Here is a 72089-nt window from a genome sequence, read left to right on the forward strand (position 1 = left end):
GCTCTGTACACAAATTCAACCAATTTCTTCGCTGTGATGGTAGCTAGTGGCTCCGCTTCTGTCCACTTTGTGAAATAATCAACTGCCACCACGGCATACTTAACTCCTCCTTTGCCCTTAGGTAGTTCTCCAATCAGGTCTATTCCCCACATAGCGAAGGGCCATGGGCTCATCAATGACGTAAGCGGGGCTGCAGGGCTGTTGACGTAGTTGGCGAACCTCTGACATTTATCGCACGCTTTAGCAAATTTTAATGCGTCTTCCTTCAACGTAGGCCAGTAGTATCCTTGCCGAAGTATCTTCTGGGCTAACGAGTTACCTCCTGAATGGTTACCGCATATTCCTTCATGCACTTCTCTCAGGATGTAGTTGCATTCCTCTCCTCCTATGCACTTCAATAGAGACTGGTTGAATCCTCGCTTGTAAAGCGAGCCTTCATAATCTACATACCTGGCTGCCTTATAGCGTAGCTTTCTAGCTTCCGTCTTGTCTTCCGGGAGGGTCCCATCCTTGATGTAAGACCAGATCGGGGTCATCCATGTTTCAACAGCTTCTCCGGTTTCGATTTGACGTACTTCTGCTTCAGGCACGCTTGGGCATTCAAGTAGCTCGAGCGGAATCATTCCTAGGACCCCTAGGTCCTTCTGGGATGCTGCTTTGGCCAGGGAGTCGGCTTCGGCATTGCTTTCCCTTGGGATTTGCTCGAGTCTGATCACTTTGAACTCTTCAATCAGTCTTCGGACTAAATTCATGTAAAGTTTTGTGCGGTACGCCTTTACCTGGTACCCTCCATTGACCTGATAGACTACTAACATTGAGTCACTGTGGATTGTCATTCTTTGCACGCCGAGCTCTTTTGCCAACTTCAATCCGGTGATTAGGGCCTCATATTCTGCATCGTTGTTAGTCGCCGGGAAGGTAATATGTATGGCGTTTCTTAACCTTCTTCCTTCTGGGCTGGTAAGCACGACGCCTGCACCGGCCCCATCTTGATTAACCGCCCCATCTACATTCATTACCCACCACAGGAAGGAAGCTTCCTCATCTTCTTCGGTCCTATCTTTCACCTTCCTCGTTGGTATCTCGTCCACTAATATGGGATCATTCGGGAATTCTAGTATGAAGTCTGCCAACGCCTGTCCTTTGATAGCGTTTCTAGGCTTATATTCGATGTCGAACTGCCCCAATTCTATGGCCCACTTCAGCATCCTTCCCGAGGCTTCTGGACGGTAGAGGACTTGTCGTAAAGGGTAGGAGGTTCGTACCTCGATCGTATGAGCTTGAAAGTATGGTCTAAGTTTCCTCGCTGCCAGAAGTAGGGCGAATACCAGCCTTTCCATATTTGTGTATCTAGTCTCAGCATCGAGCAACCTTTTGCTCACATAGTACACAGGCAGTTGCAAGTTCCCCTATTCTCTAACAAGGACAGCACTAACAGCATAATCAGAAACAGCCAAATAGAGGATAAGTGTCTCACCTTCGAGAGGCTTAGCGAGCATGGGAGGTGTGGCAAGGTGATTCTTTAAACTTTGGAAAGCTGCTTCACATTCGGTTGTCCACCTGAAATCCTTTCCAACTCCCTTGATAACTTTGAAGAATTCTTGACATCTGTCTGTTGACTTGGAGACGAATCTGTTGAGCGCGGCTACCCTTCCTGTGAGGCTCTGGACTTCCTTCACGGTGCTGGGCGATCTCATGTCAAGTAAGGCTTGAATCTTTGCTGGGTTAGCTTCTATTCCTCCGTGATTTACCATGAATCCCAAAAACTTTCCTGACTCCACGCCAAAGACGCACTTCTGCGGGTTGAGCTTCATGTTAAACTTCCTGAGTATTGAGAACATCTCGGAAAGGTGTTTGATGTGGTCCGTGGCTTTCTTAGACTTCACAAGCATATCATCAACATAAACCTCCATTGTTTTTCCTATCAAGTCTTTAAACATCATATTCACCAGTCTTTGATAAGTAGCACCAGCGTTCAGAAGTCCGAAAGGCATTCCAACGTAGCAGTAGAGACCACGGTCCATGATGAAAGAGGTGTGTTCCTGATCTGGCTCATACATTGGGATCTGATTGTAGCCGGAGTAGGCATCCATAAAGCTTAACAGGGCGTGGCCAGCAGTAGCGTCAACTAGTTGATCAATCCTCGGAAGAGGAAAGCTGTCTTTTGGACATGCCTTATTCAGATCCGTGAAATCGATACATACTCTCCATTTTCCATTGGCCTTCTTCACCAGCACTGAGTTCGCCAGCCATTCCGGATAATAAGCTTCTTTAACCAAACCAACCTTCTGAAGTCTATCGACCTCCGCCTTTAGTGCTTCTGCTCGTTCACCACTGATGGGTCTGCGTTTTTGCCTGATACCTTTCTTCCTTGGATCAATGTTTAAGTGGTGACACATAATGTTCGGATCAATTCCTGTCATATCAGCATGGCTCCAGGCGAATACATCAAGATTGCTTTTCAAAAAATCTACCATCTCCTTTCTCATCAGATTGTCAAGACGAATACCGATGAATAAGACTTTCGTTGCATCATTTTCATCAACCAGGATCCCAACTGTGTCCTCGGCAGGTCCTACCTTCTGCAGTGTTTCTGGTAGTCTGGGGTCAAGATCGACATCTCTTATATCGTCATCATCATCCTTCGGATGAACTGTGTTAGCAGACTTTGAACTTTCTCCTTCAAACAGGGGGAGCCTCGGGTAACCTGATGGGTGTAATGCTGGATCGTCAATAACCATCTTTCCCTTTCTTGCCCGCATCAGCTTCTGCTCTTCTGTTTCATCTTCGCTGGCTTCTTCGACTATTCCTTCAATGAACGTGTCAGATGGCACGGGCGGAGGTCCTTCAATTTGCAATATGGTCTGGTTGGGGAGCGTGGTTACCGTCTCCTTCCATTCTAACCTCTTCTGCTTTTCTTCTTCCCATCCAATTTGCTGTGGGTTCTCTTCCTCGGGGAGTTGTACTGTATAGATCATACTAGTGGAGGCTTTGGTGAACCTGAGTGGTCTAAAGGATCTCTTTGTCTCCTCCGCATTCTCTTCTTTGAAGTCGAGCATGTCTTCGTCAGGGTCAATATCAGCTTTGAACTTCGAGGCTGTTTTTATGGTACGGTTATAACAATCCCTAGAGTCATATTGACAACCTTTGATGCAACCTACCCCCCTGGGAGTTGGGAACTTCATAGACAGATGATATATGGAGGTTACAACTCTCATGTCCTTCAAAATAGGTCTCCCGATTAGAGCATTATAGTAGGCTGGGGCTTCTACGATCATAAACTCAGCTACTTGGGTAGCGGAGACCGGGTCCTCTCCGAGCGTCACCGATAGCCTTATAGTCCCTTTAACTCTGATTGCATCCCCCGTGAAACCGTATAGGTAAGTTGTCTTTCGAGTCATATCCTTGTCTAGTAAACCCATCTTCTGGAAAGTGGAGTAGTACAATAGGTTTACAGAGCTGCCATTGTCCACAAACACCCTGTGTACGTTCCTTGATCCAATCCTTACATTTACGACCAGAGCATCAGCGTGGGGGTGATGGACCCATCGAGCATCTTCCTCTGAGAATATGATCTGAGTATCCTCTCCCTTGAACAACTTAGGTGGTCTCTCCGAAAGACGAAAGACATTAGTGAGAGGGGGTTGTTTAGCTTCTCTGGCATACCTATCCATGGCACTCTTGCTCTCTCCTCCCACGTGTGGACCTCCAAAAATCGTATGAATGCTACCTTCTCTGGTTGCTCTTGGGGGTTCACTAGATGTAGGTGCTTCAGACTCGGCTTCGGGTACTAAAGTGATGATGGGAGTATCCTTATGCTTTCTCACCTCTCTGACAACCCAATCTGTCAGCTTACCATTCCTAATCAATTGTTCAATCTCTTCCTTAAGTTGGCGACACTCGTGGGTATCATGACCATGTGATTCGTGGTAGGCACAAAACTTCTTCTTATCTTTGACTTGAGTAGAGGTCAGTGGATTTGGTTTTTTAAAGATCCCTGATTTCTTGTTCACCTCGAATATATGTTCAATAGATGCAACCAAGGGAGTGTAATGATCGATATCTGACCTTCTTCTTATAGGGCTAGGTTGGCGTGGTGGGCTGTTCCGTTCTTCCGAGACAGGTCTGATATCAAGGGCGTTGACCGTGTTCTTTTTCTCCTTCCTGGGACTAGGTGTCCTATCTCTCTTCCTTTGCCGAGATGTTCTTGATGAACTGGAGTCATGTCTGGTAATACTTGCGAGAGCCTCTTCCTCCCTCTTATATGGTTCTGCCAAGAGATACAGGGCTGCTAGTGTAGGTGGCTCTTTCCTCTGAAGCGCCTTCCAAAAGTCCGTGCCTACTCTTACTCCTGCTATCAAGAAATTCTTAACGGTCTCGTCGGTTGCTCCTCTCACCTGTGGGACTTCAGCGTTGAACCTCCGGAAATAGGCTTGAAGAGTCTCTCCTTCCTTCTGTCTGATATTGGCTAAAGTGGTGACAGGTGGAGCATAGTGGATTGATGATTGAAACTGAGTGAGGAACATCCTACGCATCTGCTCCCATGACCCAATGCTACCTGGCCCGATCTTCTGAAACCATTGGTGGGCGTTTCCCCTCAAAGTTGAAGCTAAAAGTCGACACTTGGTCAGATCAGATACCTGGTGTAACTCCATCTCTGTTGTAAAGCGCCCAATGTACTCTGCAGGATCTGTTGTTCCATTATACCTTAGATCGCCTGTTCCTCGAAAAGTTGCCGGCAGGGGAGATTGTCGAACCGCGGCTGAGAAAGGGGAAGCGGCTTCCTCTGGAACCATCTGTCCTTGTACACCAAACTGTACCAGCAATCCTTTCAGAGCATCAATAGATACGCCATCTAATCCTTGAATCATTACCGAGTTATCTTGTGGAGGTGGAGGAAGGTTTCCTTGTGGAGGAGGAAGGTTTCCTTGCGGAGGAGGAAGGTTTCCTTGTGGGGTTGGTGGAAGGTTTCCATGTGGAGGAGGAAGGTTTCCTTGTGGGGTTGGGCTCCGGCTGCTGGAGGGTGTTATGCGTCCGTCAGACAGTGATGCTGAGCTACGGTACATCGGAGGTGTTCTCGGGCGGCGATAGTAGTGAGGCGAGGTACGCCGGTAGTTCCCGTGGTAGTCCTGAGATGAATTTCGGTGATAGCCCAAGCGATGGTTCTGAGAGGAGATCTGTCGGTAGTCTTGACGCCTGGGAAGTGACGAAGGGCGATTCTCTCTATAGGAACTTCCTGCATAGGTCTTTTCCGGATAGGCTGGTTTCCTCTTCCCTTCATATACTACCAGTTGTTTCTCCTCGTTAGCTTTCTCGTTCCCAGAAGAACGTCCCCCTTCCGAAGATGGTTCAAGAACTTTCTTATTCCCTCTGATTGGTGGGGGGGATGGCCCTTGAACTCACTTTTGACGGTTGCGAGTCGATGTTGTTGCCTGATACTGCGGATATCTCGGGCAAGCTCTTCTTCGTGCTTTCTATTGGCTTCCCGTCGTTGCTCTTCAGTTAAGGATTTGTCGATGTATTGGGAGATCACGATTTTTGCTTGTCTTTGGTCTTCAAGGGGACGTCGCGTCCCGGGAGTATCGTAGTGCAAGCTCCGGGGTGTTATAGTGCGAAACCTATCATCAGCCTTCTTGTTTGATTCTGGTGGTTCTGTTATGGGTTCTTTTCCCTGGCGATGTGTCCTATGGGAGGACCTCCCCCTGCTCCTATCTCCTCCAGTGTGGTGACGACGATTCTGCTCGTGTGGCTTCCCGGTGTCTTTTGACAGCGACCGTACCACGTCTTCCATGGAATCCAGGCGGGTGGAGACAGCTTTCATGGTGTTGGTGAAGTGATAAGTGCATATTTTTGTATATTTTAAATGCCTAATTATTGCTTGTTCTCACTTATTTATTTGTTTATTTGTTTTTTTTTAGGAAAATTGCAAAAGCTTGAAGAAATAAAAGAATAAAGCAAAAAGGAGAAAAGATGGGAAGAAAAGGATCATAGGGGAATATTCTCAAGGAAGCATCTAGATGGGACACCTACACCCCCCCTCAACCCTAATTTCCCCCTATAAATACACATCTTCCCATCATGTTTCAAGCAACCTAGGGTTTCATATTTTTAGTAGCCTCTCTTTTATGTAGTAGATCTAGTAGTAGCACTCTAAATTTGTAAACACTTTTATTATATCAATACAAGTATTCTTTTTTGTTCTTAAATCTTGCTCTTTACTTTTACATCTAGGCTATGAAATCTTTCTCTAACCACATTAGACTCAAAATTACTTGTGGATTGAAAGGAGCCTAATTTTATGTTTTAAGCTTGCATTTTTTAGTATTTAGATTGAGCCCCTTTTAATTCTCAATATTATTAGTGGGTTCAATGGTTTAGTATTCTAGATTTTGATTTTAGCTTGTAGTTTGATGGGGTTTTGTTAGAGACTTGGTAGATAAGCTAGTTTTGAAGTTTTGTGTGATTTGGAGTTAGTTTGGTATGCTTTGGTGTTTCTCTTTGTTCTTGATTTTGGGGTTTTTGGGTGTAAATGTTGGTTTATGATTTTGACTTGAGGTTAGTGGGTTTTGGTTAGTTATATTTTATGTAGGTTAGATTTAAAGTTTGGTATAATTTGGAGTTGTTTTGGCTTGATTTGGAACTTGTTTTGGTAAGAAATGGTTAGTTTAGGGGCTATTTAGAGTAGAAATTAGTGTCAAATCTTGTTTAGAGGTTAGTGGGTTTTTATTTGTTATATTTGAAATAGCTTTATTTTCCGGTCAAATTAATTTTCCGGCGAGATTTAAGCTATTCCGGTGACCCCATTTATTCCGGCGACTCTCGTTTAATTGGTTTGTTTGCGGAAGTCCGGTGTGTTCTGTTTTACTCTGTTTCGAGTTTTGACGCGCTGCTGCTGATTTCTTTTCCTTCCTTTTTCTTTTTTCTCTTTTGTTTTATGTTAAACGTGCCCCACCATCTCTTTGTATTTCTGTTTGTTTTCGCTGGTATTTCGATTTCTTTTATTATTTGTTTAGTCAACTCGCCGCAGTTCATGCATTAGCAATTTATCTAGTTTTTTTTTTTATTTAAATTAGTTTTTGATAAAAAATTGAAATTTTAAATATTAAAAAAAATAATTTAGATTAAGATATTCTCTTCAAAATCTTTGGGTCTAATTTGATTAAGTTAAAAATTAAGTTTTCGCGAAAATAAATTTAGTCCTTGGAACGAATCTTATATTACTAAAACGGGATCGTGCACTTGCGATTAAAATCTTATTTTGAGCACATCAAGTTTTTGGCGCCGCTGCCGGGGACTAAAAATAATTTTCGCGTCTTAATTTTTAATTTTTCGGATTAGTTTTTTTTTTAATATATTTTCTCACTTATTTTTGGTTGAATTTTAGGAAATTGGAAGAGTATGAGCTAGCTTGGAATAAGTGGAGAATATTCTTGGAGTATTGGAAGCTTGCTTGGGTAACTTGTATCTCTCTCCTATTTCAATTTATTTTATTTAGAAAATCACAAATAAATTTGAAAATTGAAAATCCCAAACAAATTAAAAATTTAAAATCCAAAAATAGTAGTTAGAATTAAATATGTGTTGCATCATGCATTTTTACACTTAGGGCACATCATTTAGATTTTAATTTTTTTGTTTTTAAATTTTCGTACCTTTAATTGTGGTGATCGCTGGAGGACCCTAAGGTGCGTTAATTTCTTTCTTTCTTTAGAGTAAAACACGTAGTTTAGAGCATCCATAATTGTTTATAGCTTTTATTATCTCGTCGTGTGGAGCATCATTTTAAATAAATCTTAAGGGCAAAACCCACTCACAAGATAAGGGAAGGGATTTCATCACTCTTTCCTTGGCCCACAACGACCTAATTTCTTCATTTGCATTTACCTAGCCTTTAATAAAATTGAATTAGACGTTAGCCCCTAGGATTTCGCGCTCAACTAGGAAGGTACCTAAAAAACGAGGTAATCTTTAATTATTCCGACTTTTCGGTGTCTAAGGCAAGCGAAAGCTTACCTGGCCGATTAAGGTTTGGTGTCTAAGCGCGGAGATTGGCCTCTTGGCAATGCCTGCTCCAAACTGGCCAGACCGGTCCGAATAATTTTGGATTTATCAAGTTTTTGGTGGTCCTTAACGTTAGGAGCAAGGTCTAGTTCATTTTTTATTAGGGAACCCTAGAATTAAGTTTTTCTTTCGCTTTTACACCCTTTCTTTTGTTTGTTTTAATTTTCGCATTTACTTGTTACGTGTTTACTATCTAGTTTATGCGAACTACTTGGGTTAGGAACGAATCGTCTAGATTAGTTAGACCGATCGTCGAAATTCCTTCTTCATCCTCTTCGGACTCCGAACCCATAGAAGCTAGCGAACCGATAGTAAACATGGCGTTGTCTCTTAAAGACCGCTGTTACCCGTCCCGTTCCGCTCAACCTTCGTGCATCACCCTTCCTCCCGTTAATGGGAATAATTTCGAAATCAAGGCACATCACATTAGTATGTTGCCTAAATTTTTAGGGAGTGAAGGTGAGGATCCCTATCTTTTTATCCAAGAATTTGAGGAGGTTTGCGGTTTGCAAAAACTCCAACAATTGAGCGAAGACTCCATTCGGCTTAGACTAATCAACTTTGCTTTAAAGGAAAATGCAAAAAAATGGTTGTATAGTCTTCCCGTCAATTCTATTTCCACTTGGGAGGGATTTGTGGTAATGTTTCTTAAAAAGTATTTTCCAAACCATAAAACGACTCGAATTACAAATGAAATAAATCAATTCCATCAAAGGGAAAATGAGTCTTTTTGGAAATTCTTTGATCGTTTCAAAAATCTTTTATCACAATGCCCCCACCATGGAATAGAGAAATGGAGACTTTGTAAGATTGTTTACGAGGCCTTAGATAGTCAAACCACCGCTTTGTTAGAATCTATGTGCCAAGGCAAATTCATGGAGAAGGATGAGGACCAAGGATGGGAATTTTTCGAGGATTTAGCCGAAAAAACAATGTTGTGGGAGTCTACTAGGGAACCTAAAAAATCGATCGAGTCGTCTAGCTCTAGGGGTTTGCACTCAATAGGAAACAATGTGGCAACCGATGCCAAATTAGCAACCCTTACTAAGAGACTCGAAGCTTTAGAGTCTCATAGTGGCCCATCATCTTTGCCTATGTTCCCGAACTATAATGCTCCCCATCCCGAGATTCAACAATCTCACGAGTTTGAGCAAGTGAACGCGATGTTCCACCCAAAGCCTAGAAATGACCCTTTTGCACCAACGTACAACCCCGGGTGGAAGAATCACCCGAATTTCTCGTGGAACCAAGGGCAAAATTTTCAAACCTCACAACCTAATTTTCCTAGGCCCAATCCCAATTCTTTTCCGAATTATCAAAACCCGAGTCAAGCTCCGTTGAATCCTCCCGGTTTTAATGATTCGGATAAGAGACTCAATTCCTTAGAGAAGAGCATCGAAGCCTTAGTGAAATCGCAAACTAACTTGACTCAATCCCAACAAACCTTCATGCAAACTTTAACTCAAGATAGGCAACTTTTGCATTCGAATGTGCAAGCCGTCTCTAAGTTAGAGTCCCAATTGAGTCAATTAGCAAGCACGTTGTGTGAGCGAGAAAAGAACAAGTTCCCGAGCCAACCCGAGGTGAACCCAAAGTTTCCTCTTAATCAAAGACCCCCGGATAATGTGCATGCGGTCATTTCTCTTAGGTCGGGTAAACAAGTTGATACCCAAGTTGGTGAGAACCTCGGTAAGAAAAGGGATTCGACTTCTAATCCAAGTCCGCCCTTCACTACCATTAATCATGACAAACCCGAGAGTTCAAAAGCCCGTGAGGAGTCGAGTGACCCAAACCCAGAACAAAATTCCGAGTTGCAAAGTGAAGTAGTCTATAAACCAAGAGTCCCTTACCCTCAAAGACTTATTTCACCTAAGCAATCGGCTCAAATGGAGAAGATTTTGGAAGTGTTTAAGCAAGTCAAGGTCAACATACCCCTTTTAGATGCAATTCAACAAATTCCTTCATATGCTAAGTGTCTTAAGGAGTTATGTACCCATAAGAGAACCAACCATGTTCCTAAGAAAGCTTTCCTTACATCTCACATTAGTTCGATTCTCTCAAACCAAATTCCCGTGAAATACAAGGACCCCGGTTGTCCTACAATTTCATGTGTCATAGGAGAAACTTTTGTGGATAAGGCGTTACTTGATTTAGGGGCTAGTGTTAATCTCCTTCCATATTCTGTCTACCAAGCCTTAGGTTTAGGGGAGCTCCGACAAACCAATGTCACACTTCAATTAGCCGATCGATCCGTGAAAATTTCTAAGGGAATGATCGAAGATGTGCTAATTAAAGTAGGTGACTTTGTGTTTCCCGTAGATTTCGTCGTCCTAGAGACCGAACCGGTTAGGAACCCGAAGAATCAAATTCCCATCATCCTAGGACGACCCTTTTTAGCTACATCCAACGCTTTGATTAATTGTAGGAACGGCTTAATGAAGCTAACATTTGGTAACATGACAATCGACCTCAACATATTTCATGTAGGGAAACAATCCGATGATTTCTATGATCAACCTTTGGACGTTAATCTAATTGATGAAATAGTTGATCAAGATCTCATGAATCCTAAAGATGCCCTTGAATTTTGCTTAAAACATTTTGTAGAGGATTGGGATGTTTCCGACTACACACATGAGGTCAACCAAATGTTAGAATCCACCATTCCTACAACAAGTCAAGAGCGTGATGTTGAACCCGAGCATTTGCCTTTACCTAAGAAAACCGTTGAGTCAAAACCGCCGAAAGTAGAACTCAAACCTCTTCCCGACACTCTTAAGTATGCTTTTCTAGGCCCTAACGAGTCTAATCCCGTTATCATTGCCTCTAATTTGACTACGTCACAAGAGGAAGAACTTTTAGGAATCCTTAGAAAGCATAAGGGAGCCATAGGGTGGAGCATTTCGGACATTAAAGGAATTAGCCCGGCGATTGTCCAACATAGGATTCATTTGGTAGAAGATGCAAAGCCCGTGAGAGAACCTCAAAGGAGGTTGAATCCTCCCATGATGGAGGTAGTTAAGAAAGAAATTCTTAAGTGCTTAGACAATGGGATCATTTATCCTATTTCCGATAGCAAGTGGGTGAGTCCCGTCCATGTAGTGCCTAAGAAATCGGGCATCACTTTAGTGACGAATGAGAACAATGAGCAAGTTCCAACCCGTGTCCAATCCGGTTGGAGAATGTGTATAGACTTTAGGAAGCTCAATGCCGTCACTAGGAAAGACCATTTTCCTTTGCCCTTCATCGATCAAATGCTAGAAAGGTTAGCGGGTCATGCCTTTTATTGCTTCTTAGATGGTTACTCGGGATATTTTCAAATCCCAATCGCACCCGAGGACCAAGAAAAGACCACCTTCACTTGCCCTTTTGGAACCTTCGCGTATAGACGCTTAGCTTTCGGCCTAACCACGGGCCCGTCCACGTTCCAAAGGTGCATGACTAGCATATTCTCGGAAATGATAGGTGACTTTCTAGAAGTCTTCATAGATGACTTTTCCATCTTTGGACCATCTTTTCACCAATGCCTTAACAATCTAGATCGAGTGTTGAAAAGATGTGAGGAAACGGATCTAGTGTTAAATTGGGAGAAATGTCATTTCATGGTTAAGGAGGGAATCGTTCTAGGGCATAAAATTTCTGAAAAAGGAATCGAAGTAGATAAGGCTAAGGTCGACCTAATTGCTAATCTTCCACCTCCCAAGTCCGTAAAGGAAATTCGTTCTTTCCTTGGACATGCGGGATTTTATCGTAGATTCATCCAAGATTTTAGCAAAAAGGCCCGACCTTTGACCAACCTTCTAGCTAAGGATGTCAAATTCGAGTTCACAATCGAGTGTGTTCATGCCTTCGAAGACCTTAAGAGAGAATTAACTTCGGCCCCGATCATAAAGTCTCCCGATTGGAGTCAACCTTTTGAGCTTATGTGTGACGCATCCGATTATGCGATAGGAGCGGTTTTAGGACAACGAATAGATAAGAGGCCTCATGTCATTTACTACGCTAGTAAGACCTTAAATGATGCCCAACTCAATTACTCTACCACCGAGAAGGAGCTTCTAGCCGTAGTCTTTGCCTTAGAAAAATTTCGCTCTTATCTTATCGGGTCCAAAATCATTGTTTACACGGACCATGCCGCTCTTAAGTATCTTTTCTCTAAAAAAGACTCAAAAGCCCGCTTAATTAGATGGATTTTGTTGCTCCAAGAGTTTGACCTAGAGATTAGGGATAAGAAAGGTTGTGAGAATGTCGTTGCCGATCACCTCTCTCGATTAGTGGTTGAATCCACTAACGACTTGCCCTTACGCGAGTCATTTCCCGATGAACATCTTCTCTCAATTTCCACTCTCCCTTGGTTCGCCGACATAGTCAATTACTTAGCAACCGGTGACATTCCCTCGACATGGTCCAAGAATGATAAAGCCAAGTTCTTTTCTCAAGTGAAACATTTCTTTTGGGATGATCCGTATCTCTTTAAACATTGTCCCGATCAAATCATTAGGAGGTGTGTCCCAAATAGTGAGTTTCATAGTATCCTATCATTTTGTCACGATCAAGCATGTGGAGGTCATTTTAGTGCGAAGAAGACCACCGCTAAAATCCTCCAATGCGGTTTTTATTGGCCTAGTTTGTTTAAGGATGCCGCCGAGTATTGTTCCGCATGTAGTAGGTGTCAACATTTAGGAAAAATTACTAGGAGGAACATGATGCCTATGAGCCCAATCCTTGTTATAGAGCTCTTTGATGTGTGGGGCATAGATTTCATGGGCCCATTCCCTAGTTCGTTTGGCCACCTTTACATCCTTCTAGCGGTAGATTACGTTTCTAAGTGGGTAGAAGCCATCCCGACCCGGTCTAATGACAACAAAGTTGTCCTTCGCTTCCTTAAAGAGAATATCTTTTCTCGATTTGGTACACCTAGGGCTATCATTAGTGACCAAGGGACACATTTCAAGAACCGTCAATTCGAGTCTCTTCTTAAGAAGTACTCCATCACTCATAGGCTTGCTACCCCTTATCATCCTCAAACTAGTGGCCAAGTAGAGGTCTCAAACCGGCAAATTAAGCAAATCTTAGAAAAGACGGTCAACTCGAATAGGAAGGATTGGTCAACCAAGTTGATAGATGCCTTATGGGCCTATCGGACCGCCTTTAAGACCGTCTTAGGAATGTCTCCTTATAGACTCGTGTATGGTAAAGCTTGCCATTTGCCGGTTGAGTTAGAGCATAGGGCCATGTGGGCCATTAGAGAATTGAACTTCGATTTACCCACCGCCGGTAGTCATCGGAAGTTACAATTGACCGAGTTGGACGAACTTAGGAATGATGCCTACGAAAATGCTAAAATTTACAAAGAAAGAACCAAGGCCTTTCATGATAAAACCATTTTGAGAAAATCCTTTTCTCCCGGCCAAAAAGTTCTTCTCTACAATTCTAGGCTTCATTTGTTTCCCGGTAAGTTGCGTTCTAGATGGGACGGTCCTTACATTGTTCAAGTTGTGTTTCCTCACGGTGCTGTTGAAATTCAGGATCCTAAAAATGGTAATGTTTTTAAAGTTAATGGTCAACGTCTTAAACCATTTTTAGAATTGCCTGTTGATTCGGAGGAAGAGGTCATCAACCTTATCGACCCTTGATCATGTAAGTTGCTTCAGTAGTTAATAAAAATCCTTTCATCTCTTATTCAGGTATATTTCCTCTTTACTCTCTCATTTCAATTCTCTTTTGCATACATTGAGGACAATGCATGATTTAGGTATGGGGAGGGCTTTAGTGTAATTCTTAAAAAATGAAAATCCCTAAAAATTAAAAAAATTAGAAAAATCCAAAAATAGAGATGTTTTAGTTAAGTTGTCTTTCCCTCACTCGAACTTTAGGAGTAGTTGGTGTTTAGCATATTTTCGAAAAGTATATATATGTAGTGTCTTTTAGATAATTTGAACGTAGTTGAGTAAGGTTGTCTTTTTGAAACTTGTATCGAACGATTTGTACTTTAAATTCCAAGATGGCACACACATTTGCACAAGACCTTTGATGGAGAGATTGTCTAGTGATATTATTCGATACCTGAGAGAGAACCCACATGTTGAAACAATGTCGAATCGAACCTTTGCGAATAAAAAAAAAATAGAAAAAAAAAAAAGAAGAAAAAAAAAATAGAAAAAGGAAAAACTACTTCAATACCCATTGTTTTTTATGGATAAAATCTTTAGATAAATGGGCAAAAGTAGATTGGCTAGTCTCGTTTTGTGGCCTTTGTTACTCGAGTTATTAAGTCCGTCGGGGGATTTCAAAACCTAGTGCCCTAAGACCGTTTGGTTTGGGAGTCACTGACCTAAAGCTCGCTACATGGGTAACATTGTTTGCCTAAGAAAACAGACAAAATAAAGTCAATGCAAAAAAAAGAAAAAAAAAAAAAAGAGAGAATAAGAGTTTGTGAAGTTTGGCTAGATATTTGTTTCGATAGAGATTGGGTCAGTTCAAAATTGGTTGAAAAAGAGAAAGTGTTCTTAGACAATTAGGATCCATCAAAGGCCTTAAATTACTTACACTCCTTGGATTTCTAGTAAATCTTTGTGTCGATGCAAGTAGATTAGAGACAACTGTATCTTGATTATTAGTAGATGAGTCTTTGAGTCGTATTTTCTTTAAAAACACTTTTTGTTAACACCAACGAAAATAGAGTCGAGTCGAGTCGAGTAGGATGCTTGCTAGAATGTCTCGAAGATTTTATGGGTATATCTTCTGTAAACCCTTAGGAGACAAAACTCCTCTTGTAGAGATCGTCTACGAGTTTAACGGGTTGGTGAACCTAAAATCACCCGTCACGCCTACGAAAAGGAGCCTAGGAATCGCATCTAGTTTTCTTAGTTTATTTTCTTTTCTTTTGATTTTTACTCGAGGACGAGCAAAATATAGGTATGGGGAAGTTTGATAAGTGCATATTTTTGTATATTTTAAATGCCTAATTATTGCTTGTTCTCACTTATTTATTTGTTTATTTGTTTTTTTTTAGGAAAATTGCAAAAGCTTGAAGAAATAAAAGAATAAAGCAAAAAGGAGAAAAGATGGGAAGAAAAGGATCATAGGGGAATATTCTCAAGGAAGCATCTAGATGGGACACCTACACCCCCCCTCAACCCTAATTTCCCCCTATAAATACACATCTTCCCATCATGTTTCAAGCAACCTAGGGTTTCATATTTTTAGTAGCCTCTCTTTTATGTAGTAGATCTAGTAGTAGCACTCTAAATTTGTAAACACTTTTATTATATCAATACAAGTATTCTTTTTTGTTCTTAAATCTTGCTCTTTACTTTTACATCTAGGCTATGAAATCTTTCTCTAACCACATTAGACTCAAAATTACTTGTGGATTGAAAGGAGCCTAATTATATGTTTTAAGCTTGCATTTTTTAGTATTTAGATTGAGCCCCTTTTAATTCTCAATATTATTAGTGGGTTCAATGGTTTAGTATTCTAGATTTTGATTTTAGCTTGTAGTTTGATGGGGTTTTGTTAGAGACTTGGTAGATAAGCTAGTTTTGAAGTTTTGTGTGATTTGGAGTTAGTTTGGTATGCTTTGGTGTTTCTCTTTGTTCTTGATTTTGGGGTTTTTGGGTGTAAATGTTGGTTTATGATTTTGACTTGAGGTTAGTGGGTTTTGGTTAGTTATATTTTATGTAGGTTAGATTTAAAGTTTGGTATAATTTGGAGTTGTTTTGGCTTGATTTGGAACTTGTTTTGGTAAGAAATGGTTAGTTTAGGGGCTATTTAGAGTAGAAATTAGTGTCAAATCTTGTTTAGAGGTTAGTGGGTTTTTATTTGTTATATTTGAAATAGCTTTATTTTCCGGTCAAATTAATTTTCCGGCGAGATTTAAGCTATTCCGGTGACCCCATTTATTCCGGCGACTCTCGTTTAATTGGTTTGTTTGCGGAAGTCCGGTGTGTTCTGTTTTACTCTGTTTCGAGTTTTGACGCGCTGCTGCTGATTTCTTTTCCTTCCTTTTTCTTTTTTCTCTTTTGTTTTATGTTAAACGTGCCCCACCATCTCTTTGTATTTCTGTTTGTTTTCGCTGGTATTTCGATTTCTTTTATTATTTGTTTAGTCAACTCGCCGCAGTTCATGCATTAGCAATTTATCTAGTTTTTTTTTTATTTAAATTAGTTTTTGATAAAAAATTGAAATTTTAAATATTAAAAAAAATAATTTAGATTAAGATATTCTCTTCAAAATCTTTGGGTCTAATTTGATTAAGTTAAAAATTAAGTTTTCGCGAAAATAAATTTAGTCCTTGGAACGAATCTTATATTACTAAAACGGGATCGTGCACTTGCGATTAAAATCTTATTTTGAGCACATCATGAAGGCAGCGAAGGTGTCGAAGATCTGGGTGTTGGACATCATGATGGGTGCTTGAATTGTCGTCAAGGGAGTATTGAGTAGGGATTGTTGATTATCGGACGGTGGCGGCGGTGGCGCATCAGTAATCTCGATGACAGTTGGGTCTACCGGAGCCTTCTGGTTCTGATCCATAGCGTCGTTCTTCATATCCTGAGACATCCTTCCTCCAATAGATGTCAAAATCCCCTCCTTCTAGCGCCAATTGTTAACGGAGGAATCTGGTGATAACAAGATTCGGGGAGGGTTGCTGGAACTTGTGGCGGACGATGACGGTGGACGACGGAGTATGGGTGCTGATTTTGGGTTTGGCTGAGATCGTTCAGGGAATCAGGGTTTTCTCACAAGAGCGAAGGAGTATTCGTTCTTGCAAGGGTTGTGACTTATCCCCAAACGATGTGCCTACGTACCCTATTTATAGGGATCAAGCCGGACGTAGTTCTTGGGGAACAAGTAACCTAATCAGAATAGGTTTCTCATTCCCTGGTTCCAGCTATGGGCCACCGCCTCAGATCAGACGAATATGGGCTTCTGGAGCCCAGCCTCCTCCGAGGAGCATGGAACTAGGTGGGCTGACCATCACTAGCACACGTGGACCTCCTCAGACTCAGCTGTTTAGGCCAGCCCTCCGTCCTCTCTTAGGGCGAGGCTGATGGTGGGCCTGGGCCCTAGATAAAACAATAATAACTAGGCCTGAGAGCCAGCCCTTTTCAGTATTGGGCGAGGAAGGTAAGCATTGGGCGAGGTCCTTCAACAATGGGCGAGGACCCTCTTGAAGACTTGGGCCGCCAGCCACTGAGCCGTGAAGCCTGATACATGCCTAGGACGAGGGTCCATATTGGGCGAGGACACTCAATGGGCGAGGACCGTCCTGTTGACCCGGGTTCATCTGTTACCGGTCCGTACTTCGTGGGCCCCCATAGATGGCGAGGTCGATATAAAGGGCGAGGACAATCTCAAAGATTGGTCCTTTCCGTAAACTAAGGCGAGGTCTACGCAATCATCCGCCGAGTTGGTATTTGACCATAACACTTGTCCAGTTGGAGATTCTTCTATGTTAATGATAATTAAATTGTGAAGATATTAAATCATTAAGTTTTATGAACACCGTAGATTGTGTTTGATTTAAACAAAGAAAAGTAGAAATTGATAACGTTGTATATGATGTGTTGCGATTAGTGTGCCTATTAGACAGATAGTTGAAAAGTGAAATAATAAGTAGATTTACCATTTACAAGAAAGATACTTTTTATAGTTAGTTAAGAATTATGTTAAATTTTGTTGATTTTAAATTTTTTAAAATATTTCTTTAAGAAAATATGACTTTAATATATAAATTACAATAACTAACTTTTTTGATTTTTTATTTTTTTTATCAAATATAAAATATAAATTTGTTTTCAAATATTTATATAAAAGATTATAAAATTATTATAAAAATGTAAATAAAAGTTTTCAATTTTTATGAAATTTTCTTGCTATATATATATCTTTTGTTTAGGGTTAAATTTTAAGAAAATAATAAAATATTAACTATATGTTCTTTCACAATAATTTTCATATTTTTATAAACTCAGTAAATCTATTTTCACTTTTTTATTTATCTATATCTTTTTAAATTTTAACAATATATATTTAGTAATCATTAAAATAATAATAATAATAATAATAATTTTGTAACATGATACATGGACAATTTTTTTGACCTCTATTTAGAGGATTGATTTTTGATATTTAAGAGAATCGAAACTTATTATTTTGTATGTTGGAGTTATAAATTACGTTTTGATAGCGTAAATTTTTAGTTTTTCAATATTATATACTGTAAGTATTAGTTTTTTTATTCACTTTTAAATTTAAATTTAATATTATATGCAAATATAACTCAAGTTCGGAAAATCAACATAATCAAGAATTGTAGAAATAATAATTTTAATTTTTAAATTAAACTTTATAATTACGATCCAATTACTAATATTATTCTCTTAAATATTTTATTTTATTTCTAATTATATCAAAAATAAAAATACTATATCAAAAATATTATTCAATACCAAAATCTAATAATAAATTTTTATTAAAAGGTAAAAGAAAATTAAGATTGTTCCGATCAATATTTTATCAACATGAATTTCAAATTTCATATAATTGTGGCGGTTGAATTCCAAACTTTTACTTATTTTGAAATTTAATTAATTATAAAAAGCAACAATTATATGAAAATCAAGAATTATAAGATAATATTGTTAGATTTTAAAAAATAACTGTTATGCAGATATAATTTAATGTCCGATAACAGGGAGTCTAAAATTTTATTCAGATACAAATATTACCTTCACTATATTTTATTAGCATAAATCTCAATATTTAACGGTGAATACCATAAATCCCAAATAATTATTTTATGATGCTACAGTACTTGTAAATATACATAATATACTAAATAATAATTAAAAATATAATGTTAATATTGGTTTAATTTATTTTTCAATTTTATTTTAATGAAAATTTTAATAATTTACGCGCGGACATAATTCCTAGTTAATATATATAAAACCTAATAATGTAAAATTATCGGAAAACAAAATTAATAAATTAAAATTTCGTAAAAGTCTTATCTCGCCTAGTATCTCTGTCTCTGTAAATAAAACCCTAGTATCTCTTTCTCTGTGTCTCTCTGATCTCGCCTCTCTCGCCAACAAAACAAAACAAAACCGCAAAAATGGAGGAATCGCCACTGTTGATCGCCGACACTGACGACTTCTGCTCCCAAATATTCTCTAAATATGGCTCCTCCACCGCCGAGCACCACCAGCACCTCTGCGCCGTCACCGGCGCGATGTCCCAAACTCTCAAAGACAACAACCAGCCCCTCTCTCTCGTAGCGTACTTCGGCGCCGCCTGCTCGTCTCTCGACCGCATCTCGTCCGAGTCGGAGCCGTCGGGTCACGCGCTCGACTCGCTCCTCGCGATTTTGTCGCTGATTCTGCCGGGATTGTCGGGCGCGGTTGTGAAGAAGAAGTTTGAGCTTGTGGCGGAGCTGGTGGTTAGGGTTTTAAGAGGAAAGGAGGTGAGTGAGGTAGGGGTTGCCGCCGGGTTGAAGTGTGTGTCGTGTTTGTTGGTGGTTAGAGGGAGTGTAAGCTGGAATGATGTGTCGCAGCTTTACGGAATTTTGCTTAGTTACGCCACAGATAGTCGGAGTAAGGTCGGTTTTTCTCGATAAATTAATTATTTATATGTATTTTTGAGTATTTAGTAATTAGTGATTAGTGATAATGTAGGTTTTGTATTTTATGAATTGTGATATATTAAATTGTGTTAGGAATGTGCATATATGCTTAGTTTAGATTGTAGGAATGGTTATAAGGAGTGGTGGCTTATTAGTTATGTAATTTAATTTTAGCTGCAGTAATGTAAATGTTAGTACCGCTTAGAAATTTGTAATCAGAACGATTGTAAGTGATCAAAGATTCAGAAGGCATATATACGAAGAGTCTAGCGGCCATCACAATAAAGAATCTAATGTGTTAGTTTTTTAATTCCCTCTTTGAGTTATTACTGAAGTTTTAACTGAGAAGAAGAGGGGTGGGTGCCCTTGCACAGCTGCAATTGGGATGGTTTTGATTGTTGATATTAAAGATTCAAGCTGTTCTTTTTCTTGATAGTAGTATGAAGTCCGAAGGAAGTTAATCCGTACTGGTCCCCTGTTTTTATGATACAGGTAAGAAGGCAAACACATGTATGCCTCCGTGATGTCCTACAAAGTTTTCAGGGTACTGCCATTCTTGCTCCTGCTAGTGAAGCTATAGCAAACATTTTCGAAAGGTTTCTTTTGCTCGCTGGAGGATCAAATGCGAGTTCTTCGGAAGGACCTAAAGGTGCCCAGGAGGTCTTATACATTTTGGATGCTCTCAGAGATTGTCTTCCTCTATTGTCTTTGAAGTCGTCAACCAATATCCTGAAGTACTATAAATCCCTACTGGAACTACATCAGCCCCTTGTTACTAGGCGCATAACTGACAGCCTAAATGTGCTTTGTCGTCACCAGAAAGGAGAAGTTTCAGCTGAAATGCTTCTTGATCTGTTAGTCTCTTTAGCTGTCTTGATCTCTACCAATGAGACATCTGCGGATAGCATGACAGTCACTGCTCGTTTACTAGACGCAGGGATGAAAAAGGTCTTTTTGATAAATAGGCAAATTTGTGTAGTTAAGCTCCCTGTGGTGTTTAGTGCTCTCGCAGGTTTAACTTCTGTTCTATCCTCTATTCCCCCCTCTCTGGAATGTTATTTCGTTTTTAAATGAACAAGTGTAATGGTGCATAATGATACATATGTAAATTACATCGGAAGCTGTGGATTGTACTCAATAGTAAAATCCTTCCAAGAAATTATATTCGGTTCACTAAAACAAATTAAATTGTTACATTTTTGCAGATGTTATGGCTTCTGAACATGAAGAACCGTTGTATGTTGCCATAGAGGCATTTAAGAGCTTAATATGTTCATGCATTGATGACACCTTAATAAAACAAGGCGTTAATCAGATCAATGAAAGCGCAAAAATAGGATCACGGAAGTCTGCTCCGACTATCATCGAGAAAGTGTGCGCAACTATTGAGAGTTTACTCGACTATCGATATGCTGCAGTCTGGGACACGTCTTTACAAGTTGTTTCAGCAATGTTTGACAAGTTAGGTGAGTTGAATATTGTACTATTTTGTAAGTCTTGGTAACTCTGTATATACATGTGTTTAGAATTAAGAATAATGGGATAGTTGAGATACTAGTGCTCCTACCTCAAATTGATAAAACTAAAAATTAACTGGAAATTGATATAACATATGTTATTAGAATTACTGTGTTTCTGAGTTGGGTCTTAGGCTTTTAGCAATGAGTTATGTTGATTTGAGTGCGTGGCTACAAGTGACGATATTATTCTATCTGGATAATGAAACAGTTATTGACAAAGTTATAGAAATTTACAAGCTCTATTTTACAGGTGACAGTTCTTCATACCTATTAAGGAGAACACTGACAAACCTGACTGACATGCAGAAGTTGCCCGATGAAGACTTCCCGTTCAGGAAACAGGTAATGTCATCATAGATCAACCTTGTGTTCTTTGTCTGCTTCTGTCTACATGTAAGATATCTACATTCTGTCTTCTGTAAGATACCCTCTTTCTTTGTATTTACATGTACACACTTTAGCTCTCCTCCCTGTGACCACAAATTTATAGTAAATATGTTATGGAGCTTAAAGAGATGCAGCAAAAAGTTGGAAGATTCATACTATATGGTGCTTTTCTTCAGACTATTGTGTCTTAAGTTAGGAACTTTTATGGTCTAGGCTCTCCACTTCGGCTTATTAAAGAGTAAAGACCAAACCTTTTTTTTTTTGCAATTTTTTGATCGGGCTTTCACATGTAATTGGGGCAACTACTGATATCCTGGAAACAAGTCTCTGTAGTCCAGTTGATGTTGAAAATCTTAATATAAGCAATAAGTATCTTGTATAACATTCTTGTATATGACTATGACAATTCTAGTTTCCTTCTCTTATGAGAAATAATTACACCGTCTGAAATTGATACACGACCATTGTTTTTATCAACAAGGGCCAGTTTGGTGATGATTTAATGAGTCAAAATTAGGGATGACAGAATTTTCCGAACCGACGGATATCCGATCTAACCGATCCGAATGGTTCTTACCGACCCAATTTTTATGGTTTGTTAATGGGTTGGTTTTTACTTTTAAAGACCGATTGAGTTTGGTTTTTGTTGAAACTGAATCATACCAACCGATTGCCCACCCTAGTTAAAATTTACATGCAAATAACAACTTATGATTTAAGACTTCAGACAAACTTGTATTTGAATAGGAAAGCAGCTACATATTGTTTGAATTTTTCACAAGTTTGAAAAATTACCCTCCTTGCATCGATTTTATTTTTTCAAAGTTTGATAAGTTGTATATACATTAAATATTGAAGTATCAGAACATGTAATAACTTTACAAAGTGTGGATTAAGTTTGCAAGTAACTATTTTTTAAAGCAAGCTAAATTGGCTCTTAAGTTGTTGATATATTAGAAGTTCAGGCCAGTACTCAATTTGAAATGTACTGATGCTTTCTTATCGTACCTTATGGTTTTTTATGATACCGTGACCCTGAAACTTTGTTAAAATTGTGCCAACTCCTGGATGTGAAAACTAAACTTTAATCTGCAGTGATGTGGATAACTTTGGTTAATATCCTAAATATGATCTTATTTGGGGACTTGATCCCTTCATTGACACTAGTTTTTGAAATCAGGTTAAGTAGTGTATAAGACCTACCGATTTTTGTCACCCACATGTGTTTGGTGCAATGTTTATTCCTTAAATTTAAATGTTACCATGTTGTGGGTAGGTTGTCATAAACTGCTTGTACTTCTCAATATGAATAATTGTCCAGTAGCTTTCTCTGCAATCTTTGTGTATAAAACCAAGTCTCTTGCAGTTGCATGAATGTGTAGGATCTGCTCTGGTTGCAATGGGTCCTGAAACATTTTTAAGCCTTCTGCCCCTCAAGTTGGAGGCCCAGGACGTGTCTCAGGTCAATGCCTGGCTTTTTCCAATTTTGAAGCAATATACTGTTGGTTCAAGTTTAAACTTCTTTACAGAGTCGATCTTTGATATGATTGGCCTAATGAAGAAGAAGTCTGCTGTGGTATGAAGCTGTTCACCTTTGTTTTAATTATTATTTTTGATTAAAATCGTTAGCCTTTTCATCCTATTTTTCTATAGCTTGAACAAGAAGGAAAGATTCGTGAAGCTAGGACTGTTGATGGACTGACTTACTCTTTGTGGTCACTGCTGCCATCATTCTGCAACTATCCTCTGGATACGGCTGAAAGTTTCAAGGATTTAGAGAAAGCATTATGCGGCTCCCTACGTGATGAACCGGATATTCGTGGTGTAATATGTTCTAGTTTGCTGATTCTTATTCAGCAAAACAAGAAGATACTGGAAGGGAATGGCGATATATCTGGTACTGAAACCAACAATCCAAGGGAGCGAGCACTTGCCAGCTATACTCCAGAGGTTGCAGCTAAGAATTTAAATGCATTGCGATCATCTGCTCGTGAGATTTTGTCCGTCTTGTCAGGGATCTTTTTAAAGACTTCCAAAGATGATGGTGGACTTCTTCAGGTACATATCATTCCCAAAAAGTGTTTTCTCGTCCATACAAAGCAGCAAATGCCCATAAAAGCTATCACGCACTCTGTTTCTATAGTTATCAATTACTTGCAAATTCTAAATATGCTGTACTTAATTACATGTGTATAGTTTCTAGTAATTTGAGCACATGTTTTTGCTTTACTTTCGAAAACATTGGTGTGCTGCAAGCCTGCCAATTTTTTTTAACCTTTTAAGGTTTCCTAACTCTCTGAGAGGTTTATGCGTCATTGCACAGGTTTTTGAGGTTCAGGGAATTTTAAGTCCTAACTGTTGAAGATCGAGGGGCCTGAGCTTAATTTAGTTTGTGCATGAAGTTCATATTGTTTAACACATGTATATAAACAGAGGATAAGTTTTATGCCCAAATATAATCAGAGAGTTCTGTATGACAGTAAAGTAAAAGATTTTTCTTAGCGGATGCTAGGTTCATAAAATTCTAGTGTCTGGTCAACATTCTGGGATTCAGACAAGTTCAGTAGCACTGGGTAGACTTTGGAATATCAATTTGGTGGTATGATGATGCCTGAAGCCAACTTCAGGTTTAGATCCAAAACGGGAGGCCTTCTTCTAGATGAGCTGATACTGTAAGATGATAATACAAGTATTAATTAAGCTCATGTGAAACACGTGGATATTGACATCCCTAGGTAGTACAATAAATACTTAAATATAATATATGTAAGAAATTCATTATTGAATTGAAACTTATAGGATAGAATAGGAATTTGAATAGGAGTTAACTCATGTAAAGTTCTAGAATATAAGTGTAAGAATTATAAAATTTATATTATTGAAATTGAAATTAAATATTGAATATGATTTAAAAGATCTAAAATATAGAATTTATATTGAATTATGGTTGACAGTGAATCTTAATAAGAAATTAACCCATATAATACGGCAGAACTATTATATTTTCTTAATTTTATGTAGAAGTTGTTTATAGTTCCTGGATTCATTTCTTCATCCACAACTGCCTATGACAGGGACAAGTTAAAATAACATTGAGTTTTATATAATATCGTTTAGTTGTTTTATTTTACCTTTCACAGAGAATTATGTGTTTATCTTCTTAGTTATGAGGGTTGTAGCTATATGGTTGTTATTAAATATGTTTTTAGGTACTTTATAATATGCCCAATTGTTACTTTATAATTATTGTAATTTCTTAGATGCTGATTAGCTTACACGTTCTTGTCTATCTATATTTATTAGGGCGAGCCTCATAGTTGATGTAATTCTTTCCATGCTGATTAGCTTACACTATGATGATTAAAAATTTGAGAGTTTTTGTTTTTGAGTTGAGATCCATTTTCACTTTCTGTCTTCTGTGATTGGTAGGGACTAGGGAAACCCTTGGGGTAGTGGATGACCAGAATTTGTGGTTAAACACTAAGGCTTTTTTTTTTTACTGTTTGATAATCCTTCTCCACGGTTCTTGTCCTGCATCAGCCTGATGTATTATTTAATTTGAAATTATAGTATAAAATAACTCAAAACTTGGTCTTATTTTCCTTCAGTGCTGCTAAATCATTTCAGTTATGCTTTTTGTTCAATTTTTATATGCTGGTATGGGTCTCGAGTAAAAGTTATTAGACCTTTTTCCATTGAATTTATATATTGAGAGGAATCATATCCCTCTGGTACCTGTCTGTACCGTGTTACTTTAACCTTTGATAAGAGTATATGTATATATAATTCTATATGATTCGTTCTAGTTTACTCTTTCTGTGTCCTCTGAATTACCTCAGTACTAATGTGTTTGAATTCTGTTTTATATTATCTATCAAAATGCTGTTTTTGTATTACGACATCTACACTTCTTGTAGGCTACAATTGGTGAATTCGCTTCAATATCAGATAAAGTTGTGGTCTCTAGATTTTATACGGCTACAATGAGGAAGCTATTGAAGGTGACTGAAGAGGCTGGCAAAGCACAAAATTCTAAAAGTTCGAACTCTATGGAGGTTGATAGCTCATCGTCAGAAGTTCCTCTGTCAGTGGCAAGGTGCTTGTAACTTCTCGCTTTACAGTTATTTTTGTGTCCTGCGTTTGTGTTATATACTACATATATATGTATATAGTGGTAATCTTTAGGGAAAGGGTGGGGATGGGTTTGAGAGCGTCTGATCCTACTTTGCATTGCCTGTACAGGGCACAATTATTTGACTTGGCAGTTTCCCTTTTGCCTGGCTTGGACCCCAAAGAGACAGATCTTCTGTTTGTTGCAATAGAGCCTGCGTTGAAGGTTCATAAGTTGTATCTATTTTTTTAATATACTTCGTTAGATATATATTTGATTGATATGTTAAATTAACTAGAGGATGGTACTTATGGATTGTAGGATAGTGATGGGATGATTCAGAAGAAGGCATACAAAGTTCTTTGTGTTATTCTCAAGGTAGATTTTCATTCCTTGTCAACAAGCTGCACTTTTTTAATATGCTGCCCTCTCTGATCATAATATCCCGTTCGATGTTTGAATTTAACTAAGTGTCTCTTAACTTTATGTATTCGTTCTCAATATCTAATTGATTTGTTGTCATTTTTACCTTTTAAACCATGGTTGACTAGTCGAGCATTCGAGGATAAGTAGTCGACTGAACTTGTAGACTGGAGAAGAAAGCATATTTCGGGCGACTAGTTGACCAACTGGTCGACTAGTCGTTTCGGGGTGTCGATGGGTGATTTCAAAGACCCAGACTGGTCAAAACCTGTTTCAAAACTATTGTATTAACAAATAAAAACAAGTAATTGAGCCCTAAATCCTAAACTAATGTGAGAAATTCTTTATATCTTTAGCATATATCTCTTCTTCTTCTAAATGCATTTAAATCATGTTTGTGTCTGTGTGTATATATGCACATGTGGATAAGAGTATCTGTAATATGATATAGTTTTATCCACTTATATATTATAATATTTAATTAAATAATATATTTTGTTGTCGACCAGTCATGGACTAGTCGACTAGCCGGATCCATCAACTTGATTTACCTTCGTGACAACCATGTTTTAAACCAATGAATTGCTTAAAGTTTTGAATTGTATCAATATCTGAACAATATGTCATGTTGAAAATGAAGCTGATAAGTAGAATCCTTTAAAAATCAGCTATTGAAAAGATATTTGAATAAGCCTTTTAGTAGACAAGAATATGCTTAAAATCACATTAGCTGTACCATAATTTAATATTTGACTACAACAAAGTAACTAGGACAATGCAGTTGAAGGTGAATAATATTTTATATCTTAATTTATGTTCACCCTAACTTTTCTGTCCTATATTTTTTTGCTGTTTTTCTGAAACTGATAGTTTTAATGATTTGTTATGGTAGTCTTCTGATGGGTTTATTTCAAGAAAGCTTGAGGAGTTGCTTAATATGATGATAGAAGTGCTGCCTTGCCATTTTGCAGCTAAACGTCATAGACTTGACTGTTTGTACTACTTAATTGAGCATGTGTCCAAGGTAACGAGAGATATCTACTGATCCAAAATCTTTTTTATACAAATTGATATGGTTCCATACTTCCATTAATGTGTGTGCAAATAATATATCATTTGACGTATTATATGGAATTACCCGCAGGATAATTTGGAAGAGAGAAGGCATGCTGTAATTGCTTCCTTTTTGACGGAAATCATGCTTGCTTTGAAAGAGGTATTTTGCGTTAGTTACTGGAACTCCTGCATGAAGCTATCCTTTTTTATCAGTTTGTGATGAACCATGCTACCAATATGTAGATCAATCTTGGTGTATATTTTTTGTTGCTTTGTATGTCATCCGCTTGCTTTTATGTGAACCTGTATATCTGTTTCTTGATTGAAAAGGTTCTTGCAGTAGAAACTAAAAATTAACACTATCAGACTATAAGTTGACATGACAACATAGTCTGTTGGTATTATTCCAGTATTAAACTATGCAAGTTGTATTATGGACACATATTGCTATATCATATATATTAGCAGGTCATAATATGCCAGTTGAGGTTGGCATGGTGACATTATAGTGCAGTAAGTTTAGCCAATATTTATTATAAATTATTGCAGTAGACGTACCAGTAGGTAGTATATTTTACATTTGTTCCTTAAATAGTGGCTCGCCTCCTTGTACTTGCAGTAGTTATAATTTATACCACTGAAGTATCGACCAATATCTCTCTCCTCTCAGTCCTCTTTATATTGATCCCTCTATCATATAAGTGTTTTATCAAATAATTTTCTATTACAGTACTTTATATATTGCTATATTTTGTTTAGTAGTGTATTCATAATTTTTAGATATGTTCTTAGATATTTTCTTAAAGATTCCTAGAAGATAATGTAAGTTCTATAAGAAAAATTTTAGAGTTGGCATCAGCATTTGTATGCATATATGATGAAGTATGCCTGTTGATAATTTTACTCTTTGCAGGCTAATAAGAAAACAAGGAACAGGGCATATGATATTATTGTGCAAATTGGTCATGCCTGTGGAGATGAAAATAGGGGCGGCAAGAAGGAAAATTTGCGGCAGTATTTTTACATGGTAGTCGGATTGCTTGATTTAATATGCAAAAAATAGTTACCTTTGTGGATGTGCTTTATTTACCACCTGTGTTGTAGGTGGCTGGAGGACTGGCTAGTGAGACCCCTCATTCTATCAGTGCGGCAGTAAAAGGCTTAGCTCGCTTGGCCTATGAGTTCACTGATTTAGTTTCCAGTGCTTATAATGTTCTTCCGTCAGCGCTGCTCCTCCTCCAGAGGAAAAATAGAGAAATAATTAAAGTATGTTTGCAATAGCTTGGACCTGTTGTCCGTTTGTATGTCAAATTTATATCATGAACAGATTCACTAAAATACACGGCGCTTTTCAACGCCAATGCAGGCTAATCTAGGTTTATTGAAAGTTCTGGTAGCTAAATCGCATGCTGAGGGTTTGCATGCAAATCTAAGGACTGTAGTTGAAGGTTTACTAAACTGGCAAGATAGTACGAAGAACCATTTTAAAGCTAAGGTTGCTATTTGTATGCTTTTATTTGTATGATTAATACTCGTTCTGTTTCCATTATTTATCATTGTTATCTATGATTGTGGATTGGTCACACTTTTGTGCCTTTCTTTTTGACACTAATATTTTGTCAACACGCTCATAATGGTAGTGATCTTATTTACACATGCAGGTTAAACTACTACTTGAGATGCTTGTAAAGAAATGTGGTCTTGATGCTGTTAGAGCAGTAATGCCTGAAGAGCACATGAAACTTCTTACCAATATAAGAAAGGTATATTCGAGTGCACTGTTCTTGGTCTAAATGAAATGAGTTAGATATATAATCCACCCATTCCCTTAAATGCAGATGAAGGAGAGGAAGGAGAGGAAACTTGCTGCTAATCTAGAAGAGACCAGATCTCAATTCTCAAAAGCAACTACTTCACGGTAATGTCTATGTATTTCTTGCATCCAGTCCATGATAAACTTACAACAGCCAGAGCTTTGGAGCTTTATTAATTCTTTTAGCTGTATGCATATGTTTACTTGTGTTTGGACACATTGTACTGTTAAATCATAGTATTGTGTGTTAACTAACTGGTTCCAATCAAACTTATAGTTTAGTCCAAATAAATGTCTTGCAATTTGTAATTATAGAGGGATATAAATTATGGGTATTGCAACATGTATCTAATTCATTTTGAAGTCTTTATGGTTAGAAACTATCTTCTCAAGGATTTTATATAAGCTCTAGTAAAAAATGTAGAGTTATTTAGTTATGCTTTTAGGATCATGCAAAGACTGCCATTGTTGAAAACAATTGGATAAGAACCAACAACTTTTCTGCTAAGCATACTTGAAGATATTCTGAGAGGTTTTACATGATAACAATAAAAATCGTAAATGACCGGTTCCATTAATAATCTTAATCTGGGTCGCGCTCAAGAGAGAACCCATCCTTAAAATAGAACCTTAGAACCACTAAGGTTTTGCTGCATAACCCTAAATTTTAAATAGATTTTCAGGATTTAAATCTAAATACGTGTTTTTTGAATCGTTGTGTGTGTTCGAAAAAAATTTTAGAATATAAAACATAAACACCACATTTTTTGCATGTGCAGTTCCGTTGCAGAACCCTAATTAATACTAGAAGGTTCTAAGGGTTCTTAGGCTAATAGTTCTAAGAGGAACATGACCCGTCCTAAGTAATACAATTTTATTTCATATATATATTTGTCATTGAGTATGGTGTGACAGTCAAATGATTTTGGGCATGATCGTATGAGTACAAGTTGTAGTTTGTTTGTTGGCACACTCACACAGGTGATTTTCAGAAGTTAATGTTTTGTTTATTACTTTACAGAGCAAGCAAATGGAATCATACAAAAATATTTTCTGATTTTGGCGACGAAGAAGATGAAGACAGTGATAATGAATACATGGGTGCTGAGACAGTGTCTGGTCGACAGACAAAAAATGTGTCAGTGTTTAACTCTAAAGCATCCACACTAAGGTATGTGTGAAGTTTAACTTGCGCATCACACAACACTGGCGATACTTTTAAATTGTATTGTAACATACCTTGCACAATGAATATGACCAAATGCTTGTCGACGTGCGACATTATATTGTACCAATTTTTCTATTAAACGCTAACCTCTTCAATGTAGTAAGCGCTTTGTCAACTTTTGACAGGGAAGTGAGTATGGTGATACTGGGATTTTAATTAACTTCCCCGAGCTGACCTAAATCTGAATACTTCATCTTCATTGTCCAGGTCCAAGAGAAAGCGGAAAGCAGCTAAACTTTTGCCGGAAGATTCATATGATCAAAAAGATGATGAGCCTCTTGATCTGCTTGATCGGCTGAAGACAAGGGCAGCTCTTCGATCAAGTGAACAGAAGAAGGCAGAGTCTGATGATGAGCTAGAGATGGATGCAGAAGGTCGACTGATAATCCACGAGGAGGGACAGAAACCAAAAAGAGAGATGCCCTCTGAACCTGACTCAGAGTCAAGAAGTCAAGCAGGTAGCCATGTGTCTGAGAACTCCAAAAAAGCTCAAAAGCGTAGGAAAACCTCAGAGTCTGGGTGGGCCAACACAGGGTCGGAGTATGCCAGCAAAAAGGCTGCTGGTGATGTGAAGAGAAAGAATAAGCTTGAACCTTATGCTTATTGGCCACTTGATAGAAAGATGGTGAGTCGTAGGCCTGAGCAGAGGGCAGCTGCACGAAAAGGTATGTCAAGCGTGGTAAAGCTGACCAAGAAATTCGAAGGCAAGAGCGTCTCAAATGCACTGTCAGTTAAGATCAAGAGGGGTAAGAAGAAAGCAAACAAGAAAAACAGATAATGGATGGAAAAGAACTAGGTCTGAGGACGAGTACAACTAAAGCTGGCCCGCAGTATATTGGTGTAGGGCTGTAAAATGATCCGGTTGATCCCGGGTACCCCTCTGCTCAAGTACCGGATCATATTATTTTTAGCGTGTCCAGATTTGGGTCCGGGATCGTTTTATTCGGATATAAACCGATCCCGGGTATTTGAGTTTCGGATCTGAACCCAATATGATCTAGTATAATATATTCAATTTTTTAACCGGGTAGTTTATGATCCATCGAATATGAGCCAGATATGATCCACTAACACTAAATATCATTATTATTTCAGTTATTCAAATAATTATCATTTGGTCTAAGTAAACATAATATTATAAAGAATAATAATTTTAAATTAAAACTTAAAATTATATGTTGGTATATATTATTTATTAAATATATATGAAGATAATAAGCATGATCACATTAAATAAATCATATTTTATAAAGATATAAACTTAAATAAGATAATAAAATTTTATAAAATGATGACTATTTACTTACAAATATGATGGTATTAGAATATAATATGTATATGAGTTTGAATCGAATATGAACCGTGGATCATATTCGGTTATTCGGGTAGGATTATATTATGAAAATTTATATGAGACCGAATCTGAGTGGGTATAGGTGTGCTCGTATTCAGGATCATATATTATACGGGCTTAATTTTTCCGCCAGATTTGGATCGTTTTCAAAACGGATATGAGACATGTATCATATTTTCGAACCGGATATGAGCCGAGACACCGGATAGTCCGTATTGATTTACAGCTCTATATAGTGAGTTAAGTTCAATGGAGACCACATTTTTTCTGGAGACCTGGAGACCACATATGTTCTGCAAGTAAAATATTTCATAAAAACATTGCAAAACGTATAATTTTACAAATCATGTTATACGAAATCATTATTTCATTTAAAATCTTGAATATCATATAAGTGTTACACGTGAAACATTACAAAATGTTTTGTTCTATGAAATATGTTTAGTTTGCAGAACATTTGTTCAACTTGCAGAACATACATTATCTACTTATTAAACATAGATAATCTTCAACAATTTTAGTGAATACATGATATTTGTAGAACATATTTTACAAAATAATGTATTTTATAGTGTTTTGATTGCTGAACATACATGGTCTTCGAGGTCTCCGATGAAATAGCGGTCTCCATAGAACTTTCCTCATAGTATATATTTTGTAAAATTACTATAATAGTCCCGCTTCTTTCCGGATGTTAACATGACAATGTACTATTGATAAATTATTTTTATATGTAATATCATTGTTAAATCTAATACTCCTTCTGTCCCATTTAATTGTATACGTTTCTTTTCAACTGTTCGACACGCATAAAATATAGTTCCGTAACTTATTTTTGAGATTTTCTTTTTCTGAATAAAAATATAACATCCAAACTTTAATTCAGAAAAAGAAAATTTTAAAAATAAATTACACAACTATACTTTACAGGAGTATTAAAGTCCGTGCCGCGTCCCCGTCCCCCAATGTATACTACTCAGGGGGACGGAGGGAGCAGCTCCTGCCTCCTTGTCCTCCAGAACTAGATTCATCTTGGTACAGAACAAAATTTTCTGGAAAAGAAAGGGGAAGGTAGGAAAATGATTAAAGCACCTAAATATTACTCCCAGGTGAGAAACCGCGCGTTGCGGTGGTCTATAAAAATTATATTAATGATTCAAAATTAATATTTGTAGAATAAAATAAATTTTATATTATAGACATCTCGATGCAATACCAATATTAATATTTAAAATTGCGAAATTGGACTATAATTTATGAGTGAAAAAATGATAATAAATTTCTACATGTAATTAACGATTTAAATCATGATGAATCTTAATTTTAAATGTGTTTTTTTAAAAGTAATCATGTTCTTGACTAACATTGTCATTAACTTTTTCAAACACTACTTAGACATATACACCACTCCCTGCATATAAAAAGCATACGGCTCTTTAACAGAATTGATTGATGACATCTAGCCATATACATCGATCGCCCAATAAAACAGACAGTAAGCTTGCAAACAACAATAAATGCGTCCGATTAACAAAACAAATATTATAAAAGAATAACCAACAAACATATATCACTGTGATATTGAGAGAGTGTAGGCTGTGTTTAGATGATTCAAAACCCTACGACCTACAGGGGTATTTATAGGTGTATAGAGACTTGTATGCTACTTTTTTCCTTAAATTAAATAATTTGAAACAAAATCAGATTAAAAAAACTTCCAAGCTACTATATTCCATAAATAATCTAAAACAGAATCAGATTAATACTTGCAAGCTATTATATTCCCTAAATAATATAAAACAGAATCAGATTAATTTATGACAAGATATATACCATATTAATTACTCTGCAAAAAAAAAAGTAGTTTTTATTTTTGACATCTTTCATCCAAAAATTCCAAAAATTAGAAAAATAAAACGGAGTTATCTGAGAGGCGCCACCTACACATCCCTCGCTTATCTTTTATATAAGTATATTGATTGAGGTTTCTTTTCCGCTGATACTAGTTAATACCTACTTTAAAATTTCAATGCTTGGTCCCCATTATTTTTTTATTTATATGTACCATCAAAAAAATTATAATATTTGTTCGTTTTCAAGAACAGATTTTTCCCACATTTTTATTGGTTGTTTGGTAAAAATGTGTAATAAAATTAGTTTTTTACTCATCAGATTTGGTCAAGTATAATATAGATTAAGATCAAATTATATTTGAATATTAAATTTATTTGTATATCATATTCTTATAAATAATAATTATAATAATGATAATTTGATTGTTTGGTATATTACAGCTGAACAAAAATAAAATATTACCGTTTAATAAACGGTTGAGATTACGTAATACTAAAAGATTTTTATGTATAATATTTAATTATAGAAAAAAGTTTGTCCATCGATATTCTGTATAAAATAGAACTAAGTTTTGTAAATAAAATACATTCAATAATAAAATACATTTCTTATTTTTTCCTTAGGTTCGAAACAAAATAAAAGTAGATTTTGTGAAAATCAAATAAATATAAGTTCTGATTGAACTAAGTTTTGTAATTAAAAAAATTTCTTTTATTCTATCACTAAACACCACAACATAATTACAAATGGTTAGATTTTGTTGTCTAGTAACGGTTATTTTCATTATATATACATATACATATATATATACATATATATTTATATACACATATATATATATACATATATATATATATATATATACATATATATGTGTGTGTGTGTGTGTATATATGGTCTTGCTCAAATGAGAACCACTTTTATGGTGAGATATGAGATCTAATCTCTGCTACTCACTTAAATACATTATAATTCATTTCTTACCATTCATTTAATATTTTATTATTTCACCATCTTTTAATTCAACTACATATCACCTTCAACTACTGCAGACCACCACCACCATCTCTGACGACCACCACCTCCTCCGGCAACCACCAGAAAATCACCACCGGCAAACATAAAATCACCACCAGAAAACATAAAATCACCATCGGAAAACTCAAAATCACCGCCAAAAAATTAAAAATCAACACCAAAAAAATTAAAATCACCACACCACCACCATCTACAAACCACTACCACCACCCCCTCCGAAAAACCACCAACTACAAAACAAAATCAGTGCTGGGAAAATAAATCAGTGCTGAAAAAAAGAAAATCACCACCAAAATTAAAATCACTGAAATACAAATTACCATCAGATCTGAATTTTAATCGAGGTGATAGAAAGAAAACAAAACGAAGGAAGGTATGTATGTGTATACGTATGTGAGTTCGTCGGAAAAGATATTTCGTCGGAAGAAAGAAAGGCGAAAAGAAGGCGGGGCTGGTTGCGGGTGAGGATGATGGTGGCGGGGGGTGAGAGGATGATGGTGGCCGGAGGGAAGAAAGAGGAGCAACAAAAAAAGACTGCGGCTGGAGGTGGAGAGAGAGATGAGCAGGTGGTGAGCCGCCGCCGCTGTGCTAGAAGTCACGGTTGGGACGGAGTCGCGACGTACAGGGGGGAGAGAGCAGATCTGGTGTTGACAGTAGCGATAGTCGTGTTGGGTGAATGTGTGTGTGTGTGTGTCTATATATATATAGTCTTACACCAATAGAAACCTCTTTATTCTACAAAGTAGAAACTATGATTAAATTTCTAAGAGAATATCACTAATTTCTAAAACAACTCCACTTTCTCTTTCTTTTTCTCCAACCCACCAACCCAGCATCTGCCTCCACCCCACTTCCGGCAGCTTCACCCCGTCACCCCCGCCAAGTCTCTGCTGCTCTCTCCACCTCCATGTCGGCCTCCATTTTTTATATCACCACCAAATCCAACCCCCCTCCACCACCCCCTCCATTCCACTCCCACCTCCACCTTCGTCCTCACCTCCACCTCGGTCTTCCTTACCTCCAGTACCGTCTCCCCAGCCTAATGCCGATTTCAATTCCAGATCTTTGCCAAAAATGCACCACCTCCATTTCCACGTTCACCTCCACTATCACCACCACCGCAACCACCACCTGAATCAGACTAACTTAGTGATGTTCTTTTCAGAATTTGGTGATATTCTCTTTAAGATTTAGTGATGTATGTTACATTAATTGGTGAAAACTTCTAGAAATGGTTGAAAATCTCCAGATCTGTTATAGTTTTCGATTCAGGTGGTGGTTGCGGTGGTGGAGATGGTGGAGGTGAAGGTGAAGGTGGTGGACATGGAATGGGGCTTTACCTCTGTCCAGCAGTTTTTGGCAAAGATCTGGAATTGAAATCGACAATAAAGTTGGGCAGATGGTACTGTAGGTGAGGAAGACTGGGGTGGAGGTGAGGACGAAAGTGATGGTGAAAGTGGAGACCGAGGTGGAGGTGGAGTGGAAGGGGCGGTGGAGGTGGGTTTGATTTGGTGGTGATATACATAATGGAGGTGGACATGGAGGTGGTGGTTATGGAGGGGGCGGGCGGCATGGATGTGGAGGGAGCGGCAGATTCGGTGGCGGTGAAGTTGCCGGAAGCGGGGGTGGAGGCAGTGGCTTGGAGAAGGAGAAGAAGAAGGTCGGGTTGTTGGAGAATTTAGTGATATTCTCTTAGGAATTTAGTGATAGTTTTTAGTTTGTAGAATAATGAGGTTTGTATTAGAGTAAGACTCTCTCTCTCTCTCTCTCTCTCTCTCTCTCTATATATATATATATATATATATATATATATATGAAAATAAATTATACTTTCGATTATCCAAATCAATTAGAATAAGGTTTTGTAGATTGAACTTGTCCCTTTTCTCTTTGTGCTCTAAACAAAATGGAAGAAGATTTCGTAAAAATTGAAAAGAAGAAGTTTTTGTAATAAGAATTGATTTTTTTATGTTTAAACCCAAACAAAATAAGGTTTTGTAAATTGAATATGATTCTTATTATAAAATTTATAATTATTTCAATTTTTTGTTCTAATCAAACCTAATTGTTAAAGCATCATTCAATCTTTTATCTTCACTCATATGAAAATCTTATATCTAATCTTGTATAAATCGGCGTATAAAATATTAGTAAGTGTTATTTTACACCAACTATAAGAAAAATTGTAGAAGGGGGGGTTGAATACAATCTTTTACAAAAATAAAAGATTCAAGAACAAACATTTTAAAACAACAAAACAGAAAAACACCAAGTATTAAAAATACGGGTGGATTGAACGATCCACCCGTGAGATTTTATATTGAAGAATCTATGGATTGATTACAATTCGCACAGCTGCAGGTTCATCACTTGAACAGTTTCTAACTCTCATATTTTCTCTCAAGTTTTTCGAACACGTTCAACTGATGCTACTAACTTGGTTATATACTCCAAGTTTTACAAAGCTTTTTTAACTAGAGTACAAATTGCACTCTAATCTAAAACAATGCTGCACATCTTTGTCTTATGCATGCTTTCTGAGATGTCTTCATCTTTGACCATCATCTTGATTTGATCTAGATTGCATTGCATGAGATAAGAATATTTCTGCTTCTTCTTTATTTTCCTAATCAGGCTTCCATGTCTATTTTAGTGTAATTCGATCCATGTGATTTGTCAGACTTAAGCTCTAGTCACTTTCAACTGCTCTTTGCTTCATCAGTTGAAAGCTCTGGTTACTTTCAACTGCTCTTGACTTCATTAGTTGAAAGCTCTTTCATCAGTTGAACGAATTACAGACTTCATCAGTTGAATGCTGTTCACGTCACATCAGTTGAATTCCTTGACATCATCAGTTGAATACTTTGTCTTCAGTTGAATGCTTGGTTTTCATCAGTTGAAACATGACCCAGTCTTCATCAGTTGAATAGTTACATCTCATCAGTTGAATATCCTTCACTTAGATAAAATTACATGGCATTGGATATTTACAATTAGCCATCCTATTCTACCCATCCGTTGATAATTCCCAAAGACAAGAAGTATAACAATTACAACTGAAATTTGATAAGGATTCTAAATAAAACATGTTACAAAGTGTTTATGTTATCATCAAAAATTATTGATTCCTAACAATCTCCCCCAATTTATGAATGGAGAAGATGCAGACATAAATTCTACACTTGATGATAACAAAACACAAATAAGATAAAATACAGAATTTAAATACAAGAGTTAGAAAAATTTACAGATGATTATGCTCCTCTAGACTGAGCAGATTACTTGTTCCTAGAAGATCTTCTTCTTCTGGACTTAAGCTTTTCTTCAAGTATATCAATCTATTTCTGAAAAATCCTGTAAAACCATTCTTCATCACTGTCCTGTCTATTAAGCTTGGATTGGAGAGTCTTCAGAGTATTCAAGCTAGCAACCTTGAGTTGATCTTTAGGTCTGAAAAATCTCCTAACACCTTGACTGTCCCTGAACTCCATGATTGGAGTTGGTTCATGGTGAATTTTCTTTCCAGTGTAGGGGATTTTCAGCCTTCTTTGTAGAATAGCATCTGAGGACCATTTCTTCCTGATTTCAAGGATTCTCTTCAATACCATCTGCTTGGCACCTGTCCTCTTCATGGAAGCATAAATCTTGGTTAGAGAACTGAATCCTTCAGAACTCAGAACCCTGTGATGAGGCCAGGTGACATCACCTTTGCTTTTGTATGAGAATACCAATCTTTCAGGAAGCTTGGAAGTTGCTTCTATTCCTCTAACTTCTTTAAGATCATCCAACTCCAGCTTCAACTCAGAAATTTCTTCAATGTTAGCAATGACAAGATAGTCATCTGGATTTTCAGGTTCTTTTGGGGGTTTTGGAGGGTTATCCATTTTCTTAGCCACAGTTTTCACTTTCTTCTTTGGTTTTGGAGTTTCTTGAACAAGGAAGGCTGGGATTGGAATATTGTCAAGATCAATTGGCTCCTCCTTTGGCATAATTGGCTCATCATGGAAATTGACATCTGGATGTATCACTGTGGTGTCTTTGATTGGAGAAGAAGGTTTTGAGATAGGTACAGACTTTTTAGGCACTTCTTCTCTTCTCTTAGCAGCCTCAGGCATCTTTGATCTAGACTTGACTCTCTTTTTCTTTGGAGAATTCTCAAGAGCCATTCTATTTTCACTTTGCAGTTCAGCTGCCAACTCCTCTTCAAGCTCAATAGCATATCTTTCATCAACCTCAATCTCTTGATTCAAAGAGAGTTGAGACTCATACTCTTTCCTTTCACAATCTCTGGCCACCTCTTCAGCTTTTGCAAATGAGTAGTGAGGATGGCCAGTTCCAATGAAAAACTTTTGGCCTTCTCTGTAGATGATGGCAAAATATGATTTTAAAGCCACATCTGTAGAATCTTTGTAGCTCTTGATTTCTTGGCCCAAAAGCTTATACTCATTCTTGTCAGGCCTGGCTGGTGGAAAGTAGATTGAACTTGAGTCTTTGCCAGGCCTAGAGTAACCACAACTATTTGGAAATAGGGTGGCTTTGAATTCATTCACAAATGATGGCTCACCCATTTCTTTCTTTGAAGGCATGACAATTTCAGGTGTGATTACCCTGAGAATTATAGTTGTTGTGGGAAAAGAGGTTGGAACTGCAGATGTGGATTGTGAATTTGCAGAAGCTTTCTTATCCAACAGAGCCAATCTCTTTTCAATAGAGTCCAGAGCTGCAAGTATTTCAAGCCTCTTTTGTTCTTTAGCAGTATGGAAAGGAGGAGGAATTCTGCTCACCAATTCTGCAGGAGTAGGCAAGGGTTCTTTCCCCCCCTTTTTGTTAGCATCAAGTACAGTGGAAGGACTGGGAAGAGGAATGCCATATGCCATAAGAAGATGTTGGAGAGGTCCAGTTTGCACCCTTTGGTGTTGGAGCATCTCTTCCATTCTTGAATTCAAAATTTGGACATTGTCCTCTAGAGCCTCCACTTGATTTTCCAATTGAGATTGTTTCTTTTCAGTTGTAGACATTGCAGACTTGACATGTGTAGAGAACTTCTCATCAATCTGTTTGGATAAGTCTGTTTTAACAGAAGTGATGAGAGAGTTGAGATGTTCAGCTTCCTTCTGGAAATGGAGAGACATATACTTGTGCAGTCTGAGATTTTCAAGGGCTTGACTGGCAAAAGCAGCAGTAATGGATGGAGAAGAGGAAGAGCTCCCAGCTTGTGGATGGAGAAGTGAGGTGGCTTGCCTTTGCAACTCTAGACTGACCACAGTTGCATTGGCAGACTGAATAGAGAGCCAAGAAGGAAGAGAGACTGAAGGCTCTTCATCAAGAGAATCCTCAAGAGCTTCATTGAGGTCTTCATCACTATCATCATAATGGAAATCATCACCAGCATTGGCAGACAGAGCTGCAAGTGCCTCCTTTGCTCTGAGCATGGATGATGTAGTGTGGATTAGATTTAAACTCCTCTCAGCTGCTTGATTGTCCAGTCTTGCACAGGCCTGAACAATAGACATTCCATGAGTAAAAGTCTCAGGGTCTAGTGAAACACTATCCAATATGGATCTGTTTCTGCTTGATATTCTTGTTCACTAAACCCTTCATTGACACCTGCATTTCTCTCATTTTCTCTCTGTTCTTGCATCAAGGGATCCCCTTGGCTCATCACACACCTTACCTCTCCCTCACTTACCCTTTCTAAAGGGCCACTCATTTCCTCTCCTTTTTCCTGGCTTGAAGGAATAGCCAGACTCTCCACTCCCTCTCCTTTTGCTAGCACCCAAGGCTGCCTCTCCACTCCAGAGCTCACATCACTTAGTCCTAAGAGTGTTTGTGCTACCATGTGATCAACTGCTGTAGAGAAAGGTAGATTAGTTGAGGTAGCAGCAGTTGTCAACTGATGAGGGACATCAGTTGAAACATGAGTAGTTGAGGCTTTCAACTGATGAAGGCTGTTAAGCACATCAGTTGAAGGACAAACACTATTCAACTGATGAAGGAGATCAGTTGAAGATGAAGAAGAAAAAGGCAAAGAAGCTGTGACAGTTGAGTCTGTGGTGATTGATTTTGAATGTAAATCCAAAGAACACATTGTCACAGTAGAAGAAATCAGATGAGAAAGATCCAACAAATCATCAAAATGATGATGATCAATCTCAGAGAGGGGCTTCTCCATGAAGTCCAAAGATGGAGAATTTACAAGTGTGGTGTGAATTAATTCCACATCCACAGAAGAGGTGGGGGATTGTGTTTGAACTGTAGAGATAGTGAGATCATGTATGTGTAAGATAGGTGGAGAAGAAGAGAGGGGATGTGACTCCACATTTATTGGAGTCACATCAAGGTGACTTTGAGAATTTTTAGGCATAAAATCTAGAATAGATGCCTGTGTGTGTGCAGAGTGCTTGGACTTGTCACCTTTGAGTTTCTTCCTCCCATAGGCTTTTATAGGTGATGAAGTAGTGTCCCTCCCCCTCTTTTGCTGTGTCCCTGGATGGGGACTATTTTCAATAGCAACATCCTTTTGGGAGGATGCTGCTAGGGATGTGCTAGAATCCTTATTAAGCTCTACAGTCTTTTGGGAGACTGCAGAGTGGCTAGGCTGGTTATCACTCACCTCTCCAGCCTTATCCTCAGGGTTTCTTTTATGTTCACCCTGTCCCTCCCCCTCACTAACACCAATCACACTCCCCTCAGGTTTGTGTTTCTTCGATTTTACAACAGATGCCTTTTGGGAGGCACCTGAGGTTGGTTTAGAGGATTTGGATTTTGAAGGTTGTGCCACTTGTGTGGACTGTTGATGGGCCTCCTCAACAACCCTGATGGCAGAAAGCAAATAAGATGAGGGTTGAGAGGGAGTAGAGGGAAAACCATGTACCTCTTTTTCTTTACTAGCTTCCATTATTGGCAGGTAGACCACCTCTAAAGAGGGGTATAAATTCATCCTCAAGAGGTCTTTGAATACCCTCTTTTCCTGCACAAAACTTGGAAGCTTGGCTTCCTGGTTAGTGATGACTAACTTGTCATCAACATGGTTAGCCAACATCATTAAAAATCTAACATAGTATATGTTCTTAGGCCTATCAGTCCTATCACCTAGCTTCTCCCCAATTTCATGGATCATCAAAGTACCAAAGTTAAAGTACTCATTGGTCAAGAACATATAGAGCATTTGAAGAATCTGAGAAGTAATAGCATTGAAGTTACTAATTTTGCCAGAAAATGATTGAACAAAGGCATCACATAAGTAACTCCATTCTCTCCTAAGACCTCTCCTCTCTATTTTACCTAAGGCATAAATAGGCAAAACATAATTCATGGCAAGAAGCATGTTAACCAATTGAACATCAGAAGGCAAGGAATTAACAGTATTATCAGGAATCTTAAAGCATGCTTTCATGACATCACAGTTAATAATATGCACATTATTTTTAAGAGAGAAAGAAATAGTATCATCCTCACTATTGAATTCAGCAGAGGTCCATATCTCTTCTACGACCTCATGGTAGACAGTTGGAGTTGAAAGCATGGCATGAGATAGTTGACTTGCTTTGATGAACTCCATCATCTTGTGATACTCTTTCTCCTCTACTGCCTTGGTGTCCACGAAGGAGGCAAAGTTGTTCTTCTCATAGATAAAGTTAGTGGGAGAAGTGTATTTCTTCATTGGCGCCATTGCAGTTACAGAAAAAGCTTGAAGAAGATGAAAGTTTTCTTTGCACAGAGAGAGAAGGAGGTTTGTGAATTCGAAAGAGTGTAGTGAAAAGAAATGAAAGTAAACTAAAACACTTAAATACTTTCTTAGAAAATTGCTGTGATTGGCTGAGAAATTACCGTTGAGAAGAAATAACTCTTATTTAACTCTACAAAAATTACACACACGATCGTGTGTATAAAGCAGAGGAGAGATAAAAGAAATTTCAACGGCTCAGATCTGATAATAGTTTCAACGGATGAAATAAGGGCCTCTTTAAACTTCTTATTCAACTGATGATGATCAGTTGAAAGTGTTTTCAACTAGTGTCATTAGTTGAATGAAAAACAAGACAATAAATTATTGTTTCAAACATCAGTTGAAACAATTTCACTATTTCATCAGTTAAAATATTACACATCTTATCCAAAATTATAACTAACTTAATTTTGAGAAATCAAAATTAGTCAAATTCTGGCTGCCAAATTATAGAAAAATTCACTATAAATTAGGAGAAATTTAACATACCTAATTTATTTACCAACCTTGTGAATGTGGATTCATGAAGAGGCTTTGTGAAAATATCTGCAATTTGTTCTTCACTTGGAACAAAATGCATTTCAACTGTACCAGCCATCACATGTTCTCTTATGAAGTGATATTTGATGTCAATATGCTTGGTTCTTGAGTGCTGTACTGGATTTTCAGTTATAGCAATAGCACTGGTGTTGTCACAAAATATTGGAATTTTTGAGAGATTTAAACCATAATCAAGTAATTGATTTCTCATCCACAATATTTGTGCAAAACAACTTCCAGCTGCAATGTATTTAGCCTCAGCTGTAGAGGTTGAAACAGAATGTTGCTTCTTGCTAAACCAGGAAATCAGCCTATCTCCAAGAAATTGACATGTGCCTGTTGTACTTTTTCTATCAATTTTGCATCCTGTAAAATAAGCATCTGAATATCCAATTAGATCAAATCCAGAGTCTTTAGGGTACCAAATACCAAGATTTGGTGTTCCCTTAAGATATCTGAATATTCTTTTTATAGCAATAAGATGTGATTCTTTAGGATCAGCTTGAAATCTAGCACAGAGGCATGTAGAAAACATAATATCTGGTCTGCTAGCTGTCAGATATAAAAGAGAACCAACCATGCCTCTATAATTAGAGATATCCACAAATTTCTCATTAGGACTTAACTCCAATTTTGTGGCAGTTGGCATGAGAGTCTTAGCTTCTTTGCAATCCATTAAATCAAACTTTTTAAGTAAATCATAGATGTACTTAGTTTGATTTATGAATATACCTTCCTTTATTTATTTAACTTGTAAACCAAGAAAGTAGGTGAGCTCTCCCATCATGCTCATTTCATACTGACTTTTCATTAGATTAGCAAACTTTTTGCAAAGTTTCTCATCTGTAGAACCAAAAATTATATCATCTACATAAATTTGAACTAAGATAAAGGCACCATTTACATTTCTGTAAAATAGTGTTTTTTCTCTAGAAAAATGATTATCTAACAAGAATTGAGATAGAGTGTCATACCATGCCCTTGGTGCTTGCTTTAATCCATAAAGTGCTTTCAATAAAAAGTAAACATACTCTGGAAATTCTGGATCTTCAAAACCAGGAGGCTGACTCACATACACCTTCTCTTCCAGTTCACCATTTTGAAAAGCACTTTTGACATCCATTTGGTAGACCTTGAAGTTTGCATGAGCATCATAGGCCAAGAAGATTCTTATGGCTTCCAATCTTGCAACTGGTGCAAATGTCTCATTAAAATCAATTCCCTCAGATTGAGAGTATCCTTTAGCCACAAGCCTTGCTTTGTTTCTGGTGACAACTCCATTCTCATCCATCTTGTTTCCGAATACCCACCTTGTGCCTACAATTGTTCTATTTTTAGGTTTGGGTACTAGTTTCCATACTTTGTTTCTCTCAAATTGATTTAATTCTTCTTGCATAGCAAGAACCCAATCAGCATCTTTGAGAGCATCTTCTATTACTTTAGGCTCATCCTGTGAGAGAAATGCACCGTATAAACATTTATCTTGAGTAGCTCTTCTTGTTTGTACAGATGCATTTGCATCTCCAATAATTAATTCAAAAGGATGATCCCTTGTCCATTTTCTCTGAGGTGGAAGTGATTGTCTTGATGATGTAGCTTCATTGTTATAGTTCAGATTTTCATGTTGAAAAGCTCCCCCTAAATTTGACATCTCATTATTTCTGGATTGATTGAAATATTGAGACATTCTTTCAACTGATGATCCTTGTGGGGTTTCAACTGAAGCCTTCAAAGTAGTTTCAACTGATGCTTCAGTTGAGTTTTCAATGATAATTGTCTCTTGTACTAAGGTCTCACCAGTTGTAATATTAATTCCAGGATTAATTCCAGCATTCTGAACAGAATCATCACAATCATCATCACTGTCATATAGATCACCTTCACCTTCATTATCAAATATGAGATTGTCATGAAATCCTTCATCTGTCAATCCTTGAATCTTTTAATCAACAAAAACTACATGAATTGATTACATAACAATGTTGGTTCTCAGATTGAATACTCTAAATGATTTTCCATTAGAATATCCAACAAAGATAGCTTCATCTGCTTTGGCTTCAAATTTTCCAAGATTTTCACCTTGATTTCTTAGAACATAACACTTGCATCCAAATACATGAAGAAAGCTAATTGTTGGCTTCTTTCCCTTGAAGAGTTGAAAGGGAGTTAGATTGTGAGGTTTGGTAATTAGAGAAATGTTTTGAGTAAAGCAAGCAGTGTTCACAGCTTCAGCCCAAAAATAGGTTGGAAGTTGAGCTTCATTAATCATGGTTCTTGCAGCCTCAATGAGAGTCCTGTTTTTCCTTTCTACCACTCCATTTTGTTGTGGAGTTCTTGGTGCAGAGAACTCATGAATAATTCCCTTATCTTCACAAAATTCTTTCATCACAGAATTCTTGAATTCTGTCCCATTATCACTTCTTATTCTTTCAACTTTGACATCTGGATTGTTGTCTAATGCCTTGATATGATTGATAACGATTTTCCCAGCTTCATCCTTAGAATGCAGGAAGAAAGTCCAAGTAAATTTTGAAAAATCATCAACAATCACTAGACAATATTCCTTCTTTGAAATGGACATTATATTGACTGGTCCAAACAAATCCATATGCAAGAGCTGAAGAGGTTTCACAATTGATGAAAGAGATTTGCTTCTGAAAGAGCTTCTCTTTTGCTTTCCTTGCTGACAAGCTCCACACAGACCATCTTTGGAGAATTCCAGCTTTGGTATTCCTCTTACCAAATCCTTCTTGACTAACTCATTTAATGTCTTGAAATTTAAATGAGACAATCTTTTGTGCCATAGCCAACTGTCATTTGAGCTTGCTTTGCTGAGAAAACAAGTGATTGATTCAGTCTTGACAGAATTGAAGTCAGCTACATACACATTTCCTTTTCTTTGTCCAATTAGTACCACATTGCTGTCATCTCCTTTGGTGACAACACAGGCTGCAGGAGTGAAATTGACTTTGTATCCTTTGTCACAAAGTTGACTGATGCTAAGCAAATTGTGCTTAAGACCAGACACCAATGCAACCTCATCTATGATGACATTCTCTTTTGCTATCAAGCCATATCCCATAGTATATCCTTTGCTGTCATCTCCAAAGGTAATTCTAGGGCCAGCTTTCTCTACAAACTTTGTGAGCAGTGAAGAATCACCAGTCATGTGCCTGGAGCATCCACTATCTAAGTAGCACAAATTCTTCTTATGGTACCCAAATTGCTTTGGGTCCAGATTTGTTAGTCTTAACAGCTTTTCCTTCATTCTCAACTTTTCTCTTGGATTGAAGTGATTCAATCTTTGGTTTTGGTTGAGAAATTGGGATTTCAACATTGTTTTTAAACACAGGCATTTGAGGCATGCATACATTGTTTATACCATGCAGGTTTGAATGGAATTGAGACATGTTAAAAGCATTGAAATATGGATTGAACATATATGGCATGCTAGGCTGAGAATATGAATTGTGAGGCAATAAACCAGGCATCATGTTCATAGCAGATAAGTTCATGCGAGGAACATATGGCATAGGAATAGGCAATGATAAATTAGGAGCAATCACAGTTTTACAATTAGCAGATAAGTGATTTACACTACCACATTTACTGCAAGTTTTCCTAGGAGCACTGGCATTGGGTGTGTAATTAGTGTGCTTATTGACTCCAATTTTACCATTTCTATTCCCTTTCTTCTTCTTAGTATCTTCTGATTTAAGCTCACTAGCATCCAATTTCTTCTTTGTCTTCTTACTGGAATTATGAGTGTTGTTTACACTCTCACTAGTCTCAGAAGAATTATTCTCACCTTTAACAAAGTTCTTCTTAACAGGACCATATTTCTTGTTGAGTTTCTTGAGAACTTTCTTGTCAACTAATGAGTTTTTGTTCAAATGATGACTTTCATCAGTTGAAGCTTTACTTTTCAACTGATAATCATCATCAGTATTCTCATCACTTGAACTGATCTCATAAATCTCAAGAGCTTTCTTATTACTTTTCCATTCATTCTCCACAGAGGTTTCTCTACCTTGCATGTTGATGATATTAGTGGAGACATCTCTCCCAGATTTCCATTTAGCAATAATTTCTTGTTCCTTATCAAGCTATTTTCTTATGATCTCTTCTCTTTTTAATACAGCCAAAAGATCATCCTTGGCTGTTTGGCATTCAATCTTCAGTTTCTCAAACTCAATGAACTGAGTTTCTAGAGCACTGTTTCTATCACTAAGAAAGGTGTTAGCTTCCTTAATTCTACAATTTTCCTTAGTAAGAGATTTCAGAGAGACATGCAAATGATATAATTCACTAGACATTTCATTGATAGTAGCATTGCATTCATATTTAGTTAACTCTACTACGTTTGTAGTGAATACCTGACTGCTGCTTCTAGTGTTTTCTTCTTGATCTGTGGAGTTGGCCATTAGAGCAAGATTGACAAACTCCTCCTCATCATCAGAATCATCTCCAGCTGCCCAATCATCCTTTGTAATGAATGCTCTTTCTTTTTGCTTGAGAAGTTCATAATATTTCTTTTTGTAATCCATATGTTCACTGGACCTCTTCTCAGCTTTTGGCTTTCTGCATTCATTTGCAAAGTGACCTGCATTTCCACAGTTGAAGCACTTGAATTTGGATCTATCCACCATGCTTCTATCAGGCTTGGAATTGCCTTTAAATGATTTTGCAGGGTTGAAAATCTTCTTGAATTTCAGTTTGGAGAATCTTCTTGACAGGAAGGCTAAGTGCTCATCAATCCCATCACTTTCTTCACCAAAATCAGCTACATCTTTTCCTTTACCTTTACTTGATTCTGAACTCTCTTCTTTGACCAATTTCTCAGTTTCTTCAACTTGAGATTTTCCCTTGTCCTTGACTATTTCATCAAGTGATGCAACTAAAGCCACAGATGAATACCCTTTCTTTAGGCTTTTCTCTATTTCTTCATCTTGTTCCATTTCAAGCTCATAGGTCTTCAAAGTTCCATACAGTCTCTCAAGAGTGTAGTCTTTGAATTCTTGAGTGTTTCTGAGAGAGACTGTCATGGGTTTCCATTCTTTGGGAAGAGCTCTCAGGAACTTCAAGTTTGAATCTTTAACCGGATATATTCTTCCAAAAAGTTTCAGACCATTTAACAGTTTTTGAAATCTGTTAAATGTGTCACTCAAACTTTCACCAGCCTTGAAATGGAATGACTCATATTGTTGAATCAGCAACTGCATTTTGTTTTCTCTTACTTGCTCATTCCCATCACAAATGGTCATGATGGTGTCCCAAACTTTTTTGGCACTTGTGCAGCTAATAACATTATCAATCATTTCTTGATCCAAACCATTAAACAAAAGGTTCATGGTTTTCTTGTCCTTGTGCACTTCTTCAGTATCTTCTTGAAAGTATTCATGAATAGGTTTTGGAACCATTTTACCTACCATATCTTCACCATCAGCTCCAATACTGGTGCATACCTTCATTGGGACATGAGGTCCTTTCTCAATGCAGTTCACATAACTTTCATCAATAGACAACAAATGCAGGTGCATTCTCACTTTCCAGTGAAAGTAGTTATCTTTGTCAAGAACAGGAATCTTCACTCCAGCATCCTTCTTTCCTATCTTTCTCTAGCAGTGTTGATCTTTTTCCCTGTTTGTTGGGAACCTGGCTCTGATACTAATTGTTATTTTACACCAACTATAAGAAAGATTGTAGAAGGGGGGTTGAATACAATCTTTTACAAAAATAAAAGATTCAAGAACAAACACTCTAAAACAACAAAACAGAAAAACACTAAGTATTAAAAATACGGGTGGATTGAACGATCCACCCGTGAGATTTTATATTGAAGAATCTGTGGATTGATTACAATTCGCACAGCTGCAGGTTCATCGCTTGAACAGTTTCTAACTCTCAGATTTTCTCCCAAGTTTTTCGAACACGTTCAACTGATGCTACTAACTTGGTTATATACTCCAAGTTTTACAAAGCTTTTTTAACTAGAGTACACATTGCACTCTAATCTAAAACAATGCTGCACATCTTTGTCTTATGCATGCTTTCTGAGATGTCTTCATCTTTGACCATCATCTTGATTTGATCCAGATTGCATTGCATGAGATAAGAATGTTTCTGCTTCTTCATTATTTTCCTAATCAGGCTTCCATGTCTATTTTAGTGTAATTCGATCCATGTGATTTGTCAGGCTTAAGCTCTAGTCACTTTCAACTACTCTTTGCTTCATCAGTTGAAAGCTCTGGTTACTTTCAACTGCTCTTGACTTCATCAGTTGAAAGCTCTTTCATCAGTTGAACGAATTACAGACTGCATCAGTTGAATGCTGTTCACGTCTCATCAGTTGAATTCCTTGACATCATCAGTTGAATACTTTGTCTTCAGTCGAATGCTTGGTTTTCATCAGTTGAAACATGACCCAGTCTTTATCAGTTGAATAGTTACATCTCATCAGTTGAATATCCTTCACTTAGATAAAATTACATGGCATTGGATATTTACAATTAGCCATCCTATTCTACCCATCCATTGATAATTCCCAAAGACAAGAAGTATAACAATTACAACTGAAATTTGATAAAGATTCTAAATAAAACATGTTACAAAGTGTTTATGTTATCATCAAAAATTATTGATTCCTAACAGTAAGACAATTAATCAAACATCACACTCACACCAACCGTGAGAAAATAACAAAACTCACACAAACGGTGAGACAACAAAAAACCAAAACCAAACGCGAACAAAGCGTGACAAACTAACAACCTTAGAATTGCAAACGGGTAAATAAAATACTAGCTAAACCAAAACAATCCTTAGATCTGAGGAACAAATCCACAAAAACCAAATAACTCGGACCACTTTCGAGTACAAAATCACTACGAAGAACGAGAAATCTATAGCTCCGTGGAATTGAGATCTAAGAAAAAGTAGGTCAAATCGGAAAAGGCTTAAAATTTTTAGATCCTAAAAAATAAACTAATGCCAATATTTAAGAAAAACAGGCCAATCTTACCTAACAAGAAATAGTTTATTGAAAGAAGGAAAGCACAAAGCAAATAAAAGATTTTGAGCTTTCCAACGGCAGAGATCCGGTGGAAGCCCCCGCAGCTTCTACGCAGGAAGAAAGAGGAGCGGCCGAGAGAGTCTAGGGTTAGCTACACGGTTGTCCTCCACTTATACCACAGGGTTGATAGGCTGATTGAAAGTGGTGTTTTAAATAAACAGATCTCTTTGTGATCAAAATTTGACTGTGACTTGTGAGCTTAGTTTAGTTTGTTTATAAAGAAATCCGATCTTAAAATTGTTTGATTTATTTGACAAATTTGAGCTGCTTTTTTTGTCAGCGTGGCTCAAGCTCGTCTCATTTAATTTGAAATTGTTTTAAATTTTTTTCAGGTTTAGCTTAATTTGACTCGAAATATATATATATATATATATATATATATATATATATATATATATATATATATATATATATATATATATATATATATATATATATATATATATATATATATATATATAGGGGGAGGATCCTAAGAAAACTCAGCTTATCAAGAAAACCGAGGAACCCTGCTAATCACCGTTGATCATGTATGTGTGTTTAATGATATACTGTATTGTACTGTATGGCAATAATTAATTATATCAATCAAATCTAGCATATATAAGGTAATTTTGTAACATAAATATCATACGAATCATTCCCACATTAATATCATCTTTAAATAGATTCTCACTCATTTAATGTATATTTAATTTGAATTACAAATTACAAATTTTAAGAGATTCACCTTGAAAAGATTAAAAAAATATACTATTTTACACTTGACATATACTCCCTCTATCCCATTTTAGTTGTCACATTTCTATTTTTGTTGGTCAAATTGACTAAATTTTGACCAAAGATAATGAATCACTCTTTCATTATTTTGAAAAACTGAAAATTACATCTTAAAGTAGATTAAAATTTATTTTCGAAAATATATTTTTTTAATTTTATCAATTAATATAATATTAATAAATTTCAGTCAAATTTTAGTCAATTGGACCGGTACAAAACCAAATGTGACAAATAAAATGAGACGGAGGGAGTAATATTTATAATAAAATATCTTAGTGAATCTTGTATATATATATTTTTAAAAATCTTGGTACAAAATGACAGAATATCTTTATAAATCCTTGTACCCTTCATTATATTAATAATATTAAGATTCTCTTAAGTGTTTCACCTATAACTTTTAACATTTGAAGGTTTCTTGAAATGTTCTTTTCTAAAATTATTATAATTTTTAAATTAGGATTCTTTAATATTAATTAGTTTGAAATTCTTCAAAATAATATTAATTTAAAAATATTTGAAGTTTTAAAAGAATATTATAGGGTGAATAATTTATACAAGAAAAATTAAATTTTCTAAAAGAATCTTGCGCATTATTACTAGAAATAATAAAATATTTTAGAGAATCTTCTATATATATTAATATTATTAAGATTCTATTAAGTGTTTCACCTAATATAATAATATTTTATATTTAACATAAAATATTTATAATAAAATATCTTAGTGAATCTTGTATATATATATTTTAAAAAATTTTGGTAAAAAATTACAGAATATCTTATAGATTCTCGTACCCTTCATTACATTAATAATATTAAGATTCTATTAAGTATTTCACTTATACCTTTTAACATTTGAAGGATTCTTGAAGTGTTCTTTTTAAAATTATTAAATATTTAAAATTAGGATTCTTTAATATTAATTAATTTGAAATTCTTCAAAACAATGATAATTTAAAAAAAATTCGAAGAGTCAAAAGAATATTATAGGGTGAATAATTTATACAAAAAAAAATTAAATATTCCAAAAGAATCTTTCACATTATTACTAGAAATAAATAAAATATTTTAGTGAATCTTCTATATATATATATTAATAATATTAAGATTCTATTAAGTATTTCACCTATAATTTAATATAAATTTTAGCTAATTTTATTAGTTTTATGATTAAATTTAATTTTATTATAAAACTTATTTAATAAATAAACTAAGATTCTGCTAGAAGTTTATTTTGTATTTTAATATTATGTGTGTTTAATGATATACTGTTTTAGTACTGTATTGTAATAATTAATTATGTCAATCAAAAGTAGCATATATAAGGTAATTTTGTAACATAAATATATACCAAATCATTCACACATTAATATAATCTTTAAATAGATTCTCAGTCATTTAATGTATATTCAATTTGAATTTCAAATTTCAAATTTTAAAAGATTGACCATGGAAAGATTAAAAAAAAAAAAAATACTATTTTACATTTACCATATAATATTTACAACAAAATATCTTAGTGAATCTTGTATATATATATATTTTAAATAAAATCTTGGTATAAAATGACAGAATATCTTATAGATTCTCATACCTTTCATTATATTAATAATATTAAGATTCTATTAAGTGTTTCACCTATAACTTTTAACATTTGAAGGATTCCTGAAGTGTTTTTTTTTTAAATTATTATAATTTTTAAATTAGGATTCCAAATGAATATATAGGGTGAATGATTTATACAAGAAAAATTAAATATTCCAAAATAATCTTTCACATTATTACTAGAAATAATAAAATATTTTAGAGAATCTTCTATGTATATTAATAATATTAAGATTCTATTAAGTGTTTACCTATTAATTTTAGCTAATTTTATTAGTTTTATAATTAAATTTAATTTTATTATTAATTTTATTATTAATCTTATTTAATAGATAAACTAAGATTCTGCTAGAAGTTTATTGTGTATTTAAATAAATATATCGAATATTAAAGTAGTAGAAATCTAACGTCATTAGTGAATTACTTAGTAGAATCTTAATAATATTGATATGAAACATTGTAGAATATTAATAAAAATTTTAATAGAATCTTAATGTTTTTATTAGTATGACGTTTAGTAAAATTTTATTTCTGTTAAATTTATTATTTAGTGGATTCCACTAAGTGTTTTATTAGAAGTTAATACATTTAATAAGATATGTGCAAAATCAAATTAATTGATTGAATTTTGGAAATGTAATTCACATTAATTGATACGGAAATTGAATTTTGGAAACACCATAAATAGAAGATATGAAATCATTCACAAGATTCTGTCCATGATTACCCTTATATTTATGATTGCAATTAAAAAAGGAATACTGTATAATGTACGTATTTAATACGGGTTTTCTCGGTTTTCTTCGTACTTGGGTTTTCTTTGGAATCTCATGTATATATATATATATATAGGCAATTGCTCAAATAGAAACCACTAAAATAAAAACTAAAATGGAAACTAAGAGAAACTATACCTAAATGACATCATCCACCTCCTATATGTCATCACTCACCCCTTATATGTCATCACCCACCTAGGGCCCACCCTCACCCCAGTCAATCTATCCCGGGCCCGCTAGGGCCTCGCCAAGGCTCCTCACAGGCCCTGGACAGGCTCTAGACAGTCTTAAAGAGCCAAACCTTGGCCCCACCATTGTCTCACTAGGCCCTGACCCGACCCTATTAGGCCCCACCTAGACCCTGTCTAGGCCTATCTCGGGGTCCATCCCCGATCCCAAAACTTGCATCATTCTACCTAATCGCATTGGTTTAAATTTAGTTTCTGTTCTAGTAGTTTCTATTGGAGTAGGACCATATATATATATATATATATATATATATATATATATATATATATATATATAATTCAGTATATGAATATTGTGAATAAATGAAATATCTTAAAATCAAAGTTGTACACTTTCAATCCGGAAATTAGTTACCATACCTTTTTGACCAATTTGTAATAAATAAATGAAATGAAAGGTGAAATGACAAAAAAAAATAAGAGGTGCATATAAAGTTAGATATGATGATTCAATTTTGATGTAATTCGTCAATTTATCAATTTTATTTTATGAATTAGAATGGATTGTATAAAAGATATTTATAAATTATTTTTAGGAAACTCAGTTTTGTTAGAATTGAATGAATTATTCATGAGTAGATTTGACAACCCATATTTTTAAAAATTATTTTATTATTTTTAATCATGAGTTTTCGAGAAAAAATGTGGAATTAAATTTAATATTTTTTTTTTCTAGTTTGATAATTTTAAAAAATTGTTTAAATTATTTTCGTAGTCATTGGAGTTTTGAGAAAATATTTGTGTTACGAGATTTAATTGAATTATTTATATATGATTATGTCTGTTTGTGCATTTATTTCTACTTTTGATATTATATGTTATTTTATCAAAATTTGTTGTCCTTTTAAATGGATTTTTATTTTTGTAAATATATGAAGATAATTTGAAAAAATTATTTTAAATGCTCGACAGTGATTATAAATATTTCAAGGAGTGTTTAAAGTATTAAATATTTTTTTTTTGCCACAATATATTATTTATTTAAAAGTATGATTTTTAAATACTTTCTAGAAAAAGTTAACTTCTAAATTTTGTATAAATTTCAAAAATTCTCTATACTCTAAAACTTTTATGTTAATAGTTTTATAATATTCCGAGATTTATAAAAGTATTTCGGTAATTTATCAAGAAAGTTTTTGTAAATCACAAGTTTTGATGATCACACTTCAGCAAGCTGCTTTAATATAAAGCCTACTCTTTTGATATTACTTGCTTTAGCCTGCCGTTTTGTATCTGCTAATTCAGTTTTGCAGGAGTTGAAAACAGCGAGCTGTTATGTGATAACAACAAGCTGAACAGAGTCTGGACATAAGCAGTGTTCTACCCGGATTTTGAACTCAAGATTTATACAAGGGTTAGGACTTATATATTGTAAATTCTCTGTTTAGTATATGATTTTAGTGAATGTTTTAAGCTCATTTAAAATCAATAAAACGTTTTCTAAATATGGGAAGAAGTTGAGAAGAATTCAAAATCTTTTCTCTTAACAACTTCTATCTTATCCCTAAATTATAGGAGCTGATTTGTAATCGTTTTTCAAACTTTAAACTCCTATAGTTTTGCATCTGATTTCTCTCCAACGTTCAGAACAACGTTCACAAGATCGTTGATGGAGATATTCAGATCTCTAGCCGTTATATTATTTCTATATATATATATGGCTCATGTGTTGTTCAGAAAAGCAATCAACTCACTTTGAAAAACATCAATCTTTCTTTAAACTTCGAGCTTGAACTGTTCACTGCTATTATATATTATTTAAAGAATACTTTTGAGTTGTAATCATTCTTCTTGTAATTGATTATTGTGATTAGTCATTGAAACTAGCAAGGGTTCTTAGTGGATTAGAACGGGAAGAGCTAGATAATTAGTTACATTGATTCTCAAGTGCAAAGGGTTCATGAACGAAGGAATTCAAGGAGAGAAAGCTCACGAATCCAGAGGTTCAAGGAACGAGTTGCTTGGAGAAGTCAGTGGGAAGCTAGTTGCAAGTTGCTCAAGGTTAAGGGAAGAACAGTAAGCTGTTTCAGTGACTGGGTAAAGGGAAGATATATTATTATTCTATAATTGTTTGATTTTCAGTAATAATATATTCTCTTACCGAGTTGGTAAGGGACCAGGACATAGACCATTAGATATAGGGGTCGAACCTGGCTAAAATCGCTTGTGTCTGATTTACCTTTCTGCTCTTTACTGTTTTAATATCTGCTCTCATAACAGCCTGCTATAATTGCAAAACAGTAAGCTGAAATATCTGGTAAAAGTTTAAAACTGACATTGGTAGCTAATTACACCTATTCACCCCCCCTCTAGGTGTTATTTCATTTGGTATCAGAGCTGCGTTTACTAACATTTCTGTAACAGGAAAGTATAGATCCTATGGCTGACCAATTTCAGGGAAAATCAGACTTTAGAGCTCCTCTCCTCACCAGTTCGAACAATTACAATTGGTGGAAAGGACAAATGGAAGATCATCTCTCTAGAGACCCTCTCGTGCAAAGAGTTGTTGAAAGAGGTCCATATCAATTCCTTGACAAAAATGGCAAAGTCAAAGATGTTGATGAACTCACTACCGACGAGTTAACAAAGATGGCTGCAAATGGAAAGGCGAGAAGCACTCTCATCAATGGTCTCAACCAATCTGAATATGACAAGGTGTCCTCTCTTAAATCCACAAAGGAGATATGGGATGCTTTGGAAGCTTATCATGAAGGTTCAAAGGGTCTAAGAAAACTCAAGTTGGGTCAACTAGTGAAAGAACTTGGTGCTTTCGGTTTGCAAAAAAGAGAAACCATCAAAGAAGCTCAAGCTAGGTTTCAAGTCATTATCAACAACCTAAGGAGACTTGGAAAGACGATTCCTCAGTCAGAACTCAACATGAATATTCTCACTTCGGTTCCATTCGAATATCAAGCCAAAGTAACAGCCTTGGAAGCTGCTCTAAATATTGATACTATGGATCATCTAGCTATCTTTGCTGAGTTGGAGCAATTCGTGACAAAGATGAATGCCAAGAAGAATGCTGTTCCAGTTGAGAAAATGAAGAATTTAGCTCTTACTGCTGAAAAGAGTAAGCCAGAATCAGATGAGGAATCAGATGAGGAATCAGATGAGGATCTTGCACTCCTTTCCAAGAAGATTCAACGGATGATTAGCAAACATAATCAGCTGAAAAGGGAGAAAGGCAAGGACAAGGCTAAGTACTCAAGTATCAGAAAGCCCTCCAAGGAATCAAAGGATCAGAACTGCTTCGAATGTGGAAAGGCTGGTCACTTCAAGAAGGATTGCTACAAGCTGAAATCAAAACAGCCTGCTGTTTCTAGAGACAAGAGGAAAAAATCCAAAGAACTTCTGACTTGGAGTGATGATGAAGAAGAATCTGCCTTTAGTGATGACTCTGGTGAGGAAATGATCAATCTTGCACTTGTTGGCATGAAGGATGACAATGTTCGAGAACTTACCGAAGATGGTCTTGTCGAAACTGATTCCGAGGATGACAACAGTGAGGTTAGTCCGTTCAAATTTGATCTCTCCAGTGATAATTTTGTACTAGAACAACTAACCATGCAGGAACAAGATAGCATTCCAAGTGAGGAATATAATTCTCTTAAGGCAGAAAACAGCAAGCTGACTGAAAAGAATATATATCTCAAGAACATGGTTCAAGAGCTTATGTAGAAGATAGATACATTCTTTGACTCCAAAGACCCTACTCAAGCCATGATCAAGGAACTTCAAGAAAAACTAGATCAATCTGAAGGTTTTCATAAAGTCTTGATGAGAAGAAATGAGGCTCAAAAAGAAGAAATCTCCCAGCTGAAACAAGGGATAGAAGCCAGAGATGCATGCCTAGAGACGTTCAAAATTAAGGAATCTACAAAGTTGCATACATCTCAGCATGCTGGCAGTACATCTCAGCCTGCTGCCAGTACATCTCATCCTGCTGCAAGTACATCACAGCCTACGGCCACAACAAGACAGCAAGCTAAAAAGATCCAAACTCTTGAAACAGAAGTCTTAAAGCTCAGAAAAGGAATGGGAACTTTTGTTCAAGGAGAAGAAGGTCTGAAATTCATGATGAAGAGCATCAAGGTTCCATTGGATAAAGAAGGAGTTGGTCTCAACTTCAACAAGAAGGGAAATGCTCTCAAGTATGAAGGTAGGCGTGGCAAACCATACAAATATGTTATGCCCTGGAAGGAATGTGCAAAATGTGGAGGAAAAGGACATCTAGCTCAGAATTGCAGAGTCAGACCTCAAAGACAACACTTCTAGAAAATATCAAAAGGGAAAACAGCTTACTGGAACAAGAAAACAGCTTACCGAAATGGTCCAAGCAGAAGCTATAGAACTCAGCAGCATACATATCCTACTGTGGTCCAACAATGGATCAAGAAAACTGATTTAAATGTTTTATATGTTCTTGATTCTAACTAGGGTGGACCCAAACCAATTTGGGTACCAAAGGGTTGAGTTTTGTTTTCTTTGTTTTGCAGATGTGTCTTGCTGCTAAGATCAAGTCTACACAAAGGATCATTGATAGTGGCTGTACAAGGCATATGTGTGGAGACAAAACTCAGTTTAAGAGTCTCAAGTTGAAAAGAGGAGGAGGAGTAACTATTGGTGATAGTAAGACTCTTCCTATTCTAGGTAAAGGTAAAGTTGGTAATGACACTACCTCTATTTCTAATGTTAGATTTGTTAAAGGCTTGAAATACAATTTGCTTAGTGTAAGTCAATTCCATGATGATGGTCATAAAGTTGAATTCTCTAAGGATAAATGTGTTATTACTGTTGGTACTAACCAGATTCCTCTAGTTGCTAGAAGGGAAGGAAATATATATATCTTAGATTTTGAGTTGCATAAAACATCCTGCTGTTGAGCTGCTGTGGATGCTGATCCAACAATTTGGCATAGAAGATTGGGTCATGCTCACATGGACTTGCTTAAGAAGTTGTCAAGCAAGGAGCTAGTGAGGGGTTTGCCCAAATTAAAGTATGCCAAGACCGAGGTGTGTTCAGCATGTTAGCTAGGCAAGCAAATCCGAAGCACTCATAAGGCTAAGAACATGGTATCAACAACTCAACCTCTAGAACTCTTACACTTAGACTTGTTTGGTCCTGAAGCTTATAAAAGTATAGGAGGTAAGCAATATTGTTTTGTTATCATTGATGACTATTCTCGATATTCATGGGTTTTATTCCTTCGTACTAAAGATTGTGCATTTGAGGAATTTGAAAAGCTAATCAAACTTCTTGAGAACAAGTTGAAAACCAAGCTTATAGGTATAAGGAGTGATCATGGAGGTGAATTCCAAAAGGACTTCATTACATACTGTGAGGAAAGAGGAATCACTCACCAATTCTCAGCTCCAAGGACACCTCAACAAAATGGAGTCGTAGAGTGCAAAAACAGGTCACTTCAGGAAACAGCAAGGACTTTATTGCAAGAAAGCAAGCTGCCAAGAAGTTTCTGGGCAGAAGCAGTCAATACAGCCTGCTATGTTCTGAACAAGGTGATCATCAGGCCTATCTTGAACAAGACTCCATATGAGTTGCTGAGAAATAAGACTCCAAATATCGAGTACTTTAAAGTTTTTTGTTCTAAATGCTTTGTTCTTAAAAAGATTGATAGAGATGGTAAATTTGATGCTAAATCTTTTGAAGCTATTTTTCTTGGTTATTCTTCAACTAGTCGCACATATAGATATTATAATTTAGATAAGCGTATTGTTGAAGAATCTATTGATATTGTTTTCAAAGAACCTAACAATGATCTGCCAAGAGATGAGGAAGATGATGCAGGTATTGATCCAAATGCTCAACCTCGTCCTATTGAGAAGAAGGCAGAGGAAGCTGCTACTCCAGCATCTAAGCAAGCTGAAACTCCATCTTCAAAAACTGTCACTCCATCAGAGCAAGCTGGAACATCATCTCAGCTTACTGGAATGACATCTCAACAAGCTGGATCTTCATCTCAGCAAGGTGGAACAGAATCTCAGAAAGATGGACTTTCATCTGCAGTGCAAAATCTCTCTGACATTCTATCTAAAATGAATCTTGATGAATCAAATGTTGCAAAGAAAAGAAAGAAAGCTTTTGCCTCTCAAGAAGAAATATCTCAACAAAATCTGCCAAAGGCTACAAAGACCGTCAAGAACCATCCTCCCGAGTTGGTGATTGGTGATATTACTGAAGGAATAAGGACAAGAAAAGGAAAGGCAAACTTCCGTGCTTATGCTGTATTTCTAGCTCAAGAAGAACCTAAATCAGTCCAAGAAGCTCTCAAAGATGAAAACTGGATCATGGCTATGCAAGAAGAACTCAACCAATTCGAAAGATATTATGTTTGGGAATTGGTCAAGCGTCCAGAGAATGCATCAATTGTTGGCACTAAATGGGTTTTCAAGAACAAGCTTGATGAAAAAGGTACTGTTACTCGCAACAAGGCAAGGCTTGTGGCTCAAGGATATAACCAGCAAGAAGGCATCGACTATGATCAAACATATGCTCCGGTTGCTCGCTTGGAATCAATCAGAATGCTCTTAGCTTATGCATGCTACAAAAAGATCAAGCTGTTTCAGATGGATGTCAAAAGCGCTTTCCTAAATGGCCTGCTGGAAGAAGAAGTTTATGTAAAACAGCCTCCCGGCTTTGAACATGAACAATACCTAGACTACGTCTACAAGTTGAAGAAAGCTCTTTATGTATTGAAACAAGCTCTGAAAGGCATATGTTCAGCCTATTTGTATTTAAAGAGGTACAACTCAACTCAGATAAGAAAACTCCGTAAATAGCAAGTCATCGGAATCCGTACGAAGAACGTCAAATGATTTATGGGAATTATATGTCAGATAAATTCCAGGATGCTGCTGCACACCACTGAAAGAAGTTCATTAATATGTTCAAGTCTCAGTGCACAAATAATCTTTTGTGGCACGTCCAGGAGTTCAGAAGATATAAAGTTTCTATACTTTATTTTATCAGAAGATTCCATTTAATGAAGATGTACTTTCAAGACAAAGACTCGACGAACAAACCAAATTCTTAATGTTTATTTGACAGAGAATATTTGATTTAACTAGATACAGATGAACCAGACAGTACATCTGTGTATCAGTTATTCAAATTAAATATTTCAAGTCAAGCAGAAGTGGTAGTTCGATCGATCGACAATTCAAGAAGAAGTTATTAAAGTTTAAGGAAGACGAGAAGCTGTTCCACTGAAGAATTGATGATTAAATATTTAATAGATTATTATTTCACTTCACAAATAATTATATTAATTATGTAATTTATTTGTTAAGTTAATTCACTCTCGAATTAACTTAATTTATGAATTTATATGATTAACTTAATTAAGTGGATAATTTTCTATTCAATATTTTATTTAAAATACATTCTTAATCATCAAAACAGACTCAGTAAGACAATCCTAGATTGTCTTACCGAATCTGTTTCAAGGGTGTTTGAAGACAGCCCAGACAATTACAATTGTCTGACCGAAGGGATGCTTGCAAGACAATTAAATTGTCTGACCGAAGATTGGTGATTGCCTGCAAGACAATTGATTGTCTGACCGAGACATGGATTCTAGCAAGACAATCATGAATTGTCTGACCGATTGAAGGCTTGCAAGACAATCCTTGATTGTCTGGCCGAATGGCTCCTGCAAGACAATTCTAATTGTCCTACCGAAGGTTAATTGTCTTGCCCTTCATGTGGATTGTCTTTCTGCTGTGTAAATGGCTTTGTAAGACATTTAAATTGTCTTTCCTTTCTAGATTGTCTTGTCTTTACATTGTCTTACAAGTACAATGCTTTGCCTATAAATATGGCATTGCATTCTTCATTTTTAGTGTTCATCACTTTGTATTCAAAGCATTTGTAAAGCTTTCAAGTTGTTTGTAACTTGCTTGATCGTTATATCCACAGTTTTCTGTGCTTTGATAACCCGGTTGTTTTAATCACTAAATCTAGAATATACCCTGTCGAATTTATTCTACGAACTTTAGTGGACATTAAAACTGAACCATATTAATTATATAACGACTTCAAACATTGTTATATTAATTAATTATAATCTGATTAACAAGTTATATTCAATCAGATTCACTTCCGCGATTATTTTGTATCGATTGTATTCAACCCCCCCTTCTACAATCGTATCTGGACCTAACAATTGGTATCAGAGCCAGGTTGATACCATTTTTCCGTATCAGATCCTATACACACTCTGTAACGTTCAAATATTTTTTATTCGAATTAATTTTATTCCAAAAATTAATTTTGATTAAAAATATTTTTCATTCAAAAATACAAATCTCATCCAAACACTATTCACTTCAAATCTAAATATTTTAATTCGAATTTAATTTTGATTTAAAATATTTTTCTTTCAGTAATCCAAACACTATTCACTTTAAACCTTTAAAAAATGAGTACACAAAAGATTAGTAGCATTAAAATCCCACCGTTCAGCAAAGAACACTTCAGCCTATGGAAGAGGCACATGTTACTATTCCTCCGCACTGCGAACATAAAATACATCGGGATTTTGAACAAGGGTGTTTCAACTCCGATGAAGCTTATAATAGCACACGAAGAGGATGGTGTGTTAATGCCTCATAAAACTGTTCCGAAAGAACTTTCTGAGTACACGGATGAAGAGAGTGAACAGATGAACCTTGATGACACTCTCCAACTGATCTTAGTTGAATCCCTAGACCCTGTCATGTACAATGCTGTTGTTAATTGTACGAATGCGAAGCAAATCTGGGATACGCTAGAAATCATCAATGAAGGCTCAGAAGAAGTAAGAGAGAACAAGAAATAAATACTGATGGCTCAGTATGAACAGTTTGGTTCCAATTCCGGTGAAGGGATTTCAGATGTATTTATCAGACTTAATAATCTGATTAACAACTTAAATCTGAATGGAAAATACTACGATAATAAAGAGGTCAACATGAAGTTTCTCTTAACCCTTCCTGAACATCTGGAACACAGGATCACTGCAATCAGGGAAAGCAGAGATCTGAATGAGATATCTTTGGAAAGACTCTACGGAGTTCTGAAGACTTATGAACTGGAACAAGCTCAGACAAAGCAGAGATATGGATGGGGTAAAACATAGAACCACTCAAGAGCTCTAGTTGTTGAATCACCTACACCGGAAGAAAAGAAGGATGTTGTTGTTCCTTCTAAAACCACTCAGGAGTTTGTTGTACCTGAGATGGGTCAGACTGCTTCTTCCAGTGGTGACGATGAGTTCTATACAATGGAAGAGCTAGAACTGTTAGAAGATCAATCTCTGTCACTGTTTGCCAAGAAGTTTGGAAACATGAGATTCCGGAAGAACCCTTCCTACAAATACAAACCTACTGCTAGTAAGTTTCAGAAGGGAGGTTATTCATCTTCTACAAGCAAAGGAGGATACAAGACTGAGATGGTGGATAGAAGTAAATTTAAATGTTTCAACTGTGGTGAACCTGGACACTTTGCAACTGAGTGCAAGCAGCCCAAGGTTCAAGGAAAGAGAAAGGATTCGTATGACGAGCTGAAGCAGAAGTATGATGCCTTAGTGAGAAAGCATCAGGGAACTTCTGGAGGTCATAACTTCAAAAGCAAATCTTATCTGGCAGAAGGCAAAAGCTGGGATGATACAGATAGTGATGAAGAGGAGCAGCTAGGGAATGTTGCTTTCATGGCTAATACTGGATCATCTTCACCTCCTCCTGCTGGAAGCTTTCAGGTAGATCCTACATGTCCTAAACTGTTTATGCAATTAGGACTTGAAAGAGATGATGCTATTAAGAAGTTGAAAGCTGCCAATCTTAAAATTGATACGTTAGTCTTAGATATTCATGCTTATAAGATGAATGAGATGAATGTATTGAAACCTAAAATTGAACAACTGACTATGGATTTAGGATTACAAGTTGCTAAAGTCAGAGTTCTAGAAAAAGGTGAGATTGCTTTAAAACTTCAGCTAGATGTAGAGAAAGTGAAATGTAAAGCCTTTAAGGATGCCTCCACTATAGTTAAAGAGCTTAATGATAAACAAGAGATCAAGAGAACTGTTGGAATAGGCTTTGAATATAACAAATCTGTAGGAAAGGCTAGTAACATTACTCCCTTTAAGAAGAGTGCTGAGGAGAGAGGAATTCCTTTTGTTTTGAAAAATTCCCCTCATCCTTTGTTTAAATCCTCAGTAGCTGAACCTCTGTTAGAAACTCCTGTTGTCATTAAATATGAACTCAAACAGGAAGACCTTAAAATGAAAGAGAGTAATGAGATGAGAGATGAGATTCTGACGAACCTGAAACCAATCAAAGTTAAAGGCAATGTTAGGTTGCCTAAAGCTGATTTAGGTGTCAACTCAGAAAGAACTAAGTTCAACAAGCCTAATGACTTTGTGAATAGTAAGAACAGAAACAATAGATGCCATTCTACTGAGAACTTTAAAACTGTTAACAATGTTAGAGTAGAATCTGTTGATGTTCCTGCTATTGTGACTGATATTCCTGTTGCTCCTATATTTGATGCATGCCATAAATTTTGTGGTGTTGATAATTGTATGCTATGTGCTTTCAATACTATGTCTGCTTATTTTAAGAATTTGCATGCTAAAAATGAAAACACGTCACCAAGACAACACACAAACAAGAAGTATGCTAGGGCAAAGACTGCTAGTCCTCCTCGTGTTAGGAAGGAGACTTATGTTCCGAAGCCTAAAACTAAGGTTTATAAGGCTGTTGATAAGGAAGTAAGTTCAGTCAAGTCTGAACCAAGTATCAGTCCAAGAGGCTCTGTTGTTACACCTGACAGAAATCAGTTCTTTAAGTTTGCTGGACCCAATCAAGTGTGGGTCCCAAAGAATGTTTAATCAAGTTGTCTTTTGCAGGGTGCCAGTGGAGTTGTTCGAGTTGTTTGGGTGCTTGACAGTGGAGCGTCAAGGCACATGACTGGCAATAGATCCCTGCTGACAGAAGTTAGAGAGGCAACTGGACCTACAGTAACTTTTGCTGATAATAGCAAGGGTCGTACTGTTGGATATGGCAAGTATAAAGTTGGAAGGATCATCATAGAAGAAATTGCACTAGTTGAAGGACTACAACATAATCTCCTTAGTGTCAGCCAGTTTTGTGACAAGGGTTATTATGTTCACTTTGAAAAGGAAATATGTATAATCAAACATACCAAGGATAAACGTCCTTCACTATGTGGCATCAGGAAAGGCAACATATTTGTAGCTGATCTATCTACTGGACCAGGAAATGAATATCACTGTTTCTATGCAAAAGCATCTTCTGAAGATAGTCAGTTATGGCATAAGAAACTCTCACACCTCAATTTCAAAACTATAAACTCTCTGGTCAAGAGAGATTTGGTGAGAGGTTTGCCTTCCCTGGAATTTACATCTGATGATCTCTGTGAAGCTTGTCAGAAAGGAAAAGCAAAGAGAGCATCTCACAAAAGCAAGACCATCAATAGTATCACTGAACCATTGCACCTGTTGCACATGGATTTATTTGGCCCAGTGAATATTACTTCAATTGATGGAGGAAGATATGCTTTGGTTATTGTGGATGACTTCTCAAAGTTTACTTGGGTTTACTTCCTAGCTTCCAAGGATGAAACTCCCCTGACAGTAATTGATCATATCAAGTTGGTTGAGTTGGAAAAGGGTGTTCCTGTAAAAGCTGTAAGATCAGATAATGGAACTGAGTTCAAGAATCAAACCTTAATCAACTTTTACTCTGACAAGGGAATCAACAGACAGTACTCAGCACCAAGGACTCCACAACAGAATGGAGTCGTCGAAAGAAATTAAGAATCGTACACTGATTGAAGCTGCTAGAACAATGATTGCTGAAGCAAAGCTTCCTCTGTACTTTTGGGCTGAAGCTGTGAGCACTGCCTGCTACACCCAGAACAGAACATTGATCAATAAGGATCACATGAAAACTCCCTTTCAACTGTATAACAACAAGAAACCATATGTCAAACATCTTCATGTCTTTGGAGCCAAGTGCTTTGTTCTTAAAGATGATGAAGAGAACTTAAGTAAGTTTGAGCCAAAGGCATATGAAGCTATCTTTGTTGGTTATACCAAAATTGCTTATAGAGTTTTTGTGATTGACACTCTGTCAGTGAAAGTTAGTGTCAATGTTACATTTGACGACACTAAACTTCCAAGTCTACAATCTGCTGATCCATCTGAGTCTCTGAAGTTTGACAACTATCCAGACTCTGATTCAGATGATGATATACCACCTGAGGTTGCAACAGGAGATGACAACAATGATGGTAATGATCCAGGCAATGGTGGAGGAAATGGTGGAAACACTGGAGATTCCACTAGTGCCAGTGGTGGATCATCAAGTCAACCTGGCAACAACTCAGTGGGAGCTGATGGATCAACTAGTCACACATTTCAGCTCAATGATAATACTGCTGAATCATCAAGGACACATCTTCCAAGGGAAAGGATTTGGAGCAGAGATCATCCCTTTGATTTAATTATTGGTGATCCTGATGTTGGTGTCAAGACTAGAAGTGCTACGACAAATGAATGCCTATTCTCTGGGTTTCTATCTCAACTAGAACCAAAGAAAATAGAAGAAACACTTGCTGATCCTGATTGGGTTCTTGCCATGCAAGAAGAACTCAATCAATTTGAGAGACAAGAAGTCCGGGCCCTGGTTCCAAGACCAAAAGGAAAATCTACCATTGAAGCTAGATGGGTCTTCCGTAACAAGTTAGATGTGATGGCATTGTTGTGAGGAACAAAGCCAGACTGGTTGCAAAAGGTTATTCACAAGAAGAAGGAATTGATTAATGATGAAACCTATGCTCTAGTTGCTCGTCTTGAAGCCATCAGAATATTTCTTGCATTTGCTACACACTCCAACTTCAAGGTTTATCAAATGGATGTGAAAAGTGCATTTATGAATGGAAAGCTAGAAGAAGAAGTATATCTGGAACAGCCCCTGGCTTTGAAAATCCAGAGTTTGCTGATTTTGTATACTTCCTATTTAAAGCTGTCTATGGACTCAAGCAGTCACCAAGGACATGGTATGACAGTCTCTCTGAGTTTTTAATTGAAAACAATTTTACTAGAGGTGTCATAGACAAAACTCTCTTTTACAAATTGCATGATAAGGATATGATATTTGTACAAATATATGTTGATGATATTATATTTGGTTCTACTAACGACAACTTGTGCAAGAGATTTGCTAAGTTGATGCAGAGTAACTATGAGATGAGTATGATGGATGAACTGTCCTACTTCCTTGGTCTTCAAGTAAGCCAAAAGGAAGATGGAATATTCATTTGCCAATCTAAATATGTCAAAGATCTTCTTCGAAAGTACAATCTAGAAGATTCTTCACCGGCAAAGACACCCATGGCCACTGCCACAAAGCTTGACCAGGATAAATCTGGTAAGAAAGTTGATATCACAAGCTATCGAGGTATGATTGGCTCTTTACTTTATCTTACTGCAAGTAGACCAGATATCATGTTTGCAACATGTTTGTGTGCTAGGTTCCAAGCTGATCCTAAAGAATCACATCTTATAGCCGTCAAAAGAATCTTTAGATATCTTAAGGGTACACCTGGTTTAGGTATTTGGTATCCTAAGAATACTGGTTTTGACTTAACCGGCTATACAGATTCTGATTATGCAGGATGCAGGATTGATAGGAAGAGTACGTCTGGAAGCTGTCCATTTCTATGACGTCGATTGGTTTCCTGGTATAGCAAGAAGCAGCACTCCGTGTCTACTTCTACTGCTGAAGCTGAGTATATAGCTGCTGGAAGCTGCTGTGCTCAGATCCTGTGGATCAAGAATCAACTGAATGATTATGGTGTTGTTGTAAACAAAATTCCAATATTTTGTGATAATACAAGTGCCATAGCCATTTCCAACAATCCGGTTCAACATTCAAGAACCAAGCACATTGATATCAGGTATCATTTCATTAGAGAACATGTCATGAATGGTACAGTGGTGTTACATTTTGTACCCACGTTTGAGCAAATTGCTGACATCTTCACTAAACCACTGGATGAATCCACTTTCTCTAAGCTGGTTTGTGAGTTAGGGATGTTAAATATGACATAGTTCTCTCGTATATATTTTTCATATGCATTATATGTTTTTGTATATTTTTGTGAATTTTCTGTATAATTATATCTATATTATTAGATTTTATATGATTTTCTGTATATTATCTGATAATATTCTGAGTAATTATGCATGTTTGTAAGGTATTCTGTAATTTTCTAAGTGCTCATATACTCCCCTGTAATATTTTCTAGGCATTTAGATAATTATGTGTAGTTATTTTGTATTTTTCAAAATTAATTAAGCATAAATATCTGATTTTAAGTTAATTCATTTTATTGAATTAAAGTTAAAGTCATAAGTATTTATATTTAATTAAAGTTGAAATTTACAAAATATTTGTGTAATATATAGTATTGTTTTTATTATAGATTTTTGATTTTAATTGCAAAATGTTTTATCTTTTAAATTAATCAAAAATCATATTATTATTATTTGTTTTTCAGCAAGACAATGGCATTGTCTACAGGTTGGCTCGGCAAGACAATTAATTTGTCTTGCTGAACTGGTTTTTGCCTGTTTTTTCAAACAACTCGGCAAGACAATCCCATTGTCTTACCGAGTCTGCCATAAGTCATTTGATGTACCAGTAAGACAATCTAATTGTCTTACTGACACACCGTTTGTCTGCATTACTCGGTTTCGGCAAGACAATTTTGAATTGTCTTACCGAGACCACTCTCCTCGTTGTCTTACTGTGATTTATACTCAAATCGCCTAGACAATAACGTTTGTCTTACCAACGCCCCCTTATCTCATTCTCGGAACGACAATCTTGATTGTCTTACCGAGACTTTGATAACCCGTAAGACAATCGTTTGTCTTTCTATTTAAACTCAAACCCTTAAGACAATTTAATTTTGTCTTGCCTCCACTTCATCTTCTCCATCACGCATATACACACACTGTTACACACACGATCGTTCGCGGTTTTCAAGTTTCACCACGAAAACTTGCTGATATACGGTTATTCAAGCTCTTGCTTGCTGGTTTCGATTAAATCGCTGTATTTAAGTCGAAACTCTGCCGATTTTTCAAGAAAAATTAACCCGTTTTTAGTAGTGATTAGCTTGTGTTTTTGGCTATTTTCGAAGCTTGGACTGGATTAGATTCTCTGCGTGTGCCATCTGTACTGAAGTATTTGCAGATTTGAAGTTGATTTGGAGATTAGGGCTCCCAATTTGAATTTGGGGTTTTTGAAGTTTAGGCTTTGTTTGGTTGGAGGTATTTCGTTTTGACTTAAGGAGACGTTTGGAGTTATTTGCAATTAAGGGATTGTTTGGATATCAAGTGGAGTTTAAATTGTCAAAGCCATTTAAATTAATTAACTTTTAATTCGATATTATTCTAATATTTCGAATTATTAATTAATTAATCAAGTTTTAATTATTAGTTGAAATTTGCGAGACATTTGAGAATTCACATTTAATTTGAAAAATTCTCGCTTAATTCAATTTTTAATTATTAATAATGGCCGAAGAATTCGTGATTGCTGAGACTAACTATTGTGCTAGCCTTAACCCTGATGACTGCTCAGATAGATTCCGGACTTGGGTCAGATTTCTTTCGAGACAGAGTCTAGTCAGTACTGCACTCACGACAGATATTCCGATTAAAGTGCAACCTCTATTCGACTACTACTCAAATGCTGTCAATTCTACGACCCTGGAGAACTACAAGATTGTAGGGGATCTACCTAACGGAAGGAGGATTGTCATCACTGTTGATGATGTCAACAGGATCCTAGGATTTCCAAGGGACAATTTTGAGCAAGATCCCTTAGATGATGAAATCAGACAATTCTTTCAGGATATTCACTATCAAGCTCAGATTTTTCTCCCTAAGATGTCTAAGGGAAATCTGAAGGCTGAATGGGATGTGTTCTTTGACACCCTTGCAAAGGTGTTTGCTCCCACTAACATAAAGAATTTTGGCAATATATCTTCGATGCTGCAAATCTTTGTATTCAACATAGCTTATAATCGACGGATCAACTTTGGGAAGATATTGCTGAGGGAGATTATCAGAAAGATGGGGTCTGTTTCACAACGATCAATTCATCAGAATGAGAAAGTTGAATGCTTCTATCCAAGATTTCTGATGTTATTTCTATATGATAAAATGAATGAAGCTGATAGGAACATATACGTCGATTCTCCTGTTGTTCCTATTCAGAGGACTTGTGCTAAGATCCAGACCAGGCTGGTAAACAAGAAAAAGCATGACAATGTGCCACTGGTGGTGACTCCTTTCATGATAGAGCAATTCAGTGCTCCATTTCAACCTATTCAAGTTCCTGAACCTCTACAATAGCAACAATATCAACCTCAACAACAGGCTCATCCAGACATTCAACCAGAACAACTGCAACAACAATCACCTCCACAAAACCCTCAACCACTTCAACTCCTTCAAGACTATCAATCATCCAGCCAATCCTCACATTACTCTCCCTACAACCCTCCTTACAATTCACCACATCAATCACCTCACCAATCATCATACAATTCTCCTCACCAATCTCAACACCAATCCCCTCCACATTACAACTTCTTCCCAGACCAACAAGCCTCCATCTTTCCCTCTCAATCTGAACCAAGACCTTCACCTACACATACACATACCATTCCTCAACCACAATCTACCTCTCAGCCACTGCCTGCTGATTCTGCTATCAATCCAGGCCTACAGGACTTCAGGGCTGATTTACAGGTAGCTCAGGTACTTTCTAATCTCACTGATACCTTTAATATTGATATTGCAGATTTTGATTGTGATATTGGATTTGATTTCCAGACTCCCAGCATTGAACCTGAAAACACCCAGGTTCATATCCAAGCTGACGTTTCCATTTCAACCACTGATTCTTCATCAAACACTTCAAACAACACTACTTCAACCCCTGTTGTTAGAAAGGTTGCCCGGAAACGGAGTGGGAGTGCAATTTTGAGAGATCCCGCAGCTCTGTCTCATAAGAAGCAAAGGGTGGCAGGACCAGAGACAACTGCAGCTGCATCCATTTCCTCCCAAAAGGATTTGGACACTGAAATGGTAAATATACAGTCTCTAGATTCATTCTCTCCACAGAATGCATTTATTGAAATTGGCCGTCCGACCGCGGTATCCTGTAAAGAGTCAAGCACACAACTAGCACTCACGCTAGTAAACACTGAACCTGTGTCTTTTGATTCTTCACTTAGAGATAGCACAGAATTTCAAAACATGTCATATGAAAAATTTTCTGATCACTCTTTCTTTTTGGATCAGGATCTACTTGGCAACCTGCAAGTACATCAGCCTTCACAGGCATCGAAAGGACAATTTGTTCCTTCACTTCCTACAGTTCCATCTCAGGGAACTATGGTTGTATATACAGGTACTGGTGACGGTGTGAAAACTACGAGTGAAATCAGGCAAACACCGAGCGAAACACATGCACGAGAGGATAGTGTAAAATCTTTGAGTGTTCGTGAGGTGAGTGCACACACCAACACAGATCTGTTACAGGAACAAATGGCTGCTCTGAAAGCTGATATTGAAAGGTTGAATGCTGAGAATGCCAGATTCAGAAGTGGAGAGCTGGTGACTCTGCAAGAGAAAGTTGTTGATCCTTCCTTTACTTCTCTGAAAAAGAAATTAGATGATCATGTAAAGGGCATTCACTCTAGGATGGACAAATTTGATAAGTCTCAGGAGCTCTGTCTGACAAAGCTTGACAACTTGGAGCAAACTCTGGCTCAAGTTGTTCAACACTTAAAGATTAATCCGTCGACATCTCAGTCTACTCCAGAGGATCCCTCAACTAAGGGGGAGAATGATAAGGATGATAAGGATGACAAAGATGATCACAGCAATGCTGATGCTGCTGATAGGAGTAATAAGGATGGAGATACTGATAGGAGTGATAAGGGTGGAGATGGAGCAAGTGAAAAGGATCCTTCTGCAGCTGACAAGTCTAAAGGCAAAATGCCTGAATCTGAGAACATCTTCACTAATCAGGATTATGACAACATTCCTGAAGATGTTGATGATGATGATGCATTTGATTCTGCTTATTTTGAAGCTGAGGAAGAAGGTCGTTTCGAGGAAAGCTTTCTTTTCAATGAAGATCAGTCTGTGGACCCTGAGCATATGGAAAAAGTCAGAATGTTTAAAGCTCAACATGAAGCTAGCAAAGCAAAGCTTCAGGAACTACAGAAACTGGTGGATGAGAAGAGGACAACTGATGAGTTGGTCAAGCTGGAGAAACAGAAGATATGGGATGCCAAGTGCAAGGAGAAGAGAGAGGATATCTCCAGAAAAGTTGGTGAAAGCTGGGATATTGCTAGGCAAATCTTCTCTGGACCTCAAAGGGAACCTTTCAATGATGGTAAGTTCAAATCTTTCATCTATGACCTGAGAGAGGCTAACTCTAATGAGGATATGTTTATGCGTGCTCTTGCTCTCGAGTTAGAATACATAACTATTGGTGTCAAGAATCTTCTCAATGAATGGGAGATCATTATTTCTACTCAGAGAAACGGAACATTCAGGGTTTCAATTGATTTATTCAAGTTTCTATCTCTAACTGAAATCTGGGTGATTCGTAACAAGATCAGACGCAGCTCAAATCTGAATGAACTCCTACGTGACAGACTTATGGATTGTGCAATTCATATATCCACAAGTTGTCAGAAATCCCTACTGTGTTAAGTTCATTCACGAGGGAAAGTTTGGAACC

General features: G+C 36.7%; 2 protein-coding genes across 2 annotated transcripts; both read left to right on the top strand.

Annotated features, from left to right (window-relative positions):
• The first annotated feature begins 19085 nt into the window (after positions 1 to 19085).
• Positions 19086 to 31254, top strand: LOC108209102 (uncharacterized). Its single transcript, XM_017379846.2, has 18 exons — positions 19086 to 19669; positions 20186 to 20705; positions 20899 to 21159; positions 21464 to 21555; positions 22967 to 23176; positions 23254 to 23658; positions 25518 to 25696; positions 25843 to 25936; positions 26033 to 26089; positions 27027 to 27158; positions 27279 to 27350; positions 28104 to 28217; positions 28295 to 28456; positions 28557 to 28685; positions 28852 to 28953; positions 29029 to 29108; positions 30025 to 30174; positions 30439 to 31254. The coding sequence occupies exons 1-18, from the start codon at positions 19187 to 19189 to the stop codon at positions 31007 to 31009; spliced, it is 3813 nt and encodes a 1270-aa protein (XP_017235335.1). The 5' UTR covers positions 19086 to 19186; the 3' UTR covers positions 31010 to 31254.
• Positions 31255 to 34947: 3693 nt separating this feature from the next.
• On the top strand, positions 34948 to 36173 carry LOC135151446 (glycine-rich protein DOT1-like). The gene is made up of 3 exons (XM_064089895.1): positions 34948 to 35155; positions 35750 to 35884; positions 36010 to 36173. Exons 1-3 carry the CDS (start codon positions 34948 to 34950, stop codon positions 36171 to 36173), a joined length of 507 nt encoding a protein of 168 aa, XP_063945965.1.
• The last annotated feature ends 35916 nt before the right edge of the window (positions 36174 to 72089 follow it).

The sequence above is a fragment of the Daucus carota genome, chromosome 3 (assembly GCF_001625215.2).
Source record: "Daucus carota subsp. sativus chromosome 3, DH1 v3.0, whole genome shotgun sequence".
Lineage (NCBI taxonomy): Eukaryota > Viridiplantae > Streptophyta > Magnoliopsida > Apiales > Apiaceae > Daucus > Daucus carota.

What these genes read in the sequence shown, in the direction of transcription:
- LOC108209102 (XM_017379846.2), top strand. Translation starts at nt 19,187, where the DNA reads ATGGAGGAATCGCCACTGTTGATCGCCGACACTGACGACTTCTGCTCC. An exon ending in TGAAGAAGAAGTCTGCTGTG is followed by an intron (nt 23,177 to 23,253) that starts GTATGAAGCTGT and finishes ATTTTTCTATAG; the next exon opens with CTTGAACAAGAAGGAAAGAT. An exon ending in TCATGCTTGCTTTGAAAGAG is followed by an intron (nt 27,351 to 28,103) that starts GTATTTTGCGTT and finishes TACTCTTTGCAG; the next exon opens with GCTAATAAGAAAACAAGGAA.
- LOC135151446 (XM_064089895.1), top strand. Translation starts at nt 34,948, where the DNA reads ATGGTGGCGGGGGGTGAGAGGATGATGGTGGCCGGAGGGAAGAAAGAG. An exon ending in GATAGTCGTGTTGGGTGAAT is followed by an intron (nt 35,156 to 35,749) that starts GTGTGTGTGTGT and finishes TTTTCGATTCAG; the next exon opens with GTGGTGGTTGCGGTGGTGGA. An exon ending in AAAGTTGGGCAGATGGTACT is followed by an intron (nt 35,885 to 36,009) that starts GTAGGTGAGGAA and finishes TACATAATGGAG; the next exon opens with GTGGACATGGAGGTGGTGGT.